Source organism: Triticum urartu, chromosome 7, assembly GCF_003073215.2.
Source record: "Triticum urartu cultivar G1812 chromosome 7, Tu2.1, whole genome shotgun sequence".
Classification (NCBI taxonomy): domain Eukaryota; kingdom Viridiplantae; phylum Streptophyta; class Magnoliopsida; order Poales; family Poaceae; genus Triticum; species Triticum urartu.
The window spans coordinates 551,132,483-551,204,571 of record NC_053028.1 but is presented as its reverse complement, the minus strand read 5'-3'; the positions used below and the strand labels follow the sequence as shown (position 1 = coordinate 551,204,571).

The following is a 72,089-nucleotide window of genomic DNA, read 5'->3' as shown; positions in this document are numbered from 1 at the left end:
AACCACCGCTGCCATATCCTACCACCATATATCCACCACCAATCCGAGTTCCTTTCATATTAGGTTTGTTTTCGAGATCCATCTAATTTCTGTTTCGTGTTTCCTTGCCTGAGTAGGTTTTGAAAAAAAAAGTCTGGAGGCCCCCGGGCAGTTTTCGGCCAAAATTTTCGCAGGCAAAAATATTTTTCCCTATCCTATTTTTAGGCTTTTCTGAGTCTTTTGAGCCACGTGCCATCATAGTGATTTTTTGTCGCACTTTTTCGTCGTCGCTACCCTGATTTCCGAAAAACAAAGTCAAAAAAATTTCATGCCCATCCTATCAGTTTGACGAGGGAAGAGTTTTGAGACACTCGCCAATATAGTGATTTTTCACAAGAAAAAAAGAGGAGCGCAAAAAAAGAGGAGCGCCAAAAAAACAGAGTGAAAAAAAAAGTTCCAGAGTGTGCTTTCCCCTTGTTTACGTGCAGCGCCGTGATTTTTTTAGTGTTCTAGGCTCGCGTCTCTAGCACGGTCTAGCCTAGGACCAGCATAGTACCGTCGTTGAGCGTTTATTCAACTTTGCATCTCTGAATTGATTATTGCTGACCCTTTTTGCTACCATATTATAAGCCTTCCCAGCTCCACATACATCTACGTCATGCGTTTGACTCTCCCTGGTAATCGCTCTATCCAAGCTTTAAGAGTTTTGACTACGACAGTTGCCGATAACCGCCTGCTGCTAGGTAAGAACTGGTAAGATTTTGAGATTTGCTTGACGGATTTGTGACACCCACCACCACCTCTTGTTAGTAGTCTGTAGGATCATATTCTTGTGTGTTTCTATTGCTGCTAACCATGGCTGGATCACAAGCCGACGAGACTGACTGGGAGAACATGACGAATAAGGAGTTGCATGATAAACTGCAGAAAATGATGAGTGGACAGGTGCAAGATGTGCTAAACAGATTTGAAGAGGCCATGGAGAAGATAGATGGCATGGAGAAGATGTTCGAAACAAAGCTCGATAACAAGTTTAATGAATTGCTCGTGCGTCTTCCACCACCACCACCGGCTGCACCTAATGCACCTCTACAACAACAACAACAACAACAACAACAACAACAACAACAACAACAACATCGCCTTCCAAATCAAGTGGGACGAGCACAACGCGTTCCCATTGACCCTGGGTAAAATTCTAGTGCTGCTGTTGATGCTTCTGTAGCTCCTGCTGCTACTGCAGAGGTGGAGGACCATTACGACGATGAGGTTGATCAAAATCAGAACTACGTGCAACCACCAGCACCACCACCACCAGGTCGTCCTCAGGTATATCATCGCAATGGTAGGGCTGCACCACCACCTGAGATACGAGATCATGACCTTTTTCCTAAACTGAAGTTGAATATTCCACCATTTGAGGGTAGATATGTTCCTGATATATATCTTACTTGGGAGTTAGAAGCTGAACAACGTTTTACATGTCTACAATACCCCGAGGAGAGACGTGTTCCTACTGCTGTTTGTGCTTTCACTAGTTTTGCATGTGTTTGGTGGTCTGAACATTGTAGATTATATCCTATTCCGGCTACTTGGGCTGCTTTGAAAACTGCTATGCGTACTTGTTGGGTTCCACCATATTATCAACGTGAATTACTTAAAAAATTGCAACGTTTAAGGCAAGGAAATTTTTTTGTAGAAGAATATTATCAGGAATTACAAACTGGCATGATTAGATGTGGTATTGTTGAGGAGAATGAAGCTATGCTTGCACATTTTATGGGTGGATTAAATAGAGAGATTCAGACCATTCTAGAGTATAAGGAGTATACTAATACCACTAGTTTATTCCATCTTGCTTGTAAAGCTGAACGTGAAGTGCAGGATCGACATGCATTGGCACGAACTAACTTTTCTGTAGGTCGATCTTCATCATGGACACCACGTGCATCCTCTACTTCGACTGGACCAGCACCTCCATCAGGTGCCACCTCCATCCGTGATACAAGAAAGCAGGCACAACCAACACTATCTGCCAAGAGCACACCAACTAGGCCTGTGCAGAGCTCTTCTTCTTCCATGGCATCAACAGGGCACACAAGTGATATTATTTGTCGTCGTTGTAAGGGAAGAAGACATTTTGCGAGAGAATGCAAATCTCAGCGTGTGATGATTGTTACTGAGGATGGTGGGTGTCGGTGTCAAAACTGGCGGATCTCGGGTAGGGGATCCCGAACTGTGCGTCTAAGGCGGATGGTAACAGGAGGCGGGGGACACAATGTTTACCCAGGTTCGGGCCCTCTCAATGGAGGTAATACCCTACGTCCTGCTTGATTGATCTTGATGATATGAGTATTACAAGAGTTGATCTACCACAAGATCGTAGAGGCTAAACCCTAGAAGCTAGCCTAAGATTATGATTGCTGTTATCCTATGGACTAAACCCTCCGGTTTATATAGACACCGGAGGGGGCTAGGGTTACACAGAGTCAGTTACAAGGGAGGACATCTACATATCCGAACTGCCAAGCTTGCCTTCCACGCATAGGAGAGTCCCACCCGGACACGGGACGAAGGCTTCAATCTTGTATCTTCATAGTCCAACAGTCCTACCGAAGGATATAGTCCGGCTGTCCAAGGACCCCCTAATCCAGGACTCCCTCAGTAGCCCCTGAACCTGGCTTCAATGACGATGAGTCCGGCGCGCAGATTGTCTTCGGCATTGCAAGGCGGGTTCCTCCTCCGAATACCCCATAGAAGATTTTTGAACACAAGGATCGTGCCCGGCTCTGCAAAACAAATTCCACATACCACCGTAGAGAGTATAATATTTCCACAAATCTAATCTGCTGACAACTTTTCATAACGTGACATCATGCCATGGCCCGGTCATTATTCGAACCGTTTTTCTCAACCAGCTACTACACGTATTGCGAGGTGGTTTTCTTGGCACGTCTTGTCGAAGCAGAGATCGTGTCCCCTTTTCACGGGATTCTCATCAATACGGGTGTGGGTAACCCAACCGTGCCATCAATTACGGTGCTTGGGGAATAAGCGAGTTTACCTGACAGGTGGGGAGGTGCATAGCTTCTTCCGCCCTTATAAAGGGACAAGGACTCCTCCTTTTCACCCATGCCTTCTTCTTCCCTGCCCATCCATTCTTGCGCACTCGAGCTCCAGCGCCCAAGTTCGCATTTTCTCCGTAAAACCACTCGAAACATGTCCGGAGCGGGAGGCAAGTGGATGGTCTCCTCCGTTACGGAGGAGAACATTATGAAGCTCCGGAAGCCGGATACCTGGCCGCAGACATCGTGCACCGGCTCCCAGACGAGGGGCAGATCATCCCTACCCTCGAATCCCATGAAAGGGTTGTATTCCTTACCCATTTTGTCCGCGGGCTGGGATTTCCCCTCCACCCATTTGTTCACGGGCTCATGTTCTACTACGGGATGGGCTTCCATGATCTGGCCCCCGATTTCATCCTCAACATCTCGGCGTTTATCGTCGTGTGCGAGGCCTTCCTCCGCATCAAGCCCCACTTCGGTCTGTGGCTGAAGACCTTCAATGTTATACCGAAGGTGGTGGTCAGCCAGCAAGCGGAGTGCGGAGGCACCATGGTGGGAAAGATGCCCAACGTCACCTGGCTCTAAGGCTCCTATGTGGAGACAGTGAAGGGGTGGCAATCGGGGTGGTTCTATATCACCGAGCCACGTGACACCAACTGGGTAGCGGCCCCCGAATTTCGATCCGGCATCCCCACGCGGCTCACCTCCTGGAAAGAGAAGGGCCTATCCTGGGGTTCATCGGTGGAGCTGACCAGACTCTAGAACTGTGTTAAAAACATGATAAGCAAGAAAATCAAGCTTGTCAACGTGGTCCGGGTCATGCTCTTCCGCCGGATCCTCCCGTGTCAAAGACGGGCATTCAATATGTGGGAGTTCGACCCGGTCAAGCACCAGACGCTATGAGAGCTCTTCGACACGACACACCAGGACATCTGGAGGGTGCTGTTCAAGTCTGCCGAGGTACCTCCTCCCCTTACCGAGGATCGCGGACTCAGCGCAAAGCGCCCTGCCAATCCGGTAAGCTTCTTATATCTCATAAGACGTTTCTTTCCCCAGTATAATCATGTGGGGGATCTAAGCCTCCACGCCATTTAACAGGAATGGGTCGCGACAGCGGAGCGGATCGATTGTCCGGCCCCACTGCCCGAGGATCCAGCAAGTGCTCTCTTAACAAAGATGCTGGTTCCGGCGCCCTATGAGGCACAGGAGAAGAAGGCCAAGAAGAAGGCCATGGGGACCAGGAAAGGTCTTTGGCGCAAGGTCGTATCGGAATAATCGTTCGATAACACTAAGGCGCCCTCCTCCCACGAAATCGAGGAGGAGGAAGAGGAAAGTCCCCCCCCCCAGCCGGGGGAGACAAGAAAAGGAAGGCTGCCCCGTCAGGGGAAGCCGAAGGGTCCAAGAAGGGAAGGACTCTCCTTCCGGACTGCTCCACGGCGGCCGCTTTTAGCGACGAGGAGTGGTTGCCCACGGACAAGCCCCTGGCGAAGTCGTAAGTATCCGGATACCATAATAGCTCTTGGTATGTTTTATTTTATTACTTCTTATCATGTCGAACATGATCATGTAGCCCCTCCAAAGCCCGTTTCAACGTATCCTCTTCGGATGAGTCTTTGGGCCTGTCGGAGATGAACATCGATTCACTCCCGACCGCCTCCTCCCCCCGCCATACGGACGACGTCGAGGTGCTGTCTCAAAGGGTACTGAACCAAGGGGAGACATTTCCGGAAGCGCCCCAAGGTGACATTCCGAACGCTGGGCGCACGAGGGGCAAGACTCCCATGGGCTCTAATGCCGGGGGCAGCAAGTCTGTGCCGATGGCCTCTGCCCATCCAGGGGCATCGGACAATTTGTTGGAAGCACTTCGCGGCGCTTCCATTGACGAAGAGCACCGCACTATCATGAGTGCAGTGGTCAAGAAGATTCAGTCCGCCAAAAGCGGACTGACTGAAGCTTGTGCCAGCCTCCTAACAGGCTTTGAGGTAAGTAATAAAATTGTGAGAAAATGTTACAGCATAGACAGTAGCCCCTGATGCTCTGTTTGGTGTTTGGAATAAAGGCCGAACAGAGGATCAAATAATAATCACAGGAGTCTAATCAGAATATGTCCATGTGAATAAGCAGGCTTCACTGCTGGCCGCTGCCGCTCACACGGCGGAGGTCTCCGCACTAAAGCGGGACCTTGAGCGGTCCGAGAAAGAGCCCGGCCTTACCAAGAGGCAGCTCGAAGAGAACAAAGGTAAGTGATACCTCGTCTATTTATTGATAAAGAAAGAGGAAACTGGTTGTTAGATCATAGGATCGTCATGAATTTTGCTAGGGGCCACGACCGAGATGGCGACCCTGAAGAAGGCACTGTCCGAGGCCGAAGGCAAAGCGGCCAAGGAGCACGCCGAGCGCGAAAAGCAAGAGGCCCGAGTCGGCGAGGTTCAGCAAGAGCTCCAGGAGTTTGTCAAGAAGTACGAGTCCTTGGAGCATGACTCTAAGACGCAAGGGTCCGAGCTTGCAAAGGCCCTCGAGAACGCACAAAATGCTAAGGTCGAAGCCCAAAAGGCAGGCGGTCAGGAAGATAGCGGCGGGTAAGGCATTCTTTATGCAAAGCAAGCATGTGAAGGAAACTTTCCTTTTACTTACCCGAATTCGGAGCTCTCCAGGAGCGTTCGCAGATCTACCCCGCAATGTGTCGGATGCCGGGAGTTCTAACGGGCCGAGGAAGGGAGCTTGACGGAGAAGTTGTTCTGGTCTCAGTATACTGGGACCGAACATCCGATGCCCTTGAGCGACCAGTTGAAGCAGCTGGTCGAGCTTCACAAGGCGGCCGAACTGGCCATGAAGGGCCTCATAGTCCGGATGTGGCCTGGCGAGCCCCTGCCCGGCAGCTATTTCGGCCTGGTAAGGTGGCTTGTGAACGCCTGCCCCCGGCTTGAAGTCATAAAGCGGTCCGCCTGCATTGAGGGTGCGCACAGGGCTTTTGCCCGGGCGAAAGTCCACTGGGCGAAGATGGACGCCAAAAAGCTGGTGAAGGAGGGGCCACTGGAGGGCAAGGAGCATCGCCACCCCGAAAAGTATTATGACAGTGTCCTGAAGGGTGCTCGCCTTGTGGCAGATGAATGTGCTAAGGATGTGATATTTGAATGAATGTACTCTCTGATCCTGTGATATGAAACGAGTTCATGTGCGCTATGTAACGCTTGTTAATTTAAAATATTACCTTATGTGCAGCCATTTATAAAATTTGAGAGTTGGCCAGTCGTCGGCTTCTGCCCCCATGTAACTAGTACTGAGGTGTTCGGGATAAACCTGATCACTCTTTATCCCAGTTTTGGGTCCTTCGAAGGAGGTGTTCAGCACAACGAACCAGGCAATCGGACTATAAGGCTTTATCACTCTCACTTAGGCATAGAAGTCTACAATTTTAAATTTTGGCAAAGCCCCTAGTATTTGGAAGGCCAAACTTGGGGCGCTATGTATGCCTAAATCGGACAAGGCCGACTCCTCGCCTGAAGCGGAAAAAATCTTTAAGGATTTGAGACCTCTCGAACAGCGACCAGCTCTCGCCGCATCATGACCGTCAGTTTTCGGCTTTCTCTACTGAGGTGCTCGTCCGGAAGAACCGGGACACAATCGCAGTAGTTCTCCCAGTGCTACCTTAGCCGATATAGAAGAACGTAAGGTACCAAAACATGGGAGCCGGGCAAACCCAACTATTGACACAAGACATGATTCGGAGTTGATGCATATAATGCTATAAGTTCGGGGTGCCACACTGTCGAAAGTGTTCAAACTTTTCATGCCGTGTTATGGGGTAAACTGAAGCCCCTGGCGCACTGGTCGTATCAGAATGTACGGGTGCAACTTGTCGTAAGTAAGCAGACAGGAAAAAAAGATAAAGGAATGCAATAATGAGCTAATGATGTACATTGTTATTTCAATGATACGTCAAAGTGTATGCATACATGTAGTGCAATAAGTAAAAGATAGGACTATTTGACATGTCCTATCCGAGGTCAAGCTGTGTGTGGGTATGCAAAACAGGTATATCGATCGTTATCAGAGACCACCTGAGGATTCCCTTGTACGTCAAAGCTTCTTGCTTCCTTGGTGCTTCCTTCCCGTGACGGGTCCGATAATCAGACGATCGGAGAGGGCCTTCAGAGGATAGGGGCCTGAAAGGAAGAAAATGTAAAAGGTATACGAGTCCTGAAGCGGTTGAGACGCATTGCGGGCCGTGCCGTGGTCGTGCCTTCGCCTATGCCCATGGTATCTTGAGTGCGTAATTATGTATGCGTGGCGCAAATTTCACTGCTTGACTGGGACTGGGACGGAGGCCTAATTGCTAGGCAAGCTCTAAACGTGCCTGGCGATCCTCTTGCAGGGTACTCCGGACTCGCTTGAAGGTGCCCGGGGTCTTTTTCGTCGAATTGGCAGTTTGCCTCATAAGGCTGCTTTGTGCTTCTGCTGCGATGGCCGCAGTGTGCTCCTCCGTGCAGAGCGAGCGTTCTGTGTTTCCATTAACTGTTATAACCCCACGAGGTCCAGGCATTTTGAGCTTGAGGTATGCATAATGCAGTACCGCATTGAATCTGGCAAATGCGGTTCGTCCGAGTAGTGCGTGATAGCCACTGTGGAAGGGGACGATGTCGAAGATTAACTCCTCGCTTCATAAGTTGTCCAGTGATCTGAAGACCACTTCCAGTGTGATTGAGCCCGTGCAACAGGCCTCTACACCTGGGATGACACCTTTAACGGTGGTTTTGGTGGGTTTGATCCTCGAGGGGTCTATGCCCATTTTACGCACTGTATCCTGATAGAGCAGGTTCAGGCTACTGCCACCGTCCATAAGGACTCGAGTGAGGTGAAATCCATCGATGATGGGGTCAAGGACCAATGCGGCAAAACCGCCATGACGGATACTGGTGGGGTGGTCCATGCGATCGAAGGTGATCGGACAAGAAGACCATGGGTTGAACTTTGGGGCGACTGGCTCCATCGCATAGACGTCCCTCATTGGACACTTCCGTTCCCGCTTGGGAATATGGGTTGTGTATATCATGTTTACCGTTTTCACTTGGGGAGGAAATTTCTTCTGTCCACCTATGTTCGGCGGCCGGGGCTCCTCCTCATCGTCGCTATGCAGCCCCTTTTCCTTGTTTTTGGCATTTAACTTGCCGGCCTGTTTAAACACCCAGCATTCTCTGTTGGTGTTGTTGGCTGGTTTATCGGGAGTACCGTGAATTTGACACGAACGATCGAGTATGCGGTCCAAGCTGGACAGGCCTGGATTGCTTCTTTTGAACGGCTTTTTCCGCTGATCGGATTTAGAGCCGCTGAATCCGGCATTAACTGTCGTTGTCTTCGGTGTTGTCGCCGTTGTTGCGGTGCTTGTGTCTGTTGCAACGTGGACTGCTGTTACTATCTTTGGCATCTGATTTGCCAGGGTTTCTTGAAGTGTTGTTGCTGCGAGCCAGCCAACTATCCTCGCCCACACAAAAGCGGTTCATGAGTGTCGTGAGGGCTGCCATGGACTTCGGCTTTTCTTGGCCGAGGTGTCGGGCGAGCCACTCGTCGCGGATGTTATGCTTAAATGCCGCGAAGGCCTCGGCATCCGGACGGTCGATGATTTGGTTCTTTTTAGTTAGGAATCGAGTCCAGAATTTCCTGGCTGATTCCCCTGGCTGTTGGGTTATGTGACTCAAGTCATCGGCATCCGGTGGTCGCACATAAGTGCCCTGGAAGTTATCAAGGAATGCATCTTCCAAGTTCTCCCAACTGCCAATGGAGTTTGCCAGCAGGCTATTCAGCCAATGCCGAGCAGGTCCTCTGATTTTTAATGGGAGGTACTTGATGGCATGTAGATCGTCACTGCGGGCCATGTGGATGTGGAGGAGGAAATCTTCGATCCATACCGCGGGGTCTGTTGTGCCATCGTATGATTCAATATTCATAGGTTTAAAACCTTCTGGGAATTCGTGATCCATTACTTCATCAGTGAAGCATAGGGGGTGTGCGGCGCCTCTATGCCGGGCTATATCACAACGCAGTTCATACGAGTCTTGTCTACTATATTCGGCCCGGTCGGATTTGCTTTTAGTATATTCGGTGTGACGGACGTCGTCACTCATTGGGGCGTGCCCCCGTGATCTGTAGATCGATCTTGTATGTCCTGCTTTGTTTTCCAATACTTCTCGTAGGTCCTGTGTGTTGCCCCGGGCCTTAGTGTTTTTGTTTAACTAGCGAAGGGTGCGGGCTGGACTTCGGGCTAATATGCCGCTTTGTCTCGGCCACGAGGTGGCCGGTCAGCCGCATCGTACGCTAGTAGTGTAGGCTTTAATGCTTCCTCCTCGAGTTGGGGTAGCAACTTGTGCTTTGGGTAACTTTTGATTGAGCGCTCGAGTTCGTAGTCCTCGGCTGCCAGCACCTCGGTCCATCTATCCGCTAGCAGATCTTGATCAGCTTGAAGCTGTTGTTGCTTTTTCTTCAGGCTTTTTGTTGTGGCTATAAGCCGGCGCTTGAAGCGCTCCTGCTCGACGGGATCCTCAGGCATGATAAATTCTTTGTCGCCGAGGCTCACCTCTTCATCGGAGAGAGGCATGTAATTGTCATCCTCTGATTCTCCGTCTGCTGCCTGTTCCTTAGGGCTAGCTTGCCCATCCTCCCGCTTGAAGCCTGGCTGGAGGGGATTTTCTTCGGCACTGTCCGCAGTGTTATTGTCTCTTGTGCCGGTATCGCTGCTTTTGCTATGGCGGGGCTTAGAACGGCGCCGATGACGCCGGTGCTTGGATTGCTTCTCGACGGGATTATCCTCTGTTGCCATATTGCCATCGCTTTCTTTGGGGGTGTCCACCATGTATATATCATATGATGAGGTGGCTGTCCAGCGCCCTATGGGCGGTGGTTCCGGTTCTTCTCCTGCATCGTCGTCCATACCATCGATGTCTTCGGAGCCGAAATCAAGCATGTATGTTAAGTTGTCGACAGTGGCTATTAAGTGGATGGTGGGTGGGGGACGAATTTCTTTGTCGTCCGCTTCCCACTCGAGCCGGACATAGTTCGGCTAAGGGTCTCCTGACAAGGAGAGAGACCTCAATGAATTTAGCACATCACCCAAGGGTGAGTGCTCAAAGATATCCGCGGGGTAAACTCCATGGTCGGTGCCCAATCAGATTCGATAGGCACGGACGCAGGCGGTTTGGAGCATGTGGCCGGGGATGAATCCAAGGGTCCGGCAACACAGGTCTCATGGGAGGTGGAGTCAGTATTCGGCTCTATCGCTGCTGAGTGTGCGACCTCCATGGCGGGGTCCATCCACCCGTCCTCGGACGGCACTATCTGCTCCGGATTGAGGGCTGGAGTAGCCACAGGTGTGATCTCCTGAACACCGTCCGGTGGCAGAGCTAAGTCATGCTCGTCATGACTGTGCGGCACACCTGACATGGGCACGAATCCGTCGAAGATCAAGTCTCCGCGGATGTCGGCAGTATAGTTCAGGCTTCCAAACCTGACCTGATAGCTAGGGGCGTAGCCCTCGATCTGCTCCAGATGGCCAAGTGAGTTGGCCTGCAGTACGAAGCCGCCGAATACGAAGATCTCTCCGGGGAGAAAAACCTCACCCTGGATCGCATCGTTGCCGATGATCGAAGGAGCCATCAAGCCCTATGGTGACGACACAGTGGAACTCTCAATGAAAGCACCAACGTCGGTGTCAAAACCGGCGGATCTCAGGTAGGGGGTCCCGAACTATGCGTCTAAAGCGGATGGTAACAGGAGGCGGGGGACACAATGTTTACCCAGGTTCGGGCCCTCTCGATGGAGGTAATACCCTACGTCCTGCTTGATTGATCTTGATGATATGAGTATTACAAGAGTTGATCTACCACGAGATCGTAGAGGCTAAACCCTAGAAGTTAGCCTAAGATTATGATTGTTGTTGTCCTATGGACTAAACCCTCCGGTTTATATAGACACCGGAGGGGGCTAGGGTTACACAGAGTCGGTTACAACGGAGGAGATCTACATATCCGAACTGTCAAGCTTGCCTTCCATGCAAAGGAGAGTCCCACCCGGACACGGGACGAAGTCTTCAATCTTGTATCTTTATAGTCCAACAGTCCGACCAAAGGATATAGTCCGGCTGTCTGAGGACCCCCTAATCCAGGACTCTCTCAGTGGGTATGAGTCCGCTAGTGACTATGATGAGGAGACTTTGGCTCTTATTACACATGAAGAACACAGTGGAGATGATTCTGATCATGAGACGCAATACATGGTTGCTGAAGATGCTGACAGGTATGAATTTTTAGTTGCTCAACGTGTTTTGAGTGTGCAGCTTACACAAGCTGAGCAAAATCAGAGGCATAATTTCTTCCATACAAAGGGAGTTGTGAAGGAACGTTCTGTTCGCGTCATCATAGATGGAGGGAGCTGCAATAACTTGGCTAGCATGGATATGGTGGAGAAGCTATCTCTCACCACAAGACCACATCCACATCCTTACTACATCCAATGGTTCAACAACAGCGGCAAGGTTAAGGTAACACGTACTGTTCGTGTGCATTTTAGTATCTCTACATATGCTGATTATGTTGATTGTGATGTGGTACCTATGCAAGCATGTTCCTTATTACTTGGTAGGCCATGGCAATTTGATAAAAAATTATGTACACCATGGTAGAAACAATCAGTATAATCTTGTTCATAAGGATAAAAATATTACTTTGCTTCCTATGGCTCCTGATTCCATTTTGAAAGATGATATTAATAGAGCTAATAAAGCAAAACAAGAGAAAAATAAGAGTGAAAATCATATTGTGGCAAAAGAATTTGAGCAACAAATGAAGCCTAATAATAAACCATCTAGTGTTGCTTCTGAAATTAAATTGAAAAGTGCATGATTACTTGCCACCAAATCTGATATTGATGATCTAGATTTTAGCATATCTATTGGCTATGCTTTTGTGTGGAAAGAGGCATTATTTTCATTCAAGGACGTGCCTTCCTCTTTGCCTCCTGCTATCACTAACATTTTGCAGGAGTTCGCTGACGTCTTTCCACAAGACGTGCCACCGGGATTACCACCCATTCGAGGGATTGAGCATAAAATTGACTTAATTCCTGGTGCATCATTACCCAACCGTGCACCATACCGTACCAATCCAGAGGAGATGAAGGAGATTATGCGTCAAGTACAAGAACTGCTCGACAAAGCATATATACGCGAATCCCTTAGTCCTTGTGATGTTCCTATCATTTTAGTGCCAAAAAAGGATGGTACATCGCGTATGTGCGTTGATTGTAGAGGCATTAATAATATTACTATTCGTTATCGCCATCCTATTCCTAGGCTAGATGATATGCTTGATGAATTGAGTGGCTCTACAATATTCTCCAAAGTTGATTTGCGTAGTGGTTACCATCAAATTCGTATGAAATTGGGAGATGAATGGAAAATAGCATTTAAAACTAAGTTTGGATTATATGAGTGGTTAGTCATGCCTTTTGGGTTAACTAATGCACCTAGTACTTTCATGAGATTAATGAACGAAGTTTTATGTGCTTTCATTGGACGATTTGTGGTAGTTTACTTTGATGACATATTGATTTATAGCAAATCTTTGGAAGAACATTTGGAACATTTACGTGTTGTTTTTATTGCTCTATGTGATGCACGTTTGTTTGGTGACCTTGGAAAGTGCACCTTTTGCATCCACCGAGTGTCATTTCTTGGCTATGTTGTTACTCCACAGGGAATTGAAGTTGATAAAGCCAAGACTGAAGCTATTGAGAGTTGGCCACAGCCCAAAACGGTCACACAAGTGAGGAGCTTCCTTGGCCTCGCCGGTTTCTATAGGCGTTTTGCGAGAGATTTCAGCACCATTGCTGCACCTCTCAACGAGCTTACAAAGAAGGATGTGCCTTTTGTTTGGGGTACCGCATAGGAAGAAGCCTTCACGGTATTGAAAGATAAGTTGACACATGCTCCTTTACTCCAACTTCCTGATTTTAATAAGACTTTTGAGCTTGAATGTGATGCTAGTGGAATTGGATTAGGAGGTGTGTTATTACAAGATGGCAAACCTGTTGCATACTTTTCTGAAAAATTGAGTGGGCCTAGTCTGAACTATTCTACTTATGATAAAGAATTATATGCTCTTGTTCGGACCTTAGAAACATGGCAACATTATTTATGGCCCAAGGAATTTGTTATACATTCTGATCATGAATCTTTGAAACACAATAAAAGTCAAGCAAAACTGAACCATAGACATGCAAAATGGGTTGAATTCATTGAGACTTTCCCTTATGTCATTAAACACAAGAAGGGTAAAGAAAATGTTATTGATGATGCATTGTCTTGTCGTTATACTATGCTTTCATAACTTGACTTTCAAATATTTGGTTTGGAGATGATCAAAGATCAATATGTGCATGATGCTGAATTTAAAGATGTATTGCAGAATTGTAAGGAAAGGAGAACTTGGAACAGGTTTGTTCTTAACGATGGATTTGTGTTTTGTGCTAACAAGCTATGCATTCCAGCTAGCTCCGTTTGTCTTTTGTTGTTGCAGGAGGCGCATGGAGGAGGATTAATGGGACACTTTGGCGTCAAGAAGACAGAGGATATACTTGCTACACATTTCTTTTGGCCAAAGATGAGACGGGATGTTGAGCGTTTTGTTGCTCGCTGCACTACATGTCAAAAAGCTAAGTCACGACTCAATCCTCATGGTTTATATATGCCTTTGCCTGTACCTAGTGTTCCTTGGGAGGATATATCTATGGACTTTGTTTTAGGTTTACCTCAAACAAAGAAGGGGAGGGATAGCATATTTGCTATCGTGGATAGGTTCTCGAAAATGGCACACTTTATACCATATCATAAAAGCGATGATGTTGTTAATGTTGCTGATTTGTTCTTTCGTGAAATTATTCGCTTGCATGCTGTGCCAAATACTATTGTTTAAGATCGTGATACTAAATTTCTTAGCCACTTTTGGAGATGTTTATGGGCTAACTTGGGGACTAAACTGCTTTTTAGTACTACTTGTCACCCCCAAACTGATGGACAAATTGAAGTAGTCAATAGAACATTGTCTACTATGCTTAGGGTTGTTTTGAAGAATAATAAGAAAATGTGGGAAGAATGCTTGCCTCATATTGAATTTGCTTATAATTGTTCATTGCATTCTACTACTAAGATGTGCCCTTTTGAAATTGTGTATGGTTTCCTACCTCGGGCACCTATTGATTTGTTGCCTCTTCCATCTTCAGAGAAGGTTAATTTTGATGCTAAAGAATGTGCTGAATTGATTTTAAAAATGCATGAGTTAACTAAGGAAAATAATGAGCGTATGAATGCTAAATATAAACTTGTTGGAGATAAGGGTAGAAAACATGTTGTGTTTGCACCTGGAGATCTTGTTTGGTTACATTTGCGTAAGGATAGATTTCCTAATTTGCGCAAATCAAAGCTAATGCCACGTGTTGCTGGTCCTTTTAAGGTGTTAGAGAAAATAAATGATAATGCATATAAACTTGAGTTGCCTGCAGATTTTGGGGTTAGTCCCACTTTTAACATTGCAGATTTGAAGCCTTATATGGGTGAGGAAGATGAGCTTTCATCGAGGATGACTCTCGCGCACGCCAATTGAATTATCAGGTACTTTCGTTTCTTGGTAACGATTCTAATGTTCATGAGAATATGATGCTGCCTAAATTGGATACATTTGTTTTGCTTACAAATGAAGGGCCTAGTTTGGACAAGAAAGATGAACCTTGGAGCAAGTTCAAGCATGGAGATGATGGCATGCGCAAGGGGATCAAGAACAGAGTTACAAGTCATGATTTCAGGACTTCGAAGCCACCATAAGGAGTGCATGAAGCCTTGGGCGAAATATACAAGATGCCACTTCATAAATTTCGTCCAGAGGCTATTCTAGGTGCTGCTTCACCTTATTATTGGGCTAGGCCCATGTATTTTCGAAATACTTAAGTATAGGCTGTTTTTAGAGTCCATATGTGTGGGGAAACAAGAGTTAGGGTTGGTTTCGGTCCCCTCCTCCAAGGGCGATGAAATCCCCCCCCTCTTCCTCCATATATACAGCCCTTAGGGCGTCATTTAGACTTTGGGTTTTGTTTAGATTAAAGTTCGCCATAGCTGCAACTTCGCGTACTTCGTTTGTGTTCAACGACCAGACAAAGGCGTCACAGAACCCCACCTTTGATCAATAAAGCTTTCCTCTTATATTCGCAATATCCAGATTGCAATCTTAGTTTCTTGCTTGTTCTTCGTTTGCTTGCAGGAAATAGACCTTCGTGGTCAGTTTGATCATGCTCCGGCATGGTCAATAACCTCTCGGAGTTGGTTTAGCGATTGCTAAGGCGCGACGTCTTCGCACGTTCGTAGTCAGATCGTCAAAGTCGACTTCCTCCAAAACGATAGCCACCATCTCATCGAAAGACGGGACACCTTTGCCTCTATCATGCCCCGAACATCCGGCTATCAGGCCCGGACATCCGGCCCCTGGCAGCACCACTTCCTCTCCACCGCCCGTTTTCCGTCCATATTTCGCCAAATTTTGTTCCGGTGCCCACATATACTTCTGCATACCACCACCACTTCCGCATACCACCACCATCGCGTACCACTTCCAAATCCAACGATTTTGGTCCAATTTTGCTTTGAGAATTTGACTTACGGTTTCGTGCCCTACTTGTATTTTGGCTATTTAGGTACGGTTCGACATCAACATCACCGCCGCTCATATTCGCCACGGACGCGTCATCAACAACGACCACCTCGACTGCATCTTGGTATTCGTCACACTCATTCGATCACCGTCATTTGTTCTTGCATACGGACGAGGAACCGACGAAACGGTAACCTCACCTTGGTATTGGACATATAATTCTTGCCATTACATTGATAGCCATCATAGCCTTACTCCTTTGCGTTGCTTACCCATCGAGACTAGCCTTTGAGTATTGCCGGCAACGAGACTTGTGCACATTAGTGATCATACTTCCCATAGCATACATACATAATTGTTGCATATCTTGGTATCATCTCTTGTGTCACGAGGTTGTCATCGCATACACAATTGCTATCTTGGTTCGTGAAGCATTGCATGAGAAAAGAGCTCAAACAACAAAGAGCCAAACAAGCTTTTAAGCAAAAGGGAAAGATAAGCAAAGAGCTTTTAAGCAAGAACCATAGCATCATACAACATTAAGATTGTCATACTAGATCATCTTGGATCATAGCATCGAAACACCTTACATAGAGCATACTTGGGATAGAAGTCGTTACATTTTTGCTTAGTAGGTTGTGCACAAGTCTTTGTATCCGCCTATTGTGCAATCATGCTAGCGTCTCTCTAGTGTTGTGCAACAAGAGCATTTTTGTGTATTCCACATTTTGGCTCACCCTTGGTTGCACGACCCCACTTATCTTTTTGCGTGTGTGTTTCCCTGTACCTTATATTGCTTGCTCTACTTGTTGCATTGCAATCTTGCGAATTTTTTCCAACATTATTGAAGATCACTTACAATTGCATCAAATTTTGCGCCACCATCCTAAGCAAGCTCCACCATAAGCTTTTACTTGTGTAGGTGTGAGAAACCGACAGGAATTGGTACCAATTGTGTTATTTCCTTGTCCACATTGGAGTGATCATTGATCCACTTTCAACTTCGGTCAAGGTACATTTGGTATTCGTTCTTCTCTTTCTACCACTCACATTTTTTCCTTGGAATGATGGATAGGCCAAGTACTTCTAGCAACCCACTCTTCATTGAGCACGACGATGACATGAACTCCTACGTCACCAAGAGCCACCTCTTTCATGCACAACGTGCTTTGCATCAAGAGCAACAAGCAATGAGTGAACACATCGACAACCTCGCCACCGACTTGCGACTCTCCAGCAACGTACAAGGGACTACTTCGACCACAAGCTCGATGATCACAAGAAAGAGAACGACGCAAGAATGGACGAGATTTGCGCTTTGTTTCTCAACCGCTCTTCTTCCACTTCGTCTTCATCAAGAAGGACTCGCTCAAGTCGACACTCCGACTTCACCCTCCCCGGCTCAAGTACACCGACATCGAACACTCTTCGACGTGTCGCACGCAATGATCATCAAGCAAGCCTCAATCCTCTACGCGACATCAACTCTCAAGAGCACCGACAACGTCAAACCCAAGAGGCCTTTGCGCTAGCACAAGAAAGGCAACGACAACGCCAACATGAAGCGGAAGAGCGAGCGCGTCTACACCAAGAAGCACAAGATGCTGAGGCACAACGTCAAGAGCAACAATTGCGAGATTCTCAAGCACTTGAGGCGCAACAATCCCTCCAAGATGCAAGTCGAGCCATAGCCAACCGAGGCCGACAAGCTCGTGAACATGAAGAAGCACTTCGTGAAGAAGCCAACGAAAGAAGATTTCAAGCTCGCGTGCATCGTCAAGTTCCTCAAGTTACTCCTCGAGCTCGACAAGCTCCTCCACAAGCTCGCCAAGAACATCAAGTTCATCAAGAGCATGAAGACAATGGAAATCCTCCACGACAAGAGAAAAATGAGGTTGAAAATCCTCCTCACCGAGAGTAACACGAGCTTGACAATCATCAACTACATGGACGTCATCATCCCCGACCCCAACACAATGAAGAGCAGCGCTACGGCAAGCTCAAGTTCACATACGCCAAGTTCTCATCCAAGTCCTATGGTTTCTCCAACAATCAAGCTTCAACGAATCCAACATCTTCGACTACACCAAGTCATACTCCTACTACAAGCAACTTCAAGCCAAAAGCTTCATCATCATCTACCCCAAACGATGAGACCGTCAAGACGAGTTCCTTCAAATGCTTCACATGCGGCGACCAAGGCCACAAGTCCTTTGAGTGTACAAACAAGCACTCCATGATCCTCAACAATGACGGAACCCATGACTCCATGAGTTAAGAGGAGATGAAAGCCCTTGAGCAACTGGCAATGCACCGGCGCATGACCGAAGAACAAGAATAAGATCAAGTATTTTGTGACGAAGATTCAAGCCCCGCTCTAGTTGTCTCCAAGGTCTTGACTCTTCAACATCAACAAGAAGAAGACCAAAGATGCCACATATTCCACACCAAGGTCGGCATCAATGGAAGGTCCATCAAGGTCATCATCGATGGAGGGAGTTTCCATAACTTAGCAAGTGAGGAATGATACGTCTCCAGCGTATCTATAATTTATGAAGTATTCATGCTATTATATTATCTGTTTTGGATGTTTATGGGCTTTACTAAACACTTCTATATTATTTTTGGGACTAACCTATTAACCCAGAGCCCAGTGCCAGTTTCTGTTTTTCCCTTGTTTCAGTGTTTCGCAGAAAAGGAATATCAAACGGAGTCCAAACGGAATGAAACCTTCGGGAGAGTTACTTTTGGAACGGAAGCAATCCAGAAGACTTGAGGTGTACGTAAGGGAAGCAACGAGGAAGGCACGAGGCAGGGGGGCGCGCCCACCCCCCTGGGCGTGCCCTCCACCCTCGTGGGCCCCTCGTGGCTCCCCTGATGTATTTCTTCCTCTTATATATATACCAGTATACCCTAAAACCATCGGGGAGCACAACAGATCAGGCGTTCCGCCTCCAGAAGCCTCCATAGCCACCGAAAACCAATCTAGACCCATTCTGGCACCCTGCCGGAGGGGGAACCCCTCACCGGTGGCCATCTTCATCATCCCGGCGCTCTCCATGACGAGGAGGGAGTAGTTCTCCCTCGGGGCTGAGGTTATGTACCAGTAGCTATGTGTTTGATCTCTCTCTCTCTCTCTCGTGTTCTTGAGGTGGTACGATCTTGATGTATCGCGAGCTTTGCTATTATAGTTGCATCTTATGATGTTTCTCCCCCTCTACTCTCTTGTAATGGATTGAGTTTTCCCTTTGAAGTTATCTTATCGGATTGAGTCTTTAAGGATTTGAGGACACTTGATGTATGTCTTGTGTGGGATACCCGTGGTGACAATGGGGTATTCTATTGATCCACTTGATGTATGTTTTGGTGATCAACTTGCGGGTTCCGCCCATGAACCTATGCATAGGGGTTGGCACGCGTTTTCGTCTTGACTCTTCGGTAGAAACTTTGGGGCACTCTTTGAAGTTCTTTGTGTTGGTTGAATAGATGAATCTGAGATTGTGTGATGCATATCGTATAATCATACCCACGGATACTTAAGGTGACATTGGAGTATCTAGGTGACATTAGGGTTTTGGTTGATTTGTGTCTTAAGGTATTATTCTAGTACGAACTCTATGATAGATTGAACGGAAAGAATAGCTTCATGTTATTTTACTACGGACTCTTGAATAGATCGATCAGAAAGGATAACTTTGAGGTGGTTTCGTACCCTACCATAATCTCTTTGTTTGTTCTCCGCTATTAGTGACTTTGGAGTGACTCTTTGTTGCATGTTGAGGGATAGTTATATGATCAAATTATGTTATTATTGTTGAGAAAACTTGCACTAGTGAAAGTATGAACCCTAGGCCTTGTTTCAACGCATTGCAATACTGTTTGTGCTCACTTTTATCATTAGTTACTTTGCTGTTTTTATATTTTCATATTACAAAAACCTTTATCTACCATCCAAATACCACTTGTATCACCATCTCTTTGCCGAACTAGTGCACCTATACAATTTACCATTGTATTGGGTGTGTTGGGGACACAAGAGACTCTTTGTTATTTGGTTGCAGGGTTGCTTGAGAGAGACCATCTTCATCCTACGCCTCCTACAGATTGATAAACCTTAGGTCATCCACTTGAGGGAAATTTGCTACTGTCCTACAAACCTCTGCACTTGGAGGCCCAACAACGTCTACAAGAATAAGGTTGTGTAGTAGACATCAAGGAACTATGCTCCAAGCTCCAATTGGCAAAGACGAAGCATCCTCGTCCATACAAAGTTCAATGGCTTAGCGACCCCGGCACTATCCAAGTCGAGCATCAAGTACACGTCTCCTTCAACATCGGAGCTTACGAAGACACTTTGGAGTGTGATGTCGTTCCAATGACCGTTTGCCACCTTCTCCCTGGACGCCCATGGCAATTTGATAGAGGAGTTAGACACAACGGCCGAATGAACCACTACATCTTCAAGATGAAGGGAAAGGAGTACATACTTCGTCCCATGTCTCCAAGCCAAGTGATCGACGACAAGCAAGCCACCCATCATGGAGAGAATAGTGAGAGAGCGAGCCACCAAAAAGAGAGTGAGTGCCACAAGCCCAAATCAAGCGCCTCCATGATTAGCGAAAAGAAGAACTTAGTCCTATTTGCCACCACACGTGAGATGATAGAAGTGTGTGAGAACCCATCTAGTGTCATGCACTATGACCTTTCATGCAACGACGAGGCATCGAAAGCTAACACCACTGACACTCTACCTTTAGTGTTATCTTCTCTTTTGCGGGAATTTCAAGATGTTCTCACCGATGAGCTACCTCCGGGTCCACCTCCTCTATGAGGCATTAAGCACCGAATCGACATCATCCCCGGAGCGCCCCTTCCTAACAAGGTTCCCTACCGCGTCCACCCCGGGGAACCTAAGAAGATCCAATGGCAAGTTCAACTACTCATCCACTTTAGACACGACAAGACACTTGCTACGCTCTCCAAGCACTATTTTTGTCCCATGATGCTTCGCGATGCCAACCGCTTCACCAACTGATAACCCACAAGTATACATACACGAACTTTAGAATTAATAGCAGAAGCAGGTTTAGGTGTCGCAAGCTTACTCAAAACAGAAGGTGAATCAAGTGCAGAGCTAGATGGCAGTTCCTTACCTCCCCTCGTAGTTGAGGGATAAATCTTGGTTCTTGGATCTTTCAAGTTCTTCATAACGATAAGTAGATATAAATCCCAAGTGACTCAAAGAATAGAGCTATGCTCCCCGGCAACGGCGCCAGAAAATAGTCTTGATAACCCACAAGTATAGGGGATCACAACAGTTTTCGAGGGTAGAGTATTCAACCCAAATTTATTGATTCGACACAAGGGGAGCCAAAGAATATTCTCAAGTATTAGCAGCTGAGTTATCAATTTAACCACACCTGGAAACTTAATATCTGCAGCAAAGTATTTAGTGGCAAAGTAATATGATAGTAGTGGTAACGGTGGTAAAAGGTAACAGTATCAAAAGTGATATTTTTTGTATTTTGTAGTGATGAAAACAATAGCAACGGAAAAGTAAATAAGCGAAGAATAATATATGGAAAGCTCGTAGGCAATGGATCGGCGATGGAGAATTATGCCGGATGCGGTTCATCATGTAACAGTCATAATCTAGGGTGACACAGAACTAGCTCCAATTCATCAATGTAATGTAGGCATGTATTCCGAATATAGTCATACGTGCTTATGGAAAAGAACTTGCATGACATCTTTTGTCCTACCCTCCCGTGGAAGCGGGGTCCTAGCGGAAACTAAGGGATATTAAGGCCTCCTTTTAATAGAGTGCCGAAACAATGCATTAACACATAGTGAATACATGAACTCGTCAAACTACGGTCATCACCAGTAAGTATCTCGATTATTGTCACTTCAGGGTTAATGGATCATAACACATAATAGGTGACTATAGACTTGCAAGATAGGATCAAGAACTCTCATATATTGATGAAAACATAATAGGTTCAGATCTGAAATCATGGCACTCGGCCCTAGTGACAAGCATTAAGCATGGCAAAGTCATAGCAACATCAATCTCAGAACATAGTGGATACTAGGGATCAAACCCTAACAAAACTAACTCGATTACATGATAAATCTCATCCAACCCATCACCGTCCAGCAATCCTATGATGGAATTACTCACGCACGGCGGTGAGCATCATGAAATTGGTGATGGAGGAAGGTTGATGATGACAATGGCGACGGATTCCCCTCTCCGCAGCCCTGAATGGACTCCAGATCAGCCCTCCTGAGAGAGTTTAGGGCTTGGCGGCGGCTCCGTATCGTAAAACGCGATGGATTCTTCTCCCTGGTTTTTTCTCCCCGAAAGTGAATATATGGAGTCAAGGTTGAGGCCGGTGGAGCGCCAGGGGTCCCATGAGGTAGGGGGCGCGCCCAGGGGGGTAGGGCACGCCCCCACCCTCGTGGACAGGTGGAGGCCCCCCTGGCGTGGATCTTCCTTCCAGTATTTTTTATATATTCCAAAATAATTCTTCGTTGATTTTCAGGTCATTCCGAGAACTTTTATTTCTGCACAAAAATAACACCATGGAAATTCCGCTGAAAACAGCGTCAGTCCGGGTTAGTTCCATTCAAATCATGCAAGTTAGAGTCCAAAAGAAGGGCAAAAGTGTTTGGAAAAGTAGATACGACGGAGATGTATCAACTCCCCCAAGCTTAAACCTTTGCTTGTCCTCAAGCAATTCAGTTGATAAACTGAAAGTGATAAAGAAAAACTTTTACAACCTCTGTTTGCTCTTGTTGTTGTAAATATGTCAAGCCAGCATTCAAGTTTTCAGCAGAGATTATGAACTAACCATATTCACAATAACATTTAGGTCTCATGTTTACTCATATCAATGACATAATCAACTAGCGAGCAATAATAATAAATCTCGGATGACAACACTTTCTCAAAACAATCATGATATGATATAACAAGATGGTATCTCGCTAGCCCTTTCTGAGACCGCAAAACAAAAATGCAGAGCACCTTTAAAGATCAAGGACTGACTAGACATTGTAATTCATGGTAAAAAAGATCCAGTCAAGTCATACTCAATGTAAACTAACAGTAATGAATGCAAATGATAGTTGTGCTCTCCAGCTAGTGCTTTTTAATAAGAGGATGATGACTCAACATAAAAGTAAATAGATAGGCCCTCCGCAGAGGGAAGCAGGGATTTGTAGAGGTGCCAGAGCTCGGTTTTGAAATAGAGGTGAATAATATTTTGAGCGGTATACTTTCATTGTCAACATAACAACCAAGAGATGGCGATATCTTCCATGCTACACACATTATACGTGGTTCCCAAACAGAACGGTAAAGTTTATACTCCCCCTCCACCAACAAGCATCAATCCATGGCTTGCTCGAAACAACGAGTGCCTCCAACTAACAAGAGTCCCAGGGGGAGTTTTGTTTGCAATTATTTTGATTTGATTTGCATAAAGCATGGGACTGGGCATCCCGGTGACTAGCCATTTTCTCGTGAGTGAGGAGCAGAGTCCACTCCTCTTGAGAATAACCCGCCTAACATGGAAGATACAGACAACCCTGGTTGATACATGAGCTATTCGAGCATACAAAACAGGATATTTATTTGAAGGTTTAGAGTTTGGCACATACAAATTTACTTGGAACGGCAGGTAGATACCGTATATAGGTAGGTATGGTGGACTCATATGGAATAACTTTGGGGTTTATGGAGTTGGAAGCACAAGCAGTATTCCCGCTTAGTACAGGTGAAGGCTAGAAAAAGACTTGGAAGCGACCAGCTAGAGAGCGACAATAGTCATGAAGATGCATTAAAATTAATCAACACTGAATGCAAGCATGAGTAGGATATAATACACCATGAACATAAATATCGTAGAGGCTATGTTGATTTTGTTTCAACTACATGCGTGAACATGTACCAAGTCAAGCCACTCGAATCGTTCAAAAGAGGATACCACCCTATCATACCACATCACAACCATTTTAATAGCATGTTGGCACACTAGGTAAACCATTATAAGCTCCTAGCTAATTAAGCATGGCATAAGCAACTAAAATCTCTAATTGTCATTGCAAACATGTTTATTCATAATAGGCTGAATCAGGAACGATGAACTAAACATATTTACAAAACAAGAGAGGTCAAGTTCATACCAGCTTTTCTCATTTCAATAAGTTCATCATATAATCATCATTATTGCCTTTCACTTGCACGACCGAATAGTGTGGATAATAATAATAGTGCACGTGCATTGGACTAAGCTGGAATCTGCAAGCATTCGATTCAAGAGAGGAGACAAGGTAATATGGGCTCTTTGTTAGATCAACAATAATGCATATGAGAGCCACTCAATCATTTTAATTATGGTCTTCTCCTCTTGACCCCCAAAGAACAAGAAAAGAAATAAAACTATTTACACAGGAAAGGTCCCAACAAGCAAAAGAAGAACGAGAAATATTTTTGGGTTTTCTTTTTAATTATTACTACTACAGGCATGGAAAGTAAACTAACTAAAAGTCACAACTAATTTTTTTGTTTTTCTTAAGGTTTATTAAACACACAAGAAGAAAGCATAAAAAGGAAAATAAACTAGCATGGATGATACAATGAAAAAGTATGAGCACCGACAACTAGCAATGAGTGTGTGAACATGAATGTAATTTCAGTGAGAAATACGTACTCCCCAAGCTTAGGCTTTTGGCCTAAGTTGGTCTATGGCCACGGCTGGCCTGGCGGATATCCAAAGTAATAGTTGGGGTCGTACTGTGAAGAAGTCTCGGATTGCCACTGGTTGGCAATCGCCTCTGGATCCCACTGGTAATCAGACTGCCGTGGAGGATCAAATTGTGGTTCCAGCTCTGGCTTTGTAGCTGATGTAGGGTTCCGGTAGGCGTGAATGGCCTCCAACAGAACAAGGTACTTGCCTGCAGATAAATCAAACAAGGAAGGAGCAGGCAGGGTAATAGTCTCAGGATGATTTTTACCAAATATTAATTTGTACTTAAGCGCCTTTTCCCTATTCTTAACAATAAAATCATGTGCTACCATACTCTTATAATCTAGATAAACAGGAGGCAGGAACTTCTCTTCCTTCTGTTAAAGTGTGCAGCGAGGCGCGGGGCGAAGATGCCTCCAAGGACGGGGCCCTTAGTACGGTTAAGATTTAACTGCTTTGCAATAATAGCGCACATACTGAATGTGTCATCATGGAATAATGCATGGCACAAAATAACAATATCAGGGGCACTCAAGTTTCCATAGTTTCCGCGCCCAATTAAGCATCTACTAGCAAATATAGCAAAGTAACGTAGAACAGGAAAGTGTATGCTAGTAATTCGTGCATCGAAAACCTTCCTCATTTCCCCTACAGTAATGGTATCAATAAACCCATCCACATCATCACGATGTGGTTCCTCTACACTGCCCTTGAAAGGGATCAAACAAACCCGACAAAAATCTTGAAGTGACATCTCCTTATGCTCATCATATAAATAAAATTCCACCGTAGGTGGTGAGCTCCTAGCATGGAAATGAAAGTTTTGCATAAAGATATTGGTGAGTAAGAGATACTGTTCGCGTTGGTCGTGGAGGAAGGCGGTGAGGCCTGCATTCTCAGCCAATTCATAGAAATCATCATAAATCTCGGTTGCTCTCAAGAAATCATCACAAGGCCATTCACATGGTCGAACCTCCGCGGTGCGAGGAAGATTATATTTGGGCCTCTTATCCTCCTCACTTTGCTTATCCTTCGAGCTTCGGCTCGATGAGCCCCTCAAAAATCTCTTCATCTTTTTCTGAAAATTTCTGAAATTTTTAGTAACTTAAAAATAAAAGTGAACCAAACTCAACAATATTGATGGTAACTACTCCTACAAGTGCCTAGAGGCAATATCATGCATCAAACTACTTTTGACCATATAAATTTGACATGCAAGCTCAAGAACAGGGTCACCTAAGCAGCAAAAATATGCAATGAATAAAGAACTAGAACAAAAACTAATTGGACCATTGGAGGAGTCACATACCAAGGAACAATCTCCCAAAGCAGTTTTTTGAATGGAGCTTTGAGCAAGGACATCGAAAATGGCAGCAAAATGAGCTTGGACTCGGGTTTGAGCCGGTTAGTGATGTTTGTGGGAGGAAGAAGGAGTGTGTGGTAGCTGGAATAAGTGGAGGGGCGCCACCGTGGGACCACGAGGCAGGAGGGCGCGCCCTCCACCCTCGTGGCCAGGTGCTTGCTCCCCCTGCTATGTTCTCAGTGCCAGATATTCTCAAATATTATAGAAAAAATCATATTTAATTTTCAGGGCATTTGGAGAACTTTTATTTTCGGGGTATTTTTTATTGCATGGATAATTCAGAAAACAGACAGAAATTATTATTTTTGCTTTATTTAATATAAATAACAGAAAGTAAAAATAGGGTACAAAGAGTTGTGTTTTCTAAATTCATCCATCTCATGCTCATCAAAAGGAATCCACTAACAAGGTTGATCAGGTCTTGTTAACAAACTCATTCCGAATAACATGGAACCGGAGAACTTTCGAATAACACTAGGTTACCTCAACGGGGATATGCGCATCCCCAACAATAAGAATATCATATTTCTTCTTGAGCAGGAAGAGGAAATTCAAAACCTCCAAAAATAATCGATGGAATTTTTCCAATAGAGTTGATACTGTGGACTTGAGGTTGTTTCCTCGGAAAGTGTACTGTATGCTCATTACCATTAACATAAAAGTGAAATTGCCTTTGTTGCAATCAATAACAGCCCCTGCAGCATTCAAAAAGGGTCTTCCAAGAATAATAGACATACTATCGTCCTCGGGAATATCAAGAATAACAAAGTCCGTTAAAATAGTAACGTTTCCAACCACAACAGGCACATCCTCACAAATACCGACAGGTATAGCAGTTGATTTATCAGCCATTTGCAAAGATATTTCAGTAGGTGTCAACTTATTCAAATCAAGTCTACGATATAAAGAGAGAGGCATAACACTAACACCGGCTCCAAGATCACATAAAGCAGTTTTAACATAGTTTTTTTAATAAAGCATGGTATAGTTGGTACTCCTGGATCTCCTAGTTTCTTAGGTATTCCACCCTTAAAGTATAATTAGCAAGCATGGTGGTAATTTCAGCTTCTGGTATCTTTCTTTTATTAGTAACAATTTCTTTCATGTACTTAGCATAAGGATTCATTTTAAGCATATCAGTCAAACGCATACGCAAGAAGATAGGTCTAATCATTTTAGCAAAGTGCTCAAAATCCTCATCATCCCTTTTCTTGGATGGTTTGGGAGGAAAAGGCATGGGTTTCTGAACCCATGGTTCTCTTTCTTTACCGTGCTTCCTAGCAACAAAGTCTCTCTTATCATAACATTGATTATTTGATTGTGGGTTATCAAGATCAACAGCAGGTTCAATCTCTATATCATTATCATTTCTAGGTTGAGCATCAACATGAACATCATCATTAACATTATTACTAGGTTCATGTTCAGTACCAGATTGTGTTTCAGCATCAGAAATAGAAATATTGTTAGGATTCTCTGGTGTGTCATCAACAGGTTCACTAGAAGCATGCAAAGTCCTATCATTTTTCTTTTTCTTCCTCTTAGAAGGACTAGGTGCATCAACATTATTTCTGTGAGAATCTTGCTCAATTCTCTTAGGATGGCCCTCAGGATATAAAGGTTCCTGAGTCATTTTACCACCTCTAGTCATAACTCTAACAACATTATCATTTTTCTTACTATTTAATTCATTGAGCAAATCATTCTGAGCTTTAAGTACTTGTTCTACTTGAGTGGTAACCATAGAAGCATGTTTATTAATAAGTTTAAGTTCACCTTTAATATTAGCCATATAATCACCCAAGTGTTCAAGCATATCAGCATTGCGTTTTAATTCTCTACCAAAATAAGCATTGAAGTTTTCTTGTTTAACCATAAAGTCATCAAACTCATCCAAGCATGGGCTAGCAAACTTAGTAAATGGGATTTCAGCTTTATCATATCTATAGAGAGAATTCACCTTTACTACATGTGTCGGGTTATCAAGACCATGTATTTCTTCAACAGGCGGTAAATTAAAACCATGTATTTCTTCAATAGGAGGTAAATTCTTAACATCTTCAGCTTTAATACCTTTTTCTTTCATAGATTTCTTTTCCTCTTGCATATCTTCAGGACTGAGAAATAGAATACCCCTTTTCTTCAGAGTTTGCTTAGGAGTTGGTTCAGGAATTGGATCAGGAAGTGTCCAACTATTTTCATTGGTCAGCATATTATTCAATAAAATTTCAGCTTCATCTGGTGTTCTTTCCCTGAAAACACAACCAGCACAACTATCCAGATGGTCTCTAGAAGCATCGGTTAGTCCATTATAAAAGATATCAAGTATTTCATTTTTCTTAAGAGGATGATCAGGCAAAGCATTAAGTAATTGGAGAGGCCTCCCCCAAGCTTGTGGGAGACTCTCTTCTTCAATTTTCACAAAATTATATATTTCCCTTAAAGCAGCTTGTTTCTTATGAGCGGGAAAATATTTAGCAGAGAAGTAATAAATCATATCCTGGGGACTACGCACACAACCAGGATCAAGAGAATTAAACCATATCTTAGCATCACCCTTTAATGAGAACGAAAATAATTTAAGGATATAATAATAGCGAGTTTTCTCGTCATTAGTGAACAGGGTGGCTATATCATTTAATTTAGTAAGATGTGCCACAACAGTTTCATATTCATAGCCATAGAAAGGACCTGATTCAACCAAAGTAACTATCTCAGGATCAACAGAGAAATCATAATCCTTATTAGTAACAAAGATAGGTGAAGTAGCATAAGCAGGATCATATTTCATTCTAGCATTCAGAGTTTTTTGTTTCAGCTTAGCTAATAATTTCTTAAGATCACTCCTATCATTGCAAACAAGAAAATCTCTAGCAGTTTCTTCATCCATAATATAGCCCTTAGGCACAACATGTAATTCATATCTATGGGGAGAGTCTTCATCATCACTTTCATCAATATTATCAGTTTCAATAATTTCATTCTCTCTAGCCCTAGCAAGTTGTTCATCAAGAAATTCACCAAGTGGCACAGTAGTATCAAGCATAGAAGTAGTTTCATCATAAGTATCATGCATAGCAGAAGTGGCATCATCAATAACATGCGACATATCACAATTAATAGCAGAAGCAGGTTTAGGTGTCGCAAGCTTACTCAAAACAGAAGGTGAATCAAGTGCAGAGCTAGATGGCAGTTCCTTACCTCCCCTCGTAGTTGAGGGATAAATCTTGGTTCTTGGATATTTCAAGTTCTTCATAATGATAAGCATATATAAATCCCAAGTGACTCAAAGAATAGAGCTATGCTCCCCGGCAACGGTGCCAGAAAATAGTCTTGATAACCCACAAGTATAGGGGATCGCAACAGTTTTCGAGGGTAGAGTATTCAACCCAAATTTATTGATTCAACACAAGGGGAGCCAGAGAATATTCTCAAGTATTAGCAGCTGAGTTATCAATTCAAGCACACCTGGAAACTTAATATCTGCAGCAAAGTATTTAGTAGCAAAGTAATATGATAGTAGTGGTAACGGTGGTAAAAGGTAACGGTAGCAAAAGTGATATTTTTGGTATTTTGTAGTGATGATAACAATAGCAACGGAAAAGTAAATAAGCGAAGAACAATATATGGAAAGCTCGTAGGCAATGGATCGGTGATGGAGAATATGCCAGATGCGGTTCATCATGTAACAGTCATAACCTAGGGTGACACAGAACTAGCTCCAATTCATCAATGTAATGTAGGCATGTATTCCGAATATAGTCATACGTGCTTATGGAAAAGAACTTGCATGACATCTTTTGTCCTACCCTCCCGTCGCAGTGGGGTCCTAGCGAAAATTAAGGGATATTAAGGCCTCCTTTTAATAGAGTACCGGAACAAAGCATTAACACATAGTGAATACATGAACTCCTCAAACTACGGTCATCACCGGTAAGTATCCCGATTATTGTCACTTCGGGGTTAATGGATCATAACACATAATAGGTGACTATAGACTTGCAAGATAGGATCAAGAACTCTCATATATTGATGAAAACATAATAGGTTCAGATCTGAAATCATGGCACTCAGGCCCTAGTGACAAGCATTAAGCATGGCAAAGTCATAGCAACATCAATCTTAGAACATAGTGGATACTAGGGATCAAACCCTAACAAAACTAACTCGATTACATGATAAATCTCATCCAACCCATCACCGTCTAGCAAGCCTATGATGGAATTACTCACGCACGGCGGTGAGCATCATGAAATTGGTGATGGAGGAAGGTTGATGATGACGATGGCGATGGATTCCCCTCTCCGGAGCCCCGAACGGACTCCAGATCAGCCCTCCCGAGAGAGTTTAGGGCTTGGCTGCGGCTCCGTATCGTAAAACGCGATGAATCCTTCTCCCTGGGTTTTCCTCCCCGAAAGTGAATATATGGAGTCAAGGTTGAGGTCGGTGGAGCGTTAGGGGGCCCACGAGGCAGGGGGGCGTGTGTGACGCCCCCGATTCAATCGTACACTAATCATACACGCAAACGTGTACGATCAAGATCAGGGACTCACAGGAAGATATCACAACACAACTCTACAAATAAAAATAAGTCATACAAGCATCATATTACAAGCCAGGGGCCTCGAGGGCTCGAATACAAGAGCTCGATCATAGACGAGTCAGCAGAAGCAACAATATCTGAGTACAAACATAAGTTAAACAAGGTTGCCTTAAGAAGGCTAGCACAAACTGGGATACATGTCGAAAGAGGCACAGGCCTCCTGCCTGGGATCCTTCTAAACTACTCCTGGTCGTCGTCAGTGGCCTGCACGTAGTAGTAGGCACCTCCAGTGTAGTAGGAGTCATCATCGACGGTGGCGTCTGGCTCCTGGGCTCCATCGTCTGGTCGCAGCAATCGGGTATAGGAAGGGGGGAAAGGGGGAGCAAAGCAACCGTGAGTACTCATCCAAAGTACTCGCAAGCAAGGAACTACACTACATAAGTATGCATTGGTATCAAATGGAGAAGGGGTAACATATGTGGACTGAACTGCAGAATGCCAGAATAAGAGGGGGATAGCTAGTCCTATCAAAGACTACGCTTCTGGCAGCCTCCATCTTGCAGCATGTAGAAGAGAGTAGATGATAAGTTCACCAAGTAGAATCGCATAGCATAATCCTAACCGATGATCCTCCCTCGTCACCCTATGAGAGAGAGATCACCGGTTGTATCTGGCACTTCGAAGGGTGTGTTTTATTAAGTATCCGGTTCTAGTTGTCATAAGGTCAAGGTACAACTCCAAGTCGTCATGTTACCGAAGATCACGACTATTCGAATAGATTAACTTCCCTGCAGGGGTGCACCACATTTCCCAACATGCTCGATCCCCTTTGTCTGGACACACTTTTCTGGGTCATGCCCGGCCTCGAAAGATCAACACGTCATAGCCCTACCTAGGCACAATAGAGAGGCCAGCACGCCGGTCTATATCCTATGTGCGCAGGGGTCTGGGCCCATCGCCCATTGCACACCTGCACGTTGCGTGGGCAGCCGGAGAGCAGACCTAGCAACCTCCATTACAAAGGAAGTTGCGTTACGTGGTCCAACCCGGCGCGCGTCGCTCAGTCACTGGCGTCACAAAGGCTTCGGCTGATACCACAACGTCGAGTGCCCATAACTGTTCCCGCGTAGTTGGTTAGTGCGTATAGGCCAGTGGCCAGACTCAGATCAAATACCAAGATCTCGTTAAGCGTGTTATTTTGAAATAACTGCGGACGCCAACCAGGGCCAGGCCCACCTCTCTCCTAGAGGGGGAAGAAACAATGAATACAATGCAAACAGATGCATAACGGTGCATGCCATGTCAAGTAGCGGTGCTAGGTGTGCCCTAACGCGGTATGAGGTGATACCGGTGTAGGGGGGAAACATCCGGGAAAATATCCCCGGTGTTTTGCGTTTCCGGACAGATGATCCGAAGGGGGAAAGTTGCGTGTTCGCTATGCTAGGGATGCGTGGCGGACGAACGGGCTACGTATCCAGATTCGTCTCGTCGTTCTGAGCAACTTTCATGTACAAAGTTTTTCCATCTGAGCTACGGTTTATTTTATATTGATTTTAAAAGATTTAAAATCATTTTTAGCATTTATTTAATTAATTTAATTCAACATTATCCAGAACAGTGCACGCTGACGTCAGCATGACGTCAACAATCAATAGAGGAGTTGATCTCTTATATATTGATGAAAACATAATAGGTTCAGATCTAAAATCATGGCACTCGGGCCCTAGTGACAAGCATTAAGCATGGCAAAGTCATAGCAACATCAATCTCAGAACATAGTGGATACTAGGGATCAAACCCTAACAAAACTAACTCGATTACATGATAAATCTCATCCAACCCATCACCGTCCAGCAAGCTTATGATGGAATTACTCACGCACGGCGGTGAGCATCATGAAATTGGTGATGGAGGAAGGTTGATGATGATGATGGCGACGGATTCCCCTCTCCGGAGCCCCGAACGGACTGTAGATCAGCCCTCCCGAGAGAGTTTAGGGCTTGGCGGTGGCTCCGTATCGTAAAACGCAATGAATCCTTCTCCCTGGTTTTTTCTCCCCGAAAGTGAATATATGGAGTCAAGGTTGAGGTCGGTGGAGCGTCAGGGGGCCCACGAGGCAGGGGGCGCGCCCCCACCCTCGTGGACAGGTGGAGGCCCCCCTGACGTGGATCTTCCTTCCAGTATTTTTTGTATATTCCAAAATAATTCTCCGTTGATATTCAGGTCATTCCGAGAACTTTTATTTCTGCACAAAAATAACACCATGGCAATTCTGCTGAAAACAGCGTCGGTCCGGGTTAGTTCCATTCAAATCATGCAAGTTAGAGTCCAAAACAAGGGCAAAAGTGTTTGGAAAAGTAGATACGACGGAGACGTATCACCAACCAATACTCTACATGTCGCCAAGCTAAGTGCAAAGCTCAATCTCTTGGCCTTTACATGCCACTTCCAATTCCATATCAACCATGGGAGGATTTTAGTAGGGATTTTGTGCTTGGGTTGCCTAGAAATAGGAATGGAAAGGATTCCGTGTTTGTTGTTGTGAACCGATTCTCCAACACGGATCATTTCATATCTTGCCACAAGATAGATGATACTTCACATATTGCACATCTATTTTGTAGGGAAATCTTGCAACCGTGCCTACCTATCACCGAGATCGCCTACAACAGAGCAAGACACTCAACAACCGGCAAGTCCCCCTTCGAGGTCGTCTACGGATTCAACCCATTGTCACCATTGGACATCCTCCCTCTGCCACTACAAGAGCGCATCAATATGGACGCAAGTGCACGTGTGAACCATCTCAAGAAGGTGCATGAAGATACAAGGAAAACCATCGAGCGCCAAGTACAACGACTTGCGACCAAGCGCAACATCAACAAGCACCCCATGGTATTAAACATTGGAGATCTTGTGTGGCTACACCTTCGCAAGGACCGCTTCCCCAACAAACGCAAGTCCAAACTTCGACCACGAGTGGATGGACCCTTCAAGGTGCTCGAACGCTACAACAAGAACGCCTACCAGATCGACATTCCACGCGACAAGTACTCCGGGAGCGACATCTTCAACGTCAAAGATCTCTCGGCCTACCATGGTGATGAGGATTTCGATCCAAGGTCGGATCTTCCCCAAGGGAGGGGAGATGATGCGAAGCATCCCACGATCATCCCCATGGACGCACCTACACCTCCAACGACACCACTTGGACCAATGACAAGAGCCCGAGCCAAGGCTATCAAAGATAAGGTGAACTCACTCCTCTCCGAACTTCCACTTTCTATGCATGAGACATGACTACTACCTAAGTCCGAGACATTGTGCATGATTAGGTATCAAAAGGATCCTCCTGAAGATGCACGTGAAGATGTACAAGCCCCCAAGTTCACGGATGAACAAAACCAACGGAAGGAGTCAAGGACACCTCCTAGGCCCCGGACATCTGGCCACGACCCCGGACGTCTGCCCCCTGGAGCTTCTCCCACCACAACCGCTCAGCCGCCAGGACACTATAGGCCCCGGACATCCGGCCTCGCCAGCCCGGACATCCGGCCTTTCCCAAGCCCCTGGAAATCCGGCTGCCAGAGAGATTCAGACCATTCTAGAGTATAAGGAGTATAATAATATCACTCATTTATTCCATCTTGCTTGTAAAGCTGAACGTGAAGTGCAGGATTGACAGGCATTGGCGCGAACTAACTTTTCTGCAGGTCAAACTTCATCATGGACACCATGTGCATCCTCTACGTCCACTGCACCAGCACCTCCATCAGGTGCCACCTCCAGCCGTGATACAAGAAAGCAAACACAACCACCATAAGAGCACACCTGTCGGGCATGCGCAGAGCTCTTCTACTTCCATGGCATCAGCAGGGCACACAAGTGATATTATTTGTCGTCGTTGTAAGGGAAGAGGATATTTTGCGAGAGAATGCAAATCTCAGCGTGTGATGATTGCTACTGAGGATGGTGGGTATGAGTCCGCTAGTGACTATGATGAGGAGACTTTGGCTCTTATTACACATGAAGAACACGGTGGATATGATTCTGATCATGAGACACAATACATGCCTGCTGAAGATGCTGACAGGTGTGAATGTTTAGTTGCTCAACGTGTTTTGAGTGTGCAGGTTACACAAGCTGAGCAAAATCAGAGGCATAATTTGTTCCATACAAAGGGAGTTGTGAAGGAACGTTCTATTCACTTCATCATAGATGGAGGGAGCTACAACAACTTGGCTAGCATGGATATGGTGGAGAAGTTCTCTCTCACCATAAGACCACATCCACATCCTTACTACATCCAATGGTTCAACAACAGCGGCAAGGTTAAGGTAACACGTACTATTCGTGTGCATTTTAGTATCTCTACATATGTTGATTATGTTGACTGTGATGTGGTACCTATGCAAGCATGTTCCCTATTACCTGGTAGACCATGGCAATTTGATAAAAATTCTATACACCATGGTAGAAACAACCGGTATACTCTTGTTCATAAGGACAAAAGTATTACTTTGCTTCATATGACTCCTGATTCCATTTTGAAAGATGATGTTAATAGAGCTAATAAAGCAAAACAAGAGAAAAATAAGAGTGAAAATCAGATTGTGGCAAAAGAATTTGAGCAACAAATGAAACCTAATAATAAACCATCTAGTGTTTCTTCTGAAATTAAATTGAAAAGTGCATGTTTACTTGCCACAAAATCTGGTATTGACGAGCTAGATTTCAACAAATCTGTTTGCTATGATTTTGTGTGCAAAGAGGCATTATTTTCATTCGAGGACGCGCCTTCCTCTTTGCCCCCTGCTGTCACTCACATTTTGCAGGAGTTCGCTGACGTCTTTCCACAAGATGTGCCACCGGGATTATCACCTATTCGAGGGATTGAGCATCAAATTGACTTAATTCCCGGTGCATCGCTACCCAACCGTGCACCATACCGTACCAATCCAGAGGAGACGAAGGGGATTATGCGTCAAGTACAGGAGCTGCTCGACAAAGGTTATATACGCGAATCTCTTAGTCCTTGTGATGTTCCTATTATACTAGTGCCTAAAAAGGATGGTACGTCGCGTATGTGTGTTGATTGTAGAGGCATTAATAATATTACTATTCATTATCGTCATCCTATTCCTAGGCTAGATGACATGCTTGATGAATTGAGTGGCTCTACAATATTCTCCAAAGTTGATTTGCGTAGTGGATACCATCAAATCGTATGAAATTGGGAGATGAATGGAAAACAACATTTAAAACTAAGTTTGGATTATATGAGTGGTTAGTCATGCCTTTTGGGTTAACTAATGCACCTAGTACTTTCATGAGACTAATGAACGAAGTTTTACGTGCTTTCATTGGACGATTTGTGGTAGTCTATTTTGATGATATACTGATTTATAGCAAATCTTTGGAAGAACATTTGGAACATTTACGTGTTGTTTTTATTGCTCTACGAGATGCACGTTTGTTTGGTAACCTTGGGAAGTGCACCTTTTGCATCGACCGAGTATCTTTTCTTGGCCATGTTGTTACTCCCCAGGGAATTGAAGTTGATAAAGCCAAGATTGAACCTATTGAGAGTTGGCCGCAGCCCAAAACGGTCACACAAGTGAGGTGTTTTGTTGGCCTCACTGGATTCTATAGGCATTTTGTGAGAGATTTCAACACCATTGTTGCACCTCTCAATGAGCTTACAAAGAAGGATGTGCCTTTTGTTTGGGGTACCGCACAGGAAGAAGCCTTCATGGTATTGAAAGATAAGTTGACACATGCTCCTTTACTCCAACTTCCTGATTTTAATAAGACTTTTGAGCTTGAATGTGATGCTAGTGGAATTGGATTAGGAGGTGTGTTATTACAAGATGGCAAACTTGTTGCATACTTTTCTGAAAAATTAAGTGGGCCTAGTTTGAATTATTCTACTTATGATAAAGATTTATATGCTCTTGTTCGGACTTTAGAGACATCACAACATTATTTATGGACCAAAGAATTTGTTATACAATGTGATCATGAATCTTTGAAACATATCTAAAGTCAAGTTAAACTGAATCGTCGACATGCTAAATGGGTTGAATTCATTGAGACTTTCCCTTATGTTATTAAACACAAGAAAGGTAAAGAAAATGTTATTGCTGATGCATTGTCTCGTCGCTATACTATGCTTTCACGACTTGACTTCAAAATATTTGGTTTAGAGACCGTCAAAGATCAATATGTGCATGATGCTGATTTTGAAGATGTAATGTAGAATTGTAAAGAAGGAAGAGCGTGGAATAAGTTCGTCGTTAATGATGGATTTGTGTTCCGTACTAACAAGCTATGCATTCCAGCTAGCTCCGTTCGTCTTTTGTTGTTGCAGGAGGTGCATGGAGGAGGACTAATGGGACACTTTGGCGTGAAGAAGACGGAGGACGTACTTGCTACACATTTATTTTGGCCAAAGATGAGACGGGATGTTGAGTGTTTTGTTGCTCGCAGCACTACATGTCAAAAAGCTAAGTCACGACTCAATCCTCATGGTTTATATATGCCTTTGCCTGTACCTAGTGTTCCTTGGGAGGATATATCTATGGACTTTATTTTAGGTTTACCTCGAACAAAGAAGGGGAGGGAAAGCATATTTGTTGTCGTGGATAGGTTCTCGAAAATGGCACACTTTATACCATGTCATAAAAGCGATGATGATGTTAATGTTCTTGATTTGTTCTTTCATGAAATTATTCACTTGCATGGTGTGTGTAACACCCACGATGCGGCTATTGAAGGAAATATGCCCTAGAGGCAATAATAATGTTATTATTTTATTTCCTTATATCATGATAAATGTTTATCATTCATGCTAGAATTGTATTATCCGGAAACATAATACTTGTGTGAATACAGACAAACTAAACGTCACTAGTATGCCTCTACTTGACTAGCTCGTTAATCAAAGATGGTTATGTTTCCTAACCATAGACATGTGTTGTCATTTGATTAACGGGATCACATTATTATGAGAATGATGTGATTGACATGACCCATTCCATTAGCTTAGCACCCGATCGTTTAGTATGTTGCTATTGCTTTCTTCATGACTTATACATGTTCCTATGACTATGAGATTATGCAACTCCCGCTTACCGGAGGAACACTTTGTGTGCTACCAAACGTCACAACGTAACTGGGTGATTATAAAGGAGCTCTACAGGTGTCTCCAAAGGTAAATGTTGGGTTGGCGTATTTCGAGATTAGGATTTGTCACTCCGATTGTCGGAGAGGTATCTCTGGGCCCTCTCGGTAATGCACATCACATAAGCCTTGCAAGCATTGCAACTAATGAGTTAGTTGCGAGATGATGTATTATGAAACGAGTAAAGAGACTTACCGGTAACCAAATTGAACTAGGTATTGAGATACCGACGATCGAATCTCGGGCAAGTAACATACCGATGACAAAGGGAACAACGTATGTTGTTATGCGGTCTGACCGACAAAGATCTTTGTAGAATATGTGGGAGCCAATATGAGCATCCAGGTTCCGCTATTGGTTATTGACCTGAGACATGTCTCGGTCATGTCTACATTGTTCTCGAACCCGTAGGGTCCGCACGCTTAAGGTTTCGATGACAGTTATATTATGAGTTTTGATGTACCGAAGTTAGTTCGAAGTCTCGGATGTGATCACGGACATAACGAGGAGTCTCGAAATGGTTGAGACATAAAGATTGATATATTGGACGGCTATATTCGGACACCGGAAGTGTTCCGGGTGATTTCGGAGAAAACCGGAGTACCGGAGGGATACCGGAACCCCCCGGGAGAAGTAATGGGCCATATGGGCCTTAGTGGAGAGAGAGAAGGGCAGCCAAGGTGGGCCGCGCGCCTCCTCCCCCTGGTCCGAATTGGACTAGGAGAGGGGGGCGGCGCCCCCCTTTCCTTCTCCCTCCCCACTTCCTTCCCCCTCCTAGTAGGAGTCCTACTCCTACTAGGAGGACTCCTCCTTGGCGCGCCTATAGGGCCGGCCGGCCTCCTCCCCTTGCTCCTTTATATACGGTGGTAGGGGGCACCCCTAGACACACAAGTTGATCCACGTGATCGTTTTCTTAGCCGTGTGCGGTGCCCCCTTCCACCATAATCCTCGATAATATTGTAGCGGTGCTTAGGCGAAGCCCTGCGACGGTAGAACATCAAGATCGTCACCACGCCGTCGTGCTGACGGAACTCATCCCCGACACTTTGCTGGAACAGAGTCCGGGGATCGTCATCAAGCTGAACGTGTGCAAGAACTCGGAGGTGCCGTAGTTTCGGTGCTTGATCGGTCGGGCCGTGAAGACGTACGACTACATCAACCGCGTTGTGCTAACGCTTCCGCTGTCGGTCTACAAGGGTACGTAGATCACACTCTCCCCTCTTGTTGCTATGCATCACCATGATCTTGCGTGTGCGTAATATTACGTTCCCCAACAGTGGCATCCGAGCCTAGGTTTTATGTGTTGATGTTATATGCACGAGTAGAACACAAGTGAGTTGTGGGCGATATAAGTCATACTGCTTACCAATATGTCATACTTTGGTTCGGCGGTATTGTTGGACGAAGCGGCCCGGACTGACATTACGCGTACGCTTACGCGAGACCGGTTCTCCCGACGTGCTTTGCACAAAGGTGGCTAGCGGGTGTCAGTTCTCCAACTTTAGTTGAACCGAGTGTGGCTATGCCCAATCCTTGCAAAGGTTAAAACATCACCAACTTGACAAACTATCGTTGTGGTTTTGATGCGTAGGTAAGATTGGTTCTTGCTTAAGCCCGTAGCACCCACGTAAAACTTGCAACAACAAAGTAGAGGACATCTAACTTGTTTTTGCAGGGCATGTTGTGATGTGATATGGTCAAGACATGATACTAAATTTTATTGTATGAAGATGATCATGTTTTGTAACCAAGTTATCGGCAACTGGCAGGAGCCATATGGTTGTCGCTTTATTGTATGCAATGCAATTGCGCTGTAATGCTTTACTTTATCACTAAGCGGTAGCGATAGTCGTGGAAGCATAAGATTGGCGAGATGACAACGATGCTACGATGGTGATCAAGGTGTCGCGCCGGTGACGATGGTGATCACGACGGTGCTTCGAAGATGGAGATCAAAGGCACAAGATGATGATGGCCATATGATGTCACATATTTTGATTGCATATGATGTTTATCTTGTATACATCTTATCTTGCTTTGATTAGCGGTAGCATTTTAAGATGATCTCTCACTAATTATCAAGAAGTGTTCTCCCTGAGTATGCACCGTTGCGAAAGTTCTTCGTGCTGAGACACCACGTGATGATCGGGTGTGATAGGCTCTACGTTCAAATACAACGGGTGCAAAACAGTTGCACACGCGGAATACTCAGGTTATACTTGATGAGCCAAGCATATACAGATATGGCCTCGGAACACGGAGACCAAAAGGTTGAGCGTGAATCATATAGTAGATATGATCAACATAGTGATGTTCACCAATGAAACTACTCCATCTCATGTGATGATCGGACATGGTTTAGTTGATTTGGATCACGTAATCACTTAGAGGATTAGAGGGATGTCTATCTAAGTGGGAGTTCTTTAGTAATTTGATTAATTGAACTTAAACTTATCATGAACTTAGTACCTGATAGTATCTTGCTTGTTTATGTTGATTGTAGATAGATGGCTCGTGCTGTTGTTCCGTTGAATTTTAATGCGTTCCTTGAGAAAGCAAAGTTGAAAGATGATGGTAGCAATTACACGGACTGGGTCCGTAACTTGAGGATTATCCTCATTGCTGCATAGAAGAATTACGTCCTGGAAGCACCGCTGGGTGCCAGGCCTGCTGTTGGAGCAACACCAGATGTTATGAACATCTGGCAGAGCAAAGCTGATGACTACTCGATAGTTCAGTGTGCCATGCTTTACAGCTTAGAATCGGGACTTCAACGATGTTTTGAACATCATGGAGCATATGAGATGTTCCAGGAGTTGAAGTTAATATTTCAAGCAAATGCTCGGATTGAGAGATATGAAGTCTCCAATAAGTTCTATAGCTACAAGATGGAGGAGAACAGTTATGTCAGTGAGCATATACTCAAAATGTCTGGGTATAATAATCACTTGATTCAATTGGAAGTTAATCTTCCAGATGATTGCGTCATTGACAGAATTCTCCAATCACTGCCACCAAGCTACAAGAGCTTCGTGATGAACTATAATATGCAAGGGATGACTAAGACTATTCCCGAGCTCTTCGCAATGCTGAAAGCTGCGGAGGTAGAAATCAAAAAGGAGCATCAAGTGTTGATGGTCAACAAGACCACTAGTTTCAAGAAAAAGGGCAAAGGAAAGAAGAAGGGGAACTTCAGAAAGAACAGCAAGCAAGTTGCTACTCAAGAGAAGAAACCCAAACCTGGACCTAAGCCTGAAACTGAGTGCTTCTACTGCAAGCAGACTGGTCACTGGAAGCGGAACTGCCCCAAGTATTTGGCGGATAAGAAGGATGGCAAGGTGAACAAAGGTATATGTGATATACATGTTATTGATGTGTACCTTACTAATGCTCGCAGTAGCACCTGGGTATTTGATACTGGTTCTGTTGCTAACATTTGCAACTCGAAACAGGGACTACGGATTAAGCGAAGATTGGCTAAGGACGAGGTGACGATGCGCGTGGGAAATGGTTCCAAAGTCGATGTGATCGCGGTCGGCACGCTACCTCTACATCTACCTTCGGGATTAGTATTAGACCTAAATAATTGTTATTTGGTGCCAGCGTTAAGCATGAACATTATATCTGGATCTTGTTTGATGCGAAATGGTTATTCATTTAAATCAGAGAATAATGGTTGTTCTATTTATATGAGTAATATCTTTTATGGTCATGCACCCTTAAAGAGTGGTCTATTCTTATTAAATCTTGATAGTAGTGACACACATATTCATAATGTTGAAGCCAAAAGATGCAGAGTTGATAATGATAGTGCAGCTTATTTGTGGCACTACCGTTTGGGTCATATCGGTGTAAAGTGCATGAAGAAACTCCATACTGATGGACTTTTGGAACCACTTGATCATGAATCACTTGGTACTTGCAAACCGTGCCTTATGGGTAAGATGACAAAAACACCGTTCTCTGGTACTATGGAGAGAGCAACAGATTTGTTGGAAATCATACATACAGATGTATGTGGTCCGATGAATGTTGAGGCTCGTGGCGGATATCGTTATTTTCTCACCTTCACAGATGACTTAAGCAGATATGGGTATATCTACTTAATGAAACATAAGTCTGAAACGTATGAAAAGTTCAAAGAATTTCAGAGTGAAGTTGAAAATCATCGTAACAAGAAAATAAAATTCCTACGATCTGATCGAGGAGGAGAATATTTGAGTTACGAGTTTGGTGTACATTTGAAACAATGCGGAATAGTTTCGCAACTCACGCCACACGGAACACCACAGCGTAATGGTGTGTCCGAACGTTGTAATCGTACTTTACTAGATATGGTGCGATCTATGATGTCTCTTACTGATTTACCGCTATCGTTTTGGGGATATGCTCTAGAGACAGTCGCATTCACGTTAAATAGGGCACCATCAAAATCTGTTGAGACGACGCCTTATGAACTGTGGTTTGGCAAGAAACCAAAGTTGTCGTTTCTGAAAGTTTGAGGCTGCGATGCTTATGTGAAAAAGCTTCAACCTGATAAGCTCGAACCCAAATCGGAGAAATGTGTCTTCATAGGATATCCAAAGGAAACTATTGGATACACCTTCTATCACAAATCCGAAGGCAAGACTTTTGTTGCTAAATTCGGAAACTTTCTAGAGAAGGAGTTTCTCTCGAAATAAGTGAGTGGGAGGAAAGTAGAACTTGATGAGGTAACCGTACCTGCTCCCTTATTGGAAAGTAGTACATCACAGAAACCAGTTTCTGTGACACCTACACCAATTAGTGAGGAAGCTAATGATGATGATCATGAAACTTCAAAACAAGATACTACTGAACCTCGTAGATCAACCAGAGTAAGATCCGCACCAGAGTGGTACGGTAATCCTGTTCTGGAAGTCATGCTACTAGATCATGATGAACCTACGAACTATGAAGAAGCGATGGTGAGGCCAGATTCCGCAAAATGGCTTGAAGCCATGAAATCTGAGATGGGATCCATGTATGAGAACAAAGTATGGACTTTGGTTGACTTGCCCAATGATCGGCAAGCAATTGAGAATAAATGGATCTTTAAGAAAAAAGACTGACGCTGACGATAATATTACTGTCTACAAAGCTCGACTTGTCGCAAAAGGTTTTCGACAAGTTCAAGGGATTGACTACGATGAGACCTTCTCACCCGTAGCGATGCTTAAGTCTGTCCGAATCATGTTAGCAATTGCCGCATTTTATGATTATGAAATTTGGCAGATGGATGTCAAAACTGCATTCCTGAATGGATTTCTGGAAGAAGAGTTGTATATGATGCAGCCGGAAGGTTTTGTCGATCCAAAGGGAGCTAACAAAGTGTGCAAGCTCCAGCGATCCATTTATGGACTGGTGCAAGCTTCTCGGAGTTGGAATAAACGCTTTGATAGTGTGATCAAAGCACTTGGTTTTGTACAGACTTTTGGAGAAGCCTGTTTCTACAAGAAAGTGAGTGGGAGCTCTGTAGCATTTCTGATATTATATGTAGATGACATATTACTAATCGGAAATGATATAGAATTTCTGGATAGCATAAAGGGATACTTGAATAAGAGTTTTTCAATGAAAGACCTCGGTGAAGCTGCTTACATATTGGGCATTAAGATCTATAGAGACAGATCAAGACGCTTAATTGGACTTTCACAAAGCACATACCTTGACAAAATTTTGAAGAAGTTCAAAATGGATCAAGCAAAGAAAGGATTCTTGCCTGTGTTACAAGATGTGAAATTGAGTAAGACTCAATACCCGACCAATGCAGAAGATAGAGAGAAAATGAAAGATGTTCCCTATGCATCAGCCATAGGCTCTATCATGTATGCAATGATGTGTACCAGACCTGATGTGTGTCTTGCTATAAGTCTAGCAGGGAGGTACCAAAGTAATCCAGGAGTGGATCACTGGACAGCGGTCAAGAACATCCTAAAATACCTGAAAAGGACTAAGGATATGTTTCTCATATATGGAGGTGACAAAGAGCTCATCGTAAATGGTTAGGTTGATGCAAGCTTTGACACTGATCCGGACGATTCTAAATCGCAAACCGGATACGTGTTTACATTAAATGGTGGAGCTGTCAGTTGGTGCAGTTCTAAACAAAGCCTTGTGGCGGGATCTACATGTGAAGCGGATTACATAGCTGCTTCGGAAGCAGCAAACGAAGGAGTCTGGATGAAGGAGTTCATATCCGATCTAGGTGTCATACCTAGTGCATCGGGTCCAATGAAAATCTTTTGTGACAATACTGGTGCAATTGCCTTGGCAAAGAAATCCAGATTTCACAAGAGAACCAAGCACATCAAGAGATGCTTCGATTCCATCCGGGATCTAGTCCAGGTGGGAGACATAGAGATTCGCAAGATACATACGGATCTGAATGTTGCAGACCCGTTGACTAAGCCTCTTCCACGAGCAAAACATGATCAACACCAAAGCTCCATGGGTGTTAGAATCATTACTGTGTAATCTAGATTATTGACTCTAGTGCAAGTGGGAGATTGAAGGAAATATGCCCTAGAGGCAATAATAATGTTATTATTTTATTTCCTTGTATCATGATAAATGTTTATTATTCATGCTAGAATTGTATTATCCGGAAACCTAATACTTGTGTGAATACATAGACAAACTAAACGTCACTACTATGCCTCTACTTGACTAGCTTGTTAATCAAAGATGGTTATGTTTCCTAACCATAGACATGTGTTGTCATTTGATTAACGGGATCACATTATTAGGAGAATGATGTGATTGACATGACCCATTCCATTAGCTTAGCACCCGATCGTTTAGTATGTTGCTATTGCTTTCTTCATGACTTATACATGTTCCTATGACTATGAGATTATGCAACTCCCGTTTACCGGAGGAACACTTTGTGTGCTACCAAACGTCACAACATAACTGGGTGATTATAAAGGAGCTCTACAGGTGTCTCCAAAGGTAAATGTTGGGTTGGCGTATTTCGAGATTAGGATTTGTCACTCCGATTGTCGGAGAGGTATCTCTAGGCCCTCTCGGTAATGCACATCACATAAGCCTTGCAAACATTGCAACTAATGAGTTAGTTGCGAGATGATGTATTACGAAACGAGTAAAGAGAATTATCAGTAACGAGATTGAACTAGGTATTGAGATACCGACGATCGAATCTCGGGCAAGTAACATACCGATGACAAAGGGAACAACGTATGTTGTTATGCGGTCTGACCGATAAAGATCTTCGTAGAATATGTGGGATCCAATATGAGCATCCAGGTTCCGCTATTGGTTATTGACCTGAGACATGTCTCGGTCATGTCTACATTGTTCTCGAACCCGTAGGGTCCGCACGCTTAAGGTTTCGATGACAGTTATATTATGAGTTTATGAGTTTTTATGTACCGAAGTTAGTACGAAGTCCCGGATGTGATCACGGACATAACGAGGAGTCTCGAAATGGTTGAGACATAAAGATTGATATATTGGACGGCTATATTCGGACACCGGAAGTCTTCCGGGTGATTTCGGAGAAAACCGAAGTACCGGAGGGTTACCGGAACCCCCCCGGGAGAAGTAATGGGCCATATGGGCCTTAGTGGAGAGAGAGAGGGGCAGCCAAAGGTGGTCCGCGCGCCTCCTCCCCCTGGTCCGAATTGGACTAGGAGAGGGGGGGTGGCGCCCCCCTTTCCCTCTCCCTCCCCACTTCTTTCCCCCTCCTAGTAGGAGTCCTACTCCTACTAGGAGGAGGACTCCTCCTTGGCGCGCCTATAGGGCCGGCCGGCCTCCTCCCCTTGCTCCTTTATATACGGGGGTAGGGGGCACCCCTAGACACACAAGTTGATCCACGTGATCGTTTTCTTAGCCGTGTGCGGTGCCCCCTTCCACCACAATCCTCGATAGTATTGTAGCGGTGCTTAGGCGAAGCCCTGCGACGGTAGAACATCAAGATCGTCACCATGCCGTCGTGCTGACGGAACTCATCCCCGACACTTTGCTGGATCAGAGTCCGGGGATCGTCATCGAGCCGAACGTGTGCAAGAACTTGGAGGTGTCGTAGTTTCGGTGCTTGATCGGTCGAGCCGTGAAGACGTACGACTACATCAACCGCGTTGTGCTAACGCTTCCGCTGTCGGTTTATAAGGGCACGTAGATCACACTCTCCCCTCTCGTTGCTATGCATCACCATGATCTTGCGTGTGCGTAGGAATTTTTTTGAAATTACTACGTTCCCCAACAGCTATATCTCCCACATGTCGGAGCACGACTTAGAGGCATAGCCGCATAGCAGGCATGTCGTAAGAGGGGTAATCTTTACACATCCCATGTACTGAATACGAAAGGGATAAAGAGTTGGCTTACAATCGTCACGTCACACAATACATAAATATAGCATTACATCATCCAGAATACAATCACGGTCCGACTACGGAACCAAAATAAAGACAACCCCAAATGCATAGATCCCCGATCGCCCCAACTGGGCTCCACTACTGATCGTTCGGAAAGGAAACATAGTAACGTCCCGAATCCTCGTCGAAGTCTCACTTGAGTTCGGTCGCGTCCCCTGCACTGGCATCATCGGCACCTGCATCTGGTTTTGGAAGTAATCTATGAGTCACGGGGACTCAACAATCTCACACCCTCGCGATCAAGACTATTTAAGCTTATGGATAGGAAAAGGTAGTGAGGTGGAGCTGCAGCAAGCACTAGCATATATGGTGGCTAACTTACGCAAATGAGAGCGAGAAGAGAAGCAAAGCACGGTCAATAAGCTATAAAGATCAAGAAATGATCCTGAAACTACTTACGTTCAAGCATAACACGAGATCATGTTCTCTTCCCGGACTCCGCCGAAAAGAGACCATCACGGCTACACACGTTGTTGATTCATTTTAATAAAGTTAAGTTTCAAGTTTTCTACAACCAAATATTAACAAATTCCCATCTGCCCATAACCGTGGGCACGGCTTTCGAAAGTTCAAAACCCTGCAGGGGTGTCCCAACTTAGCCCATCACAAGCTCTCACGGTCAACGAAGGATATTCCTTCTCCCAAGACGACCCGATCAGACCCGGAATCCCGGTTACAAGACATTTCGACAATGGTAAAACAAGACCAGCAAGGCCACCCGCTGTGCCGACAAATCCTGATAGGAGCTGCACATATCTCGTTCTCAGGGCACACCAGATAAGCTAAGCCTACGGGAGCCAACGTAACCCAAGTTGACAAGGGACGGCCCGCACGGTGCTCTAGTTTGGACCAACACTCAGAGGAGCACTGCCCCGGGGGTTTAAAATAAAGATGACCCTTGAGTCCGCAGAACCCAAGGGAAAAAGGCTTAGGTGGCAAATGGTAAAATCAAGGTTGGGCCTTGCTGGAGGAGTTTTATTCAAGGCGAACTGTCAAGGGGTTCCCATTATAACCCAACCGCGTAAGGAACGCAAAATCAAGGAACATAACACCGGTATGACGGAAACTAGGGCGGCAAGAGTGGAACAAAACACCAGGCATAAGGCCGAGCCTTCCACCCTTTACCAAGTGTATAGGTGCATTAAAGTAAACAAGATATAATAATGATATCCCAACAATAAGCATGTTCCAACAAGGAACAAACTCCATCTTCACCTGCAACTAGCAATGCTATAAGAGGGGCTGAGCAAAGCGGTAATATAGCCAAATAACGGTTTGCTAGGAAAGGTAGGTTAGAGGCTTGTCATGGCAATATGGGAGGCATGATATAGCAAGTGGTAGGTATCGCGGCATAGCAAAAAAGCGAACAACTAGCAAGCAAAGATAGAAGTGATTTCAAGGGTACGGTCATCTTGCCTGCAAAGTTCTCCGAGTTGACGTAAGCTTGATCCTCGTAAGCGTACTCAACGGGTTCCTCGGTCACGTATTCGTCTCCCGGATCTACCCAAGGCAAGAACACAAGCAAAGGAAACACAATCAACCACGGTGCAATGCGCAAGCAACATTATGCAAAAACATGACACGATATGCGGGATGTGATATGCAATGCATATGCATGCTCCAGAAGAAAAGATTAAACCAGGCCTCAACCTAGCAAACCAAGCGTGCCACTGAAAAGATGAGTTGATTTCGGTCGAAAACGATATAAAGATCACCGGAATCGGATCTACGGTTTGCAAATGGCAAGCAAAACAATGATGGCACACTTCTGCAATTAACAGCCCGATGCCATCTAGAATGCAACGAGAAACTAAGCTACTTCACTCCAACATAACAACAAAGCACATGGCAGTGATCTACTCAAGATGCTTGACAAAAGATGAATACCGAGCTACGGCTAAATCGCACAATAACAGGTTCAAATAAGCATGGCAAAAGCGCAAAATATATGAGCTTCACAGACTTAGTGAAAATACTAACATGCCAGGAATTAACATCAGGAAGCAATGTTTAGAGCAAGATAAAAACATGCTACAGGAACAGGACATAGTAAACCCAGACATGGCATGAATCTACTCAAAGCATAGAACAAAAGTCCCTTATAGACCATAAGCCAAAAAGGATGAGAAGATATGATGATACCCATGTAAACATAGCAAGTTTCGTTAACAGATTCAGACTTAGCAGAAAACTGAACATGGCAAAAACAGAATTATGAAGGCCTCTTTGCGAGCTCGATTCACTCATCACAAAGCATTGCATGATAAACTAAGCATACTGCCAGAAAGAAGACATGATCATAAGGCTAACCATGGCAAGAACAAGTTTATAGCATGCTTGGATCAACTACAACAATCTTGGCAAAATTGATTAACACGTAAACAATCTACCAGGAACATTTTATAGCAAAAGTAGAGTAAGATTGAGTCATGCTAGGGCACTCCATAAATGCAAACAGGGGCATGTATGGATAGATCACAACCATATGTCCAAAACATCCTTACTGAATATACTCAAAAGAAGTATGGATCTCACCGTAGCAACATGAATACATGACATTTAAAACAATAATGAGGCTGGCCAACTCGGAGAAGGCTCCCCCGATTTCAGCCTTCGTTGGCCGTTTGATCAGGGGCAACGCGATCTTTTTTTGCTGTTGTCCGTTGGATCTGGCTGGAAAACGTTTGTTGTTGTTTTGACCGCGCGGTGAAACGTGGACGGGGAATGACCTATGGGCTCGGGCGATTTCCGATTGGCTGGGTGCCCATTTTTGGGGTGCGCGAGCGGCCTCTTCTGCCGCGACGCGTGCGCGCGTCGTGGACGCTGCGTCGTGTCTGTTTCCCGCTAGCCCCTCCGTTTCACCTGTTGTGTGGCTGCAAGTGGGCCTGCCTGATATTTGGTCCCACAAGTTAGTCTCACTTCTATGACTTTCTCGTGTGAGTTTTGTCTCCTGCGTCGCGTCGCGGGTCAAACGCGTGTGGGGGACCGCTCCTCGCACCGTCCGCGGCATGCGTTATGGGGAGCAGTTGCGCAGGGATAGGACGATGTGTGTACCCGGCTGATGCACCCGCGTCTGGCCTATAGTGATGATGGATGGGTCGGTGCTGCTGCTGGTCCCTTTCCTCACTGGCACTGGCTGCACGTGTCGTTGCGGTCGGGATTCGCCGATCCCACTGCCCGAGCGCCGCGCTCGTCCTGTGGAACGTGCAAAAGGGTCAAAACCCTAGCCGCCGCGCCAACCCTTCTCGTCAGGCCCCCGCCCCCTCCGCCTCGTCTCCTCCCTGCTCCCTCCTCTCCCACGTCGCCGCCCTCGAGCCCCCTCCACCTCGTCTCCTCCCTGCTCCCTCCTCTCCAACGCCGCTGCCCTCGATGCGCCGTCAGGGATGCCATCAGCCCGAGCCTAGGAGAAGACCACTCCTAATCTTACTCGCCGCCGCTGATTGGATCGAGAGCGCCCACATGGCCACGCCACCGCTGCCGCCTGGATTTGCTAGCCGCCGCATGGAGTCACCCTGGCCGCCGCGTGGAGTCGCCCTGGCCGCCGCCGAGAGAACTCCACCATTGCCCCCATGAATCCAGTCCCAGCAAGGTAACTTCCTCCGAATCCCTGCTCTCCTTGGTCCTCCTGCCCTGCTTGCTGCATGTGTGTTATGTGCGTTTGGCCACTCCTTGAGCAAGCTCAAGTCCGTCGACTTTTACAGGTACCATCTGCCTCCCTTCCGATCTTCAGATCTCCATATTTCGTGACTGCGGTGTTTTGATTTCGTTGGATTACTATCTGTATTTGGGGATTAGCTATGAATTGATGTTTTTACCTCGAGCATGGATAGTCGGCAGTACTGATTTAGGTCTTTCTGTAGAACAGAATGATTAGCTCGTCTATTTCTGGAGAACTGCACTATAGATGATATATTTATGAACGATCTTAACACTGAAAATGCAAAATTTACGGTATGGTCTAATGATTGTCGGTGGGGTGTGACTTTTTTGCTGGCATTGTCCAGTGCGGTTTTTGGATTTCTACCGAGTTGTACAGTGTTTTGAGATTTGTTTTTGTGTTATGCTCTCTGCAGGAAAATTCCCAGGGATTTGATTGACGGAGGCATCACTATTTGACGTTGGATTATCCATTTGTCGGTGACGTTGTTTTTGTTTGGAATGGCCAGTTCTCAATTTCTATTCTGTTATCAACGATACTGTACTTCTTGTCAGGTTACATTATCTTACTTGGTTTCAGTCTATATGTAGCACAAAAATAGGTAACATGGTTATTTTCATGCTCGATTTGGTTTGTAGGTTACACTAAGGAACACCATCATAAGGAAAAGGGCATTGCACTGCATTGTTTATAATTGGCCTGTTACTATTCGGTCTGCTGTAGTACTTAATTGCTACACCATTTCAAGTTATGTAGTCTAAAATAACCCTTTCAAATGAACTTTTTTAATTGATATTCAGAGCATCAACATGTTGGACTAGATTATGAAATCAACTATGATCATGAGAACTTGAAGCTATTTGTTGACTAAATTGTCAATTGTTTTGCGTGAATTGAAACTGGCAGTGTGATGACATTACTGTAGATGCTTTGCTATATACATTTGCCTAATCCCCTCTCTCTCTAATATGTTCTCTTTTGTGAAGATCCTTTGCAGATCAATTGGTGAGGCGGAATGCTAAGCATCGTTTCACATTCAGGTAAGGCTCTTTGTTTGCAACCACTGCTGCGCCCACTACACATGGGGTTTGATCTAAATGTATCAGTATGTGCCAAATGGGGCCTCTCTTTTCCAAATAGCTTTCCAAGATTGTACCCAAATGGGGCCTCTCTTCGTACATAATTGAATATGGGATTGAACCCATGGTCACATCATATTGTGAGACATGTCTGAAACGTCTAAGCTGGGAAATCAGGTCGATTTATCTGACTACTGAAAATGAGCTTCAGAATAACTACAGAAGTTATCCACTTCCAGCCAAATATCAATTATGATAAATCCACCATGTACCATGATCATTTGAATATTCTTGCTTAAGTTTATGTTAGCTACATATTCTAAATGAATGTTCACTTGTGTTCAAATTTCAAGGAAGTGTGCTTCACGCTTCTGTTTCTGCAATATGTTTTAGAGTATATGATTTCATTTTCCTACTTTCCCAGTTATAAATATATTGGCATCAAAGTAGAGTTTCAGGTTTATGGTTCAATATATAATTGCAAAGTAGTTTATGGCTCAATATATCACTGCAGGTTCCTTACACCGTCAAATTTCAATGTTTTTGTATTTTTGTTGATTGAAGCATGTTCTTCGACTATAAAATAGCAGAGATTTATTTTCTTATCAATTCTAATCCCTTTTTGATGCATTGCAAGTTTGCTATCAAACTCTCAAAAAGGAAAAAACAACTTTACTCTGTTTTTTGGAGAACCTTCCTGTAGAGTACCTCGACAGAGACAAATATGCGATCAAGGATATATTCGATGGATTTTCACGCAAAATTTGGAGGATAGTTTTGCAGGTTCGTTGCTTGCTTTATTGTTCTCTTACTTTCCGTTCTTCAAGACAATATCTTCCTAGCATTGCTCTATAAATTTAAATCCATATTTTTGTTCTTTGGATCATCATGGCGTACTCGTCCTGTCTAATCCAAGAAAGGGCCTTCATGTTTGCAGATAGTTTGGTGCTCTCATGGTTATTTTGTAGTGATTTTCCTTCTGTTCATTACTTGGTAACCATCTACGGCAGCTCAGCTATTGTCCAGCTGCTGACCTTGGTGAGTGATTGATGGTGGATGTTTTTCTATTAGTTTCTCTCTATGCCAATGTCTGAATTTTATCTTGCCGTTTTGCATTTCTCCAGGCCTTTCAATCTCACTGTGATTCCCCGAGATGCGCTATTAGTAGGCATCCACTTTGTAATAAAAATTTGGCAGTCAACTTGAAACGAGTCATTTATCTAGCTACAGCAACCTTCCTTGCTTTTGCAAATAATACTGTATGGTTGACACTATAGTTTATACCTGCCAAATATTTACACGTTAGTATAGCCAGAAAGTCAGATGATCGTTCCATGTTGGTTAGCCATGATAAATCAAATATCTAGAGTAGCAGATGATTCGTGTCAGGTTTCCTTTAGAGATTGAAATATGTCTTGACTCTGAAATTAGTAGTACAGCGTCCAGTTCCATAGGTGAAAGCATACTATGCAAAACTGGACGGCCTTCTAAAGCTCTGAAACTACTATTTGTTGTGTAATCTGTATCCCTTTTTCATACTTTGTATATGATTTCTACTTACTAGAAAAAAAATGCGTGAGAACGATGAGTCAACGCCATACGCTTGGAAAAAGGTGCGGCGAAGTGTATGGTGCTAGCTCCAACTGACACGCATACGGCACTGGAGCCATCTACACTCACAACCATTAGTCAGTTAGTAATAAAATAAACTATATGCATGCAATGCAGCAACCAAAAGAACACAAGAATTACCGGCACCCATAGCTACTATCTACCGTTTGAACTAATGTGTTAGCTGTCTAGCGTGCCCTACAGTCTGCGCGACTTTGATACCACTCGTTGTGGCATCCCGGCTCAGCAAGACACAATAACTTGGTATAGAAATACAACCGCTTTATTGGTACTAGTGGAACGTAGAGTTTAATATTACATCAAGTAGCAAGGCTAAGCGGCACACTCAGTGCTGCTAACATATGTACATTATTTAGTAGACATGAGGAGGGGCCTCAACACCATGATAAGAGACTATGCGGCAGGGGAACGGCGACGTAGAAAGACTCCATCTCACATGGACACTGATGTGGACACGGTCTAGACTAGGGTATGATATGCAACTACAACTCCGGTATGACTTCTCCTGATACTGGCATGACACGCCAGGTCAATACATTGAATGTACTTGCAAGCTCACATAAACAAAGCAACAATGGCAAACAACAACAATGATATTTAAGCAAATTTAATGCAAGAATTAACATGCTACCCATTAAGTGATCATGCTCATAACAGGGCCCTTCCGAGTCGCTTACCTTTGCGGTTACCTCGTAACCATGAACCTCATCATATCAAGGTGATCGCTCCCGGATCACAAACGAAACCAACTCGGTGGTCTTCACAACTTAACCAACATAATCAGTGCCAGGTATTCATTTAATGTGCAAGTTTAATATTTTTGTTGATCCATGTTGTGTGTGTCCATGACTGATGACACAGCTATCCATAGATTAAACACACTCTGCAGAGGTTAGCACATTGTACCCACACCATTGAACCCGTGGCCTCGGACTCCCATTCGGGTGGACCAACGGCGTTCGACATAACCAGTCTATTGCCATGACACTCTCCTGGCCACTCCGACCAACTCCCCTTTTGGGCTAAGTCATGGGTGCCCCCGATGCCACTCCGGACATCCAACGGCCATTGTCGTGGCAACACAATCATCCCAAACGGGGACATAGTATCAAAATAACTACAGGCACACAAGGTTATACCTGCCTACCAGGCCAGGGTAGCGCCAACGCATAACCTTCACTAGTTGGAGGCACCGGCGAGAGGCATAACAATAGACCGAGAAAGGGCCTCCCTCATAAAGGCAAATGTGGTTGCACTTTGGGAAGCTCGATTCGGTGGCACCATGACTCGATCAACAACATCTTCAAGTTCGTTTATTATCAGGTTTAAACTTGCAATTTTTTTTACCGATTCATAGTATGCCATGAAAATGCAATGACAACTTATGCATTATTTTCAACATAATCTCGATATTAACTAAGTCCAGCATAATGTCACATTACTCTACTGCATAAACTTAACCATCCAACTGCAATGCTACTGATAGCAAAATAATCACAACAAGAACATGCAACTAGCATCAAATGAATTTATATGAAATTTCTATATGCATTTAAAATAATCATATTCAAGTGAAAAACATAGTTATTGAAATGACATTCTTGGAAATATTTGTGATGGCCTGCCTTAGTGCAGAGGAGGGTCACACTCCTTCTGGTTATCTTCAAGGCAACAATTTCCTTCTGAAAAGAATTAAAATAGCAAAAAGAAAATGTCACATAACACTGTTTAATTGACCATAAAATAATCACAGCAAGCAAAAATCTCATCTTTTGCATGATGATAGAGGATTTTAACACAAAACCATTGCAAAAAGAATCATGTCATTTGGACTTATAGAATAGGAGTTATAGCTGGTCCAAGTTCGGTCAAATTTCTGAATTAAAATCAGATTTAAAATAATATCAGCGGGTGACGTCGAAGACGTATTCTAGCGAATACGCTTCCACCCGTACCACTTCGGGCGCGAGTGGAGAGGCTGACAATGGGCCCTGCCCGTCGGGTTCTGAGAGGGGTAGAGAAACAGGGGACGACGGCTCGTCGTCGGGGCTTTCTCCGGCGAGGAGGGCATGGCGCACCTGCTCGTACCCGTGGCAAGGCAGGAGGTGTACGGAGTCGACCAGAACGAGCGTCTCCAGCGGCGGCTGCGGACGAGGCTTGTCGGGGATATACCCCGCTGTATGATCCGGCCCGAGTTATAACCCGGCTGGGACTTAGTAAACCAGCAGGTGTTACGACAGGTGGTAAACAGGCAGGTGTTAAGGCAGGTGGTAAACCGGTTGGTGTTAAGTTAGACGGTAAACCGACATGTTGTTAAACCGGCTGACAGTTAAGACATACAGGTAAAACAGGCAGTTAACCCAAACGGTAAACCGGCAGGTTGTTAAACCGGCTGACAGTTAAGACAGAAGTTAAAGTCAGATGATAACTCAACAGACAATCATAAACCGGCACCAGTTATAACCCGGCAGACAGTGATAACTGGGTTGCCAAGAGTTATGAAGCCCAAGATATTAAGAAACCCATGAAGAAAAGTCATAATAGTTAAGTCTTAAGTCCGAGTTGGACTCTACATGTAACCCGCCCCTTCAACTTATATAAGGAGGGGTAGGGCTTCTCAAAGAGGGACAAGTAAGAAGAAACAATCTTAAAGGGTTAGGGTTAACTGGGAGAGCTGGTTTACGACGACTTCCTCATAATCATAATGAGATATAACCTCAAACAACACGTAGGGTTGTTACCGGATGATATTTCCCAGAGCCCGAAGCTGTCTAAACCCTTGTCTTACGTTGCGTCTCTCGATTCCGCTCAACCCCTCTTAAGCTACCACATAGATGCGTTGGCCACACGACTAAGTCGTCACATTAAGACATCTTCCGTGACAACTCCACGACAGTTGGCGCCCACCGTGGGGCTCGCGCATAGTGGTGTTCAAGTTTATCAGTTCAGATGTAAGATATAAGAGGTTTAAGGTTCAAAAGAAATTAAGGTTACTATTTAGCCGTTGCCATCCGATGCATAATCCGTCAAGTTACAGTCAAACCGAAGGGGCAACACGGACAGTCAATGACCCAGAATCAGACCCTGACTACATCAAGTTGCTACCGCTACAATGTGTCCGCCACGTGCACCATGATAACCCGCTAGTTCCGAGACTAATTTGGGTAGATCGGAGCATCTACTACTGGTACTGGTACATGTCCGGTTTACAGAAAGAAAGAGAGCCACCGGCATACAGAGATCTTTGTCAAAGCAAGCTTCGAGCCGCCTTCGTTGTCACAATGAGCCGCCCCCTGCTCCATTGACCCGCCACGGTCAAGTCACCTCGGCTGAGCCACTGTTATGACCTGGGATTGGCTGCTGTGATTTTTTCGTTGAGCCACCTCTGCTCCGGGTTGACCCCGAGAGAAACTCATCTGCCAAAGTCGCTGCTATAACCACAAGCCACCTCCACAAGCCACCAAAGCAATCCTTCCTTCGGTTCAATACTACGAACAAGAGTCGACAAAGAGAAACAGAGTCAGACACTGGTCAAAGCAACGATGGCAGCACGGGTCTGTCCTACTTTCATGCTGCTGCTGCAGATGTACTTCGAGGCCGTGTCGTCGTCGCCGGACCACGCCAAACCGCCCCATCGTCGCGGATTGGCTCCGCCTCTCGCACTTTGTCGACCCGTCGTGATCTTCCGCCGCTTTAAGTCACCGTTCCTCTGAGCCGCCGCGTCTGCCATGGTCTAATCGCCACTGAGTCTTCGACCTCGACGGAGCTGACTCGCCGCCAAGCCTTATTCCCGAGTCGCCGGCCTCATGCTGTTGTCGCTACGGTCGTGCTGAACCATCTTGCTCCGACATTGCGCCAAGCCGCCGACCTCGCCTCTAAGCTACTTCGACGGCCACACTAGGAGCCGCAATCTCCACCTCACCCGCGGATTCTGTTCTCCGCAGTCGCTGGGTCACGCCCGCTGTTTCCCCCGCGCATGCTGACGCGGATTTGATCCCGTCTCGCGCCAAGTCGCCGACCGCTGACTCGCGCTGAGAGCCACCAGGCGTTCGCACCGCTGGGTGCCTTAGCCATTATTGCCATCCTCGCCAGCTGCTGAAGAGCCGCCTGGCGCCTTACGCCTCTGCAGCCGTTTCACGCTTGTTGAGCAGCCCGGTAAACCGCCGCTCTGACGTGAACCACTGCCGCGACCTTACCTTCAGTCACCGAGGGGCGCGGTAGTCACGGCTCATCAAACTGCCCCAGCAGGAATCACCACAGAGTGACTCGCCTTGCACCCGCGGACGAAGCGGAGCTGCCGTGGCCACGCCGCGTCGCTTCCGATTCACCTCGCCACCTCATCCATCGTGGCTTTGAAACAGGCCTCGTGCTTTGACTGCGCGTGCTGAGTTGTATTTGCCTTCTCCGCTGTTGAATCGCTGGCCTCGAGCTGCCAAGTCACCCAACCCCGCCGCCTGGTTACCTTTGCCGGTCTCGCTTCAAGCACGGCCCTGCACCGAGTTTTCTCTCCCACGCCGCAGCTCCCGTTTCACCTGTGGACGTCGGCCGCCCCTATGCCTCGCTGCCGGGCCATCGCGCCCACACGTCCCTCTGCTTCTGAACCGCCACAACGCTGCCGCTGCTGTTGTCTTGAAATGCCACACATCAACCCGCCGTTGCAGCGTGAGCCACCTCTGCCATGACCCGTATCGCTGGGGTTGGAGAAGTCTCATAAGCCGTCGCCTCCACCGCTGCTGCAGCCATCCAGGCCACCCCGTTGAATCGCGGAATGCCTTCGCCGGGTCCGCCATGGCCCGCCGTCGCCGAGTCACCCCGCTTCTATTCTCTTCCTGGCTATTCCCCTGCCTGTCATCCACCACCGATCTGTCATCTCCTCCGCGACCGCGCCCCGTACTCCGGCAGCCCACCGTCGACATCCTCCAGGGTCCGCCCGGCATCGGCCATGGCGTCGCCGGCGCACATCTCCGACACCGACCAGTGGAAGGCCCTCCAGGCGCACGTCGGCGCGATCCACAAGACGCACCTGCGCGATCTCATGACGGACGTCGACCGATGCAAGGCAATGACGGCAGAATTCGAAGGCGTCTTCCTGGACTACTCGAGGCAGCATGCCACCACCGAGACCATCGACAAGCTCTTCAATCTGGCGGAGGGCGCAAAGCTCAAGGAGAAGATTGACAAGATGTTTAAAGGCGAAAAGATAAATACCATAGAGAATAGATCAGTGCTCCATGTGGCTTTGAGAGCGCCAAGAGATGCAGTCATAAACAGTGACGGTGTGAATGTGGTCCCCGAAGTTTGGGTTGTTAAGGATAAAATCAAGCAGTTTTTAGAGACTTTCAGAAGTGGCTCATGGGTTGGGGCAACTGGGAAACCAGTGACAAATGTTGTCTCAGTTGGGATTGGTGGTAGCTTCCTTGGACCTCTGTTTGTGCATACGGCTCTCCAGACTGACCCGGAAGCAGCAGAATGTGCCAAGGGCCGACAACTGAGATTTCTTGCAAATGTTGATCCTGTTGATGTTGCACGGAGCATCAAAGATTTAGATCCTGCAACAACTCTTGTTGTGGTTGTCTCAAAGACCTTCACGACAGTCGAAACAATGTCAAATGCCCGAACTATCAAGGAGTGGATTGTCTCTTCTCTTGAGACAAGGATTCATTATAGAACTTGTGCCATGCTATCTCTATGAAGTGTGCATTGGCATCATCATACACCGGTGTCCGTGCCCACTTGTTGTTGAACGGGTGTGCGCAAGCCGCTGCTCGTGCAGCTCAATCTACATCAACTCGGCGGGACCGCGCCCGCGATTGACTCACCGTTCGCATGGCTTACCGCGCCGATGATTGATTCGCCCATCCGCGCTGGCTTAAAATGTCGCGGCCGGCTCATTTTTCTACTCCTGCGGTCGACTCACCCATGATTGATTTCAGCTTCACCATGGTGATCATCAACCACACGGTGGGAATTAACCGGCCTAACATAACAGGTGAAATACAGTATATTTTTATATTATATATTGCTTTATTTACAAGAGCAATTACTCCGGGTTGCAAAAGTTACCTAATGCAGGACCCTAAACCACCATAATGGTGTGAATTTAAAGGCCGTCAGAAAATTTCCGGCTTTAAAAGAAGGATTCCGGTTTAAAATCCGGCGCAAGGGAAAGCTATCTCCCACAAAGCTTTGAAGCTCTTAGTATATGGTTTAACCATTTTCGGTTCAACAAGAGTAATCTCTCGCAAGTTCGACTTCTCAGAAAAAACTAAAGGGACCAAAGAGAGTCTGCTGCACAACACAACTCAAACATAGGTACCCTTTGATCACAACTCACAATATCATTTGGGGGCTTGGTCGTATCCGAACCATAGCTACACCTCTTGATAGGCATAAGGGCACCAGGGAAATCACTTGGGGGTATGGGTTTGAACCATAGTTACACCTCTTGATAGGCATAAGGGCACCAGGGAAATCACTTGGGGGCTTGGTCGTATTCGAACCATAGCTACACTTCTTGATTGGCGCAATGCCACAATTATGATTACATGGGGGCTCTGGTCGTATCCGAACCATCGCTTAAACCCTCTTGATCATACATATACATCATCATATATTGCATCATACGTTGCGTTATAATTACATCATCATAGCATGTATCATATGTGCATGGATATACCGCCTTATATGGCAGGAATCGGTTTTCAAACCAGGTTATGTTAGTCAAAATCTTTAATAGCCAACACGGCTGGATTTTATTATGGTTATCAATAACCAGTATTATGATTAAGGTTTTCAAAGTCGCTTTAGCGCAATGTCTATCATATTATCAATGGATATGATTTATTCTACAATTGAAGGAATAGTCCCGAGTCGCTGCAGGCTTACGACCCGGCATTTGGGGCCTATATTATTCAAGTTGGGATTACATCAAATACACAAGTCTCATGTCGCTGCAAGAATGCACCATGACACTTGGGGGCTAATGCAAAGTCATTGTTTGCTCACTTATTGAAGACCCGACTCATCACTTTGTAATGAGCCGGCCCTTGGGGGCTACCGATTGCTCCTATCAACAATTCAAGGTACACAAATTTTCATCTATTATTGAAGAATCCACTGCTCAGTTGGTAAAGCACAAAACTCTCAACCTTGTGGACGTGGGTTCAAGCCCCATGAGGGGGGTTACATCGTATAATGTTATTCTCAATGAAGTATATATAAAGTCCCAGCTCAATATTATCTTACTGACCCGGCCCTTGGGGGCTACACGTTGCTGTTCAAGTCTACATGATCATATCTATAAAGTCCCTGATCCTTATTGCATAATGACCCGACCCTTAGTGGCTACACTAGTTGAAGTTTTTATAAGAATCAGGCAATTACAAGTCCCAGGTTGCTGCAAGCATGACAACCCAGTACTTGGGGGCTACATATGTGGAATATTCAGTTTTGATTAGTGACTGAGATGAACCATTTGGATTTCTTCAAGCTTGTGACATTCATATTGAAGCAAGTCTTAAGCTATTGCTATGCTACCTTCTTAAGACTTGGGGGCTACAAGTGATAGGCATATAAGAGGTATATTTTCAAGCTTGATGTTAACAACAATTATGACCCGGTGCCATCAATATTTGTAAACCAGCAATGATAAACCGGAAAGTTTAAGTCTTAAACCGGCAAAGTTCTACATTCTTAAACCGGCAAGTTCTACATTCTTAAACCGGCAAGTTCTACATTCTTAAACTGGCTGAAGATCAGATGAGTATTTCAAAGACCAATATTTTTGTTAAGCATTGGGAGCTGATTCAAAGGAGTTATTCTTCACAATATTTATCTGTGACAAGCCAATGTCAGCAAATTGATTTTGAAGCTGGCCTATTGACCCGGATCTTCTAGAAGAAGGAAGTGACAAGGACTTAAGGATGATCAGGATCAGTTTAATATGGATAAATCTAAATTAAATTGGGGGCTAATGTCGGGGATATACCCCGCGGTATGATCCGGCCGGAGTTATAACCCGGCTGGGACTTAGTAAACCGGCAGGTGTTACGACAGGTGGTAAACCGGCAGGTGTTAAGGCAGGTGGTAAACCGGTTGGTGTTAAGTCAGACGGTAAACTGGCAGGTTGTTAAACCGGCTGACAGTTAAGAGAGACAGGTAAAAAAGGTAGTTAACCTAGACGGTAAACCGGCAGGTTGTTAAACCGGCTGACAGTTAAGACAGGAGTTAAAGTCAGATGATAACTCAGTAGACAATCATAAACCGGCACCAGTTATAACCCGACAGATAGTGATAACTGGGTTGCCAAGAGTTATGAAGCCCATGAAGAGAAATCATAATAGTTAAGTCTTAAGTCCGAGTTGGACTCTACATGTAACCCGCCCCTTCAACTTATATAAGGAGGGGCAGGGCTCCTCAAAGAGGGACAAGTAAGAAGAAACAATCTTAAAGGATTAGGGTTAACTGGGAGAGCTGGTTTACGACGACTTCCTCATGATCATAATGAGACATAGCCTCAAACAACACGTAGGGTTGTTACCGGATGATGTTTCCCGAGGCCTGAAGCTTTCTAAACCCTTGTCTTACGTTGCATCTCTCGATTCCACTCAACCCCTCTCAAGCTACCACATAGATGCGTTGGCCTCATGACTAAGTCCTCACACTAGGACATCTGCCGTGACAACTGCACGACAAGGCTCGTCGGAGGTGAAGAAGACGGCGAGGATGCGCGATTCCAAGGGATCCAGGGGGTTTTTCTAGCACCAATGGACTGCTAGGAAGGCTCTGGAAGAGTGGCTTGAGCTCGAGGGGCACTAGAGAGGTGGATGGCCGAGGGAGGGGATCGCCGGCGAGCTCGGGAGGGGAATGGCGGCCAGAGGCCTGCCCTGCCGGGCTGCGGCTATCTAGGAGTTGTGGATGCAGAGGTGTGAAGTGAGATGCTCGGAGGGGCGAGGGAGGGGCTCTATATATAGGGGAGCCGAGGTGGGGTCGCGAGCTCCGGTGAGCTCTCTATAGTCTCCAGGAAGCGACAAGGAGTGTTAGTAGGAGAGGGGAAAGACTCCATAGCTCATGCGACCACTGTGGGAGGGCGCGGACGAGCATAGGACGCGTGTCGAGATGAGCACAGGGGCACGGGCGCACTGTGCACTTGGCCTCGTCATGCCCGTGCTCGCTGTAGCAAACTCCGGCATCGGCGAGCGACAGGTAGGGGTCAAGGGGAATGGGTAGAGGTTTTGTAGGGTCGAACCCTAGATGGATATCTTTCACGAGTTGGAGGGGAAATCCCCAAGAACAAGAAGAACACAAAGGGGGAGAACAATAGGAACACTCAAATTAACTTGATCCAATCACACACTGCTAGATCCAATCACACAGAGAGATACGAAGGTCCAAATCCAACACAAGAAGATTCAAGAGGTAACTCTCCCAATCCTATGAGGAAAGAGGTCTTGATGATCCTATGATGGGGATCCTTCTCCAAGAGGAGGCCTTGGCATCCACAAGAGGATCTTCCCCTTAGGAGGCCATGATCTCCATGAGGAGGAAGATGAGCAAAGCTCTCTCAATATCTCACATATGCATTTCTGTCCTCTCTAATGAGCTAGGGGAAGAGTTTATATAGGCTAGGGACGAAATTGGGGAAAGAGAGGGGTACAAGGGTGAAAACCCATAGTGCACGCAGGCACTCTCGGAAGGGTCCGGGCACCAGGGGTAAAGGGGTCCGGGCACCCGGACTGGTCAGAGGCAGGCGCCGGGGAGGGGGGCCTGGCATCCTGGGGGTCAGAGGGCCAGCGCCCTTAGTGGCTCGCAGGGCCGGGCACCCGGGGGTGGCAACCCGGGCACCCGGTGGGGCAACTCCAGCGCCCAGGGACGGGGAGGGCCGGGCATCCGGGGGTAGCGGCTAAGGCACCCAGGGCGGCGTGCAGCTCCCAGGCTGGGGCCGGGCACCCGGGGTGTCCAGGGCCAGCTCCCAGCCAGAGGCCGGTGATACGTCCCCAACGTATCTATAATTTTTGATTGTTCCATGCTATTATATTATCTGTTTTGGATGTTAATGGGTTTTATTTTGAACTCTTATATTATTTTTGGGGCTAACCTATTAACCCAAGGCCTAGTGCAAATTGTTGTTTTTTTGCCTACTTCAGTGTTTCGCAGAAAAGGAATATCAAACGGAGTCCAAACGGAATGAAACCTTCAGGAGCGTGATTTTTGGAGCAAACATGATCCAGAGGACTTGGAGTGGACGTCAAGAAACGAACGAGGTGTCCACGAGGCAGGGGGCGCGCCTACCCCCTCTAGGCACGCCCTCCCCCCTCGTGGGCCGCTCGTGGCTCAACCGACCTACTTCTTCCTCCTATATATGTTCACATACCTCGAAAACATCTAGGAGCACCACGAAACCCTATTTTCACTGCCGCAACCATCTGTACCCATGAGATCCCATTTGGGGGCATTTTCCGGTGCTCCGCCGGAGGGGGCATCGATCACGGAGGGCCTCTACATCAACTCCATGGCGCCTCTGATGATGTGTGAGTAGTTTACTTTAGACTTTCGGGTCCATAGTTATTAGCTAGATGGCTTCTTCTCTCTCTTTGGATCTCAATACAAAGTTCTCCTCGATCTTCTTGGAGATCTATTCGATGTAGCTCTTTTTGCAGTGTGTTTGCCGAGATCCGATGAATTGTGGGTTTATAATCAAGTCTATCTATGAACAATATTTGATTCTTCTCTGAAATCTTTTATGCATGATTGGTTATCTTTGTAAGTCTCTTCGAATTATCAGTTTGGTTTGGCCTACTAGATTGATCTTTCTTGCAATGGGAGAAGTTCTTAGCTTTGGGTTCAATCTTGCGGTGCTCGATCCCAATGACAGAAACGAAAACGACACGTATTGTATTGTTGCCATCGAGGATAAAAAGATGGGGTTTATATCGTATTGCTTGAGTTTAGCCCTCTACATCATGTCATCTTACCTAATGCGTTACTCTGTTCTTATGAACTTAATACTCTAGATGCATGCTGGATAGCGGTCGATGCGTGGAGTAATAATAGTAGATGTAGGCAGGAGTCGGTCTACTTGTCACGGACGTGATGCCTATATACATGATCATAGTGCTCAAGAGGTAGCAAGAAGGATTTCTGGCGCCGTTGCCGGAGAGTCTATGCACAAGTCAAGACATACCAAGTACCCATCACAAACTCTTAGCCCTCGCATTACATTATTTGCCATTTGCCTCCCGTTTTCCTCTCCCCCACTTCATCCTTGCCGTTTTTTGCCCTCTTTTTCTGTTCCCCTTCTCTTTTCAAGTTTGCCTCTTTTTGCTTGTTTCTTGTTTGCTTGTGTGTTGGATTGCTTACTTGGCATGATGGCTCAAGATAATACCAAATTGTGTGACTTTTCCAATACCAACAATAATGATTTTATTAGCACTCCGATTGCTCCTCTTATCGATGCTTAATCTTGTGAAATTAATGCTGCCTTGCTGAATCTTGTCATGAAAGATCCGTTTTCGAGCCTTCCTAGTGATGATGCCGCTACCCATCTAAACAACTTTTTTGATTTGTGTGATATGCAAAAGAAGAAAGATGTGGATACTGATATTGTTAAACTAAAGCTATTCCCGTTTTCTCTTAGAGATCATGCTAAAACTTGGTTTTCGTCTTTGCCTAAAAATAGTATCGATTCATGGAATAAGTGCAAAGATGCTTTTATCTCTAAGTATTTTCCTCCTGCTAAGATCATCACTCTTAGAAATAATATTATGAATTTTAAGCAACTTGATCATGAACATGTTGCACAATCTTGGAAGAGGATGAAATTAATGATACATAATTGCCCTACACATGGTTTAAATCTTTGGATGATTATACAAATTTTTTATGCCGGATTGAACTTTGCTTCCAGAAATCTTTTAGATTCGGCTGTGGGAGGCACTTTTATGGAAATCACTTCAGGAGAAACTACTAAACTACTAGATAATATTATGGTTAATTATTCTCAATGGCATACTGAAAGATCTACTAATAAAAAGGTGCAGAAATCAATCTTTTGAGTGGAAAGATGGATGAACTTATGAAATTGTTTGCTAATAAAAGTGTTTCTTCTGATCCTAATGATATGCCTTTGTCTACTTTAATTGAGAATAATAATGAATCTATGGATGTGAATTTTGTTGGTAGGAACAATTTTGGTAATAACGCATATAGAGGTAATTTTAATCCTAGGCCGTTTGCTAGTAATTCCTCTAATAATTATGGTAATTCCTACAACAATTCTTATGGAAATTATAATAAGATGCCCTCTGATTTTGAATCTAATATTAAAGAATTTATTAGTTCGCAAAAGAGTTTCAATGCTTTGATTGAAAACAAATTGTCTAAGATTGATGAGTTGGCTAGGAACATGGATAGAATTTCTCTTGATGTTAATTTTTTGAAAATTAGGTCTATTCCACCTTAGCATGATATCAATGAGTCTCTCAAAGCTATGAGAATTTCCATTGATGAGTGCAAAGAAAGAACCGCTAGGATGCATACTAAAAAAGATTGCTTTGTGAAAGCGTGTTCTTCTAGTTTCCATGATAATAAAGATGAAGATATAAAAGTTATTGATGTGTCCCTTATTAAATATTTATTTCGCAATATGAATCTTTATAATGATGGGACTGGAGATGAGTCAACTTTAGTTAGAAGGCGTCCCAATGATTCGGAGTTTTTAGATCTTGATGCAAAAATTGATAAAAGTGGGATTGGAGAGGTCAAAACTTTAAATAGCAATGAACCCACTATCTTGGATTTCAAGGAATTTAATTATGATAATTTTTCTTTAATATATTGTATTTCCTTGTTGCAATCTGTGCTAAATTATCCGCATGCTTATAGTCAAAATAAAGCTATTAGTAAACATATCGTTGATGCTTTAATGCAATCTTATGGAGAAAAGCTTGAATTGGAAGTTTCTATCCCTAGAAAACTTCATGATGAGTGGGAACCTACTATTAAAATTAAGATTAAAGATCATGAATACTTTGCTTTAAGTGATTTGGGTGCTAGTGTTTCCATGATTCCTAAAACTTTGGGTGATTTGCTAAGTTTCCATGAATTTTATGATCGTTCTTTAAACTTGCATCTTGCGGATTCCACCATTAAGAAACCTATGGGAAGAATTAATAATGCCCTTATTGTTGCTAATAGGATTTATGTGCCTGTAGATTTCATTATCCTTGATATAGATTGCAATCCTACATGTCCTATTATTTTTGATAGACCTTTCCTTAGAACGATTGGTGCAATTATTGATATGAAGGAAGGGAATATTAGATTCCAATTTCCGTTAAGGAAGGGTATGGAACACTTTCCTAGAAAGAAAATTAAATTACCTTATGAATCTATTATGAGAGCCACTTATGGATTGCATACCAAAGATGATAATACCTAGATCTATCCTTGCTTTTATGCCTAGCTAGGGGCGTTAAACGATAGCGAATGTTGGGAGGCAACCCAATTTTATTTTTGTTTCTTGCTTTTTATTCTGTTTAGTAATAAAAAATTCATCTAGCCTCTGTTTAGATGTGGTTTTATGCTTTTAATTAGTGTTTGTGCCAAGTAGAACCTTTGAGAAGACTTGGGGAAAGTCTCTGCAATCTTGCTGAAAAAACAGAAATTTTAGCGCTCACGAGATTTGCTGCCATTTTTTTACTGGAGAGTGCTATTTAGTTAATTCTTTTGAAGACAATTAATAAATAAATTCCTCACGTCCAGAAATTTATTTTAGAATTTTTGGGGTTCCAGAAGTATTAGAAACCTACACATTACTACAGACTGTTCTGTTTTTGACAGATTCTATTTTTCGTGTGTTGTTTGGTTATTTTGATGAATCTATGGCTAGTAATAGAGTTTATGAATCATATAAAAGTTGGAATACAGTAGGTTTCACACTAATATAAATAAATAATGAGTTCATTACAGTACCTTGAAGTGGTGTTTTGTTTTTCTTTTACTAACAGAGCTCACGAGATTTTCTTTTAAGTTTTGTGTTGCGAAGTTTTCAAGTTTTGGATAAAGATTTGATGGATTATGCAACAAGGAGTGGAAAGAGCCTAAGATTGGGGATACCCAAGGAACCCCAATTTAAAATACAAGGACAAACAAAAGCCTAAGCTTGGGGATGCCCCGGAAGGCATCCCCTCTTTCGTCTTCGTCCATCGGTAACTTTACTTGGAGCTATATTTTTATTCGCCACATGATATGTGTTTTGCTTGGAGCGTCTTGTATTATTTGAGTCTTTTCTTTTTAGTTTACCACAATCATCCTTACTGTACACACCTTTTGGGAGAGACACACATGAATTGGAATTTATTATAATACTCTATGTGCTTCACTTATATCTTTTGAGTTGGATAATTTTTGCTCTAGTACTTCACTTATATCTTTTAGAGCACGGCTATGGTTCTATTTTATAGAAATAATTGATCTCTCATGCTTCACTTGTATCATTTTGATATTCTTTTTAGAACAACATGGTAATTCACTTTGGTTATAAATTTTAAATGCTAAGAGAAGTTGGATGCTTGAGAGTAGTTTTGAGATATAAAGGTGGTAATATTAGAGGTGTGCTAGTTGAGTAATTGTGAAATTGATGAATACTTGTGTTTAAGTTGGCAAGTCCCATAGCATGCACGTATGGTAAACGTTGTGTGACAAATTTGAAGCATGGGGTGTTCTTTGATTGCTTTCCTTATGAGTGGCGGTCGGGGACGAGCGATGGTTTTTTCCTACTAATCTATCCCCTAGGAGCATGCCCGTAGTGCTTGGTTTTGATGACTTGTAGGTTTTTGCAATAAGTATGTGAGTTCTTTATGACTAATTGAGTCCATGGATTATACACACTCTCACCCTTCCATCATTTCTAGCCTCTTCTGTACCGTGCATTGCCCATTCTCACCTTGAGAGTTGGTGCAAACTTCGCCGGTGCATCCAAACCCCGTGATATGATATGCTCTATCACACATTAGCCTCCTTATATCTTCCTCAGAAAAGACACCATACCTACCTATTATGGCATTTCCATAGCCATTCCTAGATATATTGCCATGCAACTTTCCACCGTTCCATTTATTATGACACGCATCATCATTGTCATATTGCTTTGCATGATCATGTAGTTGACATCGTATTTGTGGCAAAGCCACCATGCTTAATTTTACATACATGTCACTCTTGATTCATCGCAATCCCGGTACACCGCCGGAGGCATTCACATAGTCATATTTTGTTCTAAGTATCGAGTTGTAATTTTTGAGTTGTAAGTAAATAAAGTGTGATGATCATCATTAGAGCATTGTCCCATGTGAGGAAAGGATGATGGAGACTATGATTCCCCCACAAGTCGGGATGAGACTCCGGACGGAAAAAAAGAGGCTATAAAAAAGGACAAAATAAGTCCTAAACAAAAAAAGGAGAGAGAGAAAAAGAGAGAAGGGACAATATTACTATCCTTTTTCCACACTTATGCTTCAAAGTAGCACCATGATCTTCATGATAGAGAGTCTCTTATTTTGTCACTTTCATACACTAGTGAGAATTTTTCATTATAGAACTTGCCTTGTATATTCCAATAATGGGCTTCCTCAAATGCCCTAGGTCTTTGTGAGCAAGCAAGTTAGATGCACACCCACTTAGTTTCTTTAATGAGCTTTCATATATTTATAGCTCTAGTGCATCCGTTGCATGGCAATCCCTACTCCTTGCATTGACATCAATCGGTGGGCATCTCCATAGCCCATTGATTAGTCACATCAATGTGAGACTTTCTCCCTTTTTGTCTTCCCACACAACCTCAATCATCATATTGTATTCCACCCATAGTGCTATGTCCATGGCTCGTGCTCATATATTGCGTAAAAGTTGAAAGTATTTGAAAATGCTAAGTATGAAACAATTGCTTGGCTTGTCATCGGGGTTGTGCATGATGGGAGCATTTTATGTGACGAAAGTCAAGCATGGCCAAACTATTTGATTTTGTCGGTATAAGTTTTCTTTGGCTATGGTATTTTGAAAAGACATAATTTCTTGATTAGCATACTTGGAGTATTACTATTTTTATGTCAACAATAAACTTTTATCTTGAATCTTTCGGATCTGAACATTCATGCCACAATAGAGAAAAATACATTGAAGAACATGCTAGAAAGAATTCCACATCAAAAATTCTGTTTTTATCATTTACCTACTCGAGGACGAGCAGGAATTAAGCTTGGGGATGCTTGATACGTGTCCAACGTATCTATAATTTTTGATTGTTCCATGCTATTATATTATCTGTTTCAGATGTTAATGGGCTTTATTTTACACTTTTATATTATTTTTGGGACTAACCTATTAACCCAAGGCCCAGTGCAAATTGCTATTTTTTTCCTATTTCAGTGTTTCGCAGAAAAGGAATATCAAACGGAGTCCAAACAGAATGAAACCTTCGGGAACGTGATTTTTGAAACAAACGTGATACAGAGGACTTGGAGTGGATGTGAAGAAACGAACGAGGTGTCCACGTGGTAGGGGGCGCTCCTACCCCCCTGGGCACGCCCTCCCCCTCGTGGGCCCCTCGTGGCTCAACCGACCTACTTCTTCCTCCTATATATGTTCACATACCCCGAAAACATCTAGGAGCACCATGAAACCCTATTTCCACCGCCGCAACCTTCTGTACCCAAGAGATCCCACCTTGGGGCCTTTTTCGGAGCTCCGCTGGAGGGGGCATCGATCACGGAGGGCCTCTACATCAACTCCATGGCCCCTCCAATGATGTGTGAGTAGTTTACTTCAGACCTTCGGGTCCATAGTTATTATCTAGATGGCTTCTTCTCTCTCTTTGGATCTCAATACAAAGTTTTCCTCAATCTTACGCTACTTCGCTGCATCACCCTTTCCTCTTCAAGGGAAAACCAAGGCAGTGCTCAAGAGGTAGCAGCCGGACACCTAGGGGCATAGGGGTCCGGGCACTCGGTGTGTCCAAAGCCTCCTCGTCTTCGCGCCCTTCTTTCCCTTCCTCTTCCGTAGTTGCTTGTACCTCCGTCCTTGCCTCTTCACGGTATTCTTCTTTATACCTAAGACTGCATAATACTTCGGCTTGAGGTAGGACCCAACACTCATGTGAAATCGAATGGAGTTCGAAGAGGAAAGAGTTAACCTCGGTTTCGATGTCGCGTTGTGGATGTTGGGGAACGTAGTAATTTCAAAAAATTTCCTACACACACGCAAGATCATGGTGATGCATAGCAACGAGAGGGGAGAGTGTGATCTACGTACCCTTGTAGATCGACAACGGAAGCGTTTGGTTGATGTAGTCGTACGTCTCCACGGCCCGACCGATCAAGCACCGAAACTACGACACCTCCGAGTTCTAGCACACGTTCAGCTCGATGACGATCCCCGGACTCCGATCCAGCAAAGTGTCGGGGAAGAGTTCCGTCAGCACGATGGCGTGGTGACGATCTTGATGCACCACCGTCGCAGGGCTTCGCCTAAGCACTGCTACAATATTATCGAGGAATATGGTGGAAGGGGGCACCGCACACGGCTAACAATATGATCACGTGGATCAACTTGTGTGTCAAGGGGTGCCCCCTGCCCCCGTATATAAAGCATCAAGGGGAGGAGGCCGGCCGGCCCTCTATGGCGTGCCAAGGAGGAGTCCTCCTCCTAGTAGGAGTAGGACTCCTACTAGGAGGGGGAAAGAAGTGGGGAGGGAGAGGGAAAGGGGGGCGCCGCCCCCCCTCTCCTAGTCCAATTCGGACCAGGGGGAGGAGGCGCGCGGACCACCTTTGGCTGCCCCTCTCTCTCTCCACTAAGGCCCATATGGCCCATTACTTCTCCCGGGGGGGGGGGGGTTCCGGTAACCCTCTGGCTCTCCGGTTTTCTCCGAAATCACCCAGAACACTTCCGGTGTCCGAATATAGCCGTCCAATATATCAATCTTTATGTCTCAACCATTTCGAGACTCCTCGTCATGTCCGTGATCACATCCGGGACTCCGAACTAACTTCGGTACATCAAAACTCATAAACTCATAATATAACTGTCATCGAAACCTTAAGCGTGCGGACCCTACGGGTTCGAGAACAATGTAGACATGACTGAGACACGTCTCCGGTCAATAACCAATAGCGGAACCTGGATGCTCATATTGGCTCCTACATATTCTACGAAGATCTTTATCGGTCAGACCGCATAACAACATACGTTGTTCCCTTTGTCATCGGTATGTTACTTGCCCGAGATTCGATTGTCGGTATCTCAATACCTAGTTCAATCTCGTTACCAGCAAGTCTCTTTACTCATTCCGTAATACATCATCTCGCAACTAACTCATTAGTTGCAATGCTTGCAAGGCTTATGTGATGTGCATTACCGAGAGGGCCTAGAGATACCTCTCCGACAATCGGAGTGACAAATCCTAATCTTGAAATACGCCAACCCAACATGTACCTTTGGAGACACCTGTAGAGCACCTTTATAATCACCCATTTACGTTGTGACATTTGGTAGCACACAAAGTGTTCCTCCGGCAAACGGGAGTTGCATAATCTCATAGTCATAGGAACATGTATAAGTCATGAAGAAAGCAATAGCAACATACTAAACGATCGGGTGCTAAGCTAATGGAATGGGTCATGTCAATCAGATCATTCACCTAATGATGTGATCCCGTTAATCAAATAACAACTCTTTGTTCATGGTTAGGAAACATAACCATCTTTGATTAACGAGCTAGTCAAGTAGAGGCATACTAGTGACACTCTGTTTGTCTATGTATTCACACATGTATTATGTTTCCGGTTAATACAATTCTAGCATGAATAATAAACATTTATCATGATATAAGGAAATAAATAATAACTTTATTATTGCCTCTAGGGCATATTTCCTTTAGTGGACTCTTGTCATTGGTACTGTTTGTGCTTGCGGTGGTGACGGAACGTCCATGGGGATGAGCATGGGATGCTCCACATCAAGTCTCCCCCCCTTGGGAGAGATCTGTCCACGGATTGTAATCTTCATCGCCATGGGAAAGAGAGGGCGTTGTCATGTAGAAGTGGACGACCATCGAGCACTTATCATGTTGAAGCTCGAAATGGGCACTCTCCAATGTCGCACCGTCTTATGATTCCTTCGAAAGTAGCAAGTACAACAAACACTTGAAAAAACAAATGCGGTTAGGGTTAGTGCAAAACCAAGCATTCAAGAGGTGATTCACCAAACAAGTGTCCTCATCAAGCATAGCATATGGTGTGACAATGGAGTGTGACATGTCATGTAAGCACATAAATTGAGCAAAATCAAGGACATCATGGAAACAAGCATGTAAATGTGAGGTAGCGATGCATATATGTGTGTCAAGAGAATAAGCATCTACCTCAAGCTCATAGCTAGCATGCATAAGGTGCTCAACAAATGGTCTATGGTATGGATATGAAGCATTCACGACACCAAAATAAATGAAGTGTCTAAAGTGCAAGACAGTCAAAGCGTAGCGTGCATGAGGTGTAGTGAATATAGTGTGACACTCAACATAATAGAAATAGCAATTGTTCATCATGTGTGAGGTAATCAAGTCATTCAAGCTAGTTGTGCAAAGATGCAACATACTATAGGTAATCATGGCAATCATGTCATGTGTGCAAATAGTAGGCACAGGCAATGCACATGGCATATCACAAGCACGAT

The 72,089-nt window shown here is 44.7% G+C and overlaps 2 protein-coding genes across 13 annotated transcripts; both read left to right on the top strand.

Moving 5' to 3' along the window:
• The first annotated feature begins 49,096 nt into the window (after positions 1 to 49,096).
• Positions 49,097 to 52,251, top strand: LOC125520078. 12 transcript variants are annotated; one of them, XR_007288433.1, is made up of 5 exons: positions 49,097 to 50,207; positions 50,640 to 50,693; positions 51,436 to 51,515; positions 51,670 to 51,770; positions 51,857 to 52,251. XR_007288433.1 is itself a non-coding variant. In XM_048684878.1 (5 exons), exons 1-5 carry the CDS (start codon positions 49,565 to 49,567, stop codon positions 52,007 to 52,009), a joined length of 408 nt encoding a protein of 135 aa, XP_048540835.1. In that variant the 5' UTR covers positions 49,110 to 49,564; the 3' UTR covers positions 52,010 to 52,251. The 12 variants fall into 12 exon arrangements, 2 of the variants coding, with proteins under 2 accessions (XP_048540835.1, XP_048540834.1); XR_007288434.1 differs by having other exon boundaries at positions 49,099 to 50,207; positions 51,370 to 51,515; XR_007288432.1 differs by having other exon boundaries at positions 49,101 to 49,584; positions 49,861 to 49,946; positions 50,069 to 51,515.
• A 5,014-nt stretch (positions 52,252 to 57,265) lies between these two features.
• LOC125522441 (glucose-6-phosphate isomerase, cytosolic-like) lies at positions 57,266 to 58,086 on the top strand. Its single transcript, XM_048687500.1, has one exon. The coding sequence runs from the start codon at positions 57,307 to 57,309 to the stop codon at positions 58,054 to 58,056; it is 750 nt and encodes a 249-aa protein (XP_048543457.1). The 5' UTR covers positions 57,266 to 57,306; the 3' UTR covers positions 58,057 to 58,086.
• Positions 58,087 to 72,089: the final 14,003 nt, after the last annotated feature.

What these genes read in the sequence shown, in the direction of transcription:
- LOC125520078 (XM_048684877.1), top strand. Translation starts at nt 49,565, where the DNA reads ATGAATCCAGTCCCAGCAAG. An exon ending in AAGCATCGTTTCACATTCAG is followed by an intron (nt 50,694 to 51,369) that starts GTAAGGCTCTTT and finishes ATGCATTGCAAG; the next exon opens with TTTGCTATCAAACTCTCAAA. An exon ending in TTGTCCAGCTGCTGACCTTG is followed by an intron (nt 51,771 to 51,856) that starts GTGAGTGATTGA and finishes GCATTTCTCCAG; the next exon opens with GCCTTTCAATCTCACTGTGA.
- LOC125522441 (XM_048687500.1), top strand. Translation starts at nt 57,307, where the DNA reads ATGGCGTCGCCGGCGCACATCTCCGACACCGACCAGTGGAAGGCCCTC.